This window comes from Bombina bombina, chromosome 2 (assembly GCF_027579735.1).
Source record: "Bombina bombina isolate aBomBom1 chromosome 2, aBomBom1.pri, whole genome shotgun sequence".
Taxonomy (NCBI): domain Eukaryota; kingdom Metazoa; phylum Chordata; class Amphibia; order Anura; family Bombinatoridae; genus Bombina; species Bombina bombina.
Window position 1 is genome coordinate 307,449,816 of NC_069500.1, and position 72,089 is coordinate 307,521,904.

Genomic DNA, 72,089 nt, shown 5'->3' on the forward strand with positions numbered 1-72,089 from the left:
GAGAGAGTAGATCTCACATAATAATTGAGGTCTGAAAGTCTAGGCAATACAGCACCTATAAGTCTACATTACAATAAAGCAAAATCAGATACAAAAGATCTATGCAAAAAATGTATAATATATTTATTAGAAAAAACAAAAATTAATTAAACATGTGAACATTTAAAATCATGCGAGTAAGGGGTCCCCCATAGATATATTATAGTACAAGGACATGGCCAAAAAGATAACTAAAGTGGTGCACCACCTATGCTCAATGTAGCAATTAATGCCAGAGAGGATATCCAAAGATTGCTTGAGAGAAATAGTAGACAGGCATAAACATAAGTGTTAGCAAGCTCAGCAAAGCAGTCAAATGCCAGCAAAGTTCTCCAGTTTAGGCTGAATGATAGTAGCGTAATAAAGCAAGCAGCAGCGTTTCAGCAAAAAGCAAGGCAAATCCACAAGCAGTTGTGAAATTTTCAGACAACCTGATACATCCTTGCACAATCACAGCCAGTTACCCTCACTTAAGGCGAATAGAGGGATACATGATACATTCACTCACAGAACCAAAGGTACTGCACTTCCAGATAGCATGAGAATAGAACGCAAACAGCGTTATCTCTGGTACATCGGTCAACTGTATACTTATCCACATGCGGTAATACAACAATAGGGAGTGCTCCAACGAGCTGAAGATGGTAAGTGCGGTGAAGAGGGGATCCCCAAACAAGTAGAAGTAGCGACAAACCAACTTGTCCCTGTGCGCGTTTCACTCCGCTCTCATGGTCGCTCGGAGCTTCTTCCGGGTTATGACGTCACCCCGTAGTGGTTGCTATTTATTGGATACAGGTGTCACATGGGGTCCAACAACTGCTGAAATTCTTAAAGGATCATTACACAGTCACGCTAAAGCCAACACTTATGCGGTCTGCCTATAGAGCCTTGTCTTCTTTATGTTTCAATGATCCAACACAGCGTGTGTCTTCCAACCTTATTTAAACAGGGTGTCATGGATAAAAAAATACACATTTTTCACTATATCACCATAATTTGATTTTGTGTATTACTAACTTCAACGGCATTACAAGAATATGTGTTTATAATTCCTAAATGTATTTATTGATATGAGCAGTTCTTAATATTAACCCCTACCACCATAGTATTTAAAACCCCATCTATATCCCTTTGCGAGGGTAAAATAAGTCTTATAAAGTAGTTTAACATGGGACTCTCTCCAAGTTGAGGATAGTGTAGTTCGTGAAACTAATGAAATAGATCTTTGAATCTTTTCCTGGTCAACATTAATTTGGGGATTTAGAAAATTCCATTGTTGGGATAATTCTAGGAGATTTAGGCCACCTCTTTTTGAGAGCAGCAATTTATACCATATTATAATAGAGTAAATACCATTCCTAACGGGAACCATTTTTCTAAAAGTTCCCAGGACCAGTTCCATCCATGTTCTGTAGCTAAATTAAAGATATAGGGGCATATTTATCAATGTGCGAGCAGACATGATACCAAGTAGCGTATCAAGTCGGCCGCACATTTATAAATGCCGACAGCATATGCTGTCGACATGTATCATTGCACCAGCAGTTGTTGTGAACTGCTGGTGCAATGCCGCCCCCTGCAGATTCGCTAGCAGGGGGTGTCAATCAACCCGATCATATTCGATCATGTTGATTTCCGTCCACGGCCTCAGAGCAGGTGGACAAGTTATGGAGCAGTGGTCTTTAGTTTGGATATGCGGATTAATTCCTAACATAGCAAGTAACATCCAAAATGTTTGTATTGGTATGTATAGGGTTTTGGGTTGTTTTATATCTTTGGGTACAGATTTGGATACAGCTATTTATTTCTTAATGCACCATTTACTTTAGCCCAGAGCAGGCTTTTGTAGTTCAGCCCATAGAAGTCTATGGGAAAAGGAGTTAGCGAGGCTGAATAACAGAAAACCTGATGTTAGCTCACCTGAGACTTTCGCTCAAGTGAAAAATATTCACTTTCAACTTATAAAATGAGCGCAAGAATAGGAGTGCTATTTTTTATTATTTTTGAGCTCCACTTACACTTGCAAATCGTTTTTGACACCAATATGAATTAACAGCATGCTTGCTGTCTTCCTATGTAATATTCATATTTATATAACTGTTCCCTAGCGTGTAGGAACAATTCCATCAACTGTATTGGTTGACATTTCTAAAAGACTGACAAACAGATTTTAGCAGAGGAACATATTTTAAGCTTAAAGGTTGTAACGTACTTTAAAATGTCCTCTCTGAAATGCAAAATATGAGAACAGTGTCTTTTTAATATCTTTCCTTTGCAGACAGATTAAAACATGCACACAAACACAATGCAAACACCACACTACACACACATTAAAGTGATGGTAAAGTTTACAGATTTTCTGGCTACCATATAAAATTACTATAAAAAACAGGGGAACTTTGATTTTTTTTTTTTAAGCCGCTGCATTTCTAAAATATTTACCATTTAGAGATGCAAACATTGTGCTGTTCCTCCGCCCGCATCTAATACTTTCTTTCACTGAGCGATGACAAATCTGGCTTCATCCAATCTTTGCGTGCCCCACACCAAAATTGCTAACTTACCCACTTCAGTCTATAGCTCTATATGGGGATGCAAGGAGTGGAGATATTTGTTCCGGTCATGCATCCTGGCGGTACATATGATCTGACTGTGCTTACCGGAGCCTGGACACTCAGATGGTCACTCACCTAACATGAGTCTCAATGCCCCTACTAGAGCCTCTCATGACGAGCCAATAGGAGTAGGTTGAAATAAAGATGCCCATGATAACTCACTACCTATCTGGGAACTAAATGTAGCCACCAATAAGCAAGCACTATCCAGGGTGCTGGACCTAAAATGGTCCGGCTCTTAAGCTTTACATCCCTGCTTCTTAAAAAATGATTGCAAGAGAACAAAGAAAAATTCATAATTAGAAAGTTGCTTAAAATTACATGCTCTATCTGAATCATGAAAGACAAATTTGGATTTAGTATCCCTTTAAGGCTGGATAAAAGAAGACAATTTCCAGCAACATAAAAATTTTGTTCACTGTAAGGGCAATTAAATTGTGGAACCCATTACCTAAGGAGGTAGTATATGCCAATACCTTAGATACATTTAAAAATGGTTCAGATACATTTCTGGCTAGAAACAGAATTCAGGGATATGATTGATGGTGTTAAATGGGTCACCTTTTTTAATGGGATTAATTTAAGATCATCTGGAGCGTTTATTTTAAGTATATTAAGATTTGTATAGATTGAACTCGATGGACTGTCTTTTTTCAACTTCAGAGCTTTACCAAAATGCTTCTGTAATGGGTTAAAATAGAGAATGGCTTTCAAGAGAGCTTCATGTGTAAGACAAACAACACAAGCATGGTGAGTAAGAAGCATGTTACTGAAGCTGTAACCAGGAGTTTAATGTCCCTTTAAAATATTGCATTACCAAGATTATTTTATTATTGAGCCCTAAGAGAGGTTATTGCACCAGAATGAAATGGCTACTGTCTCTCAGGACATGCTGAAAGCTGGATGAAATAGGACATTTTCTGTCCATTGGAACTTTAAAGGAGGCAGTGACAGAACAACCAGGATTGCAAAGTACACAAGTGCGACCGGACCCTGGAGGTCAGCCACTTGATGGGACAGCAAGTGTGACTGGGCCCTGGATTTCTCCCATTGTGCAGGCAGCATACGAGGCTGAGGCATGTAAAAAAAAATCCCTTAGAGAGCGCCCCATAGAAGGTAAGGAGGAGGAGACAGTGTTTATTTTTACAGTCTAAGTGAGCTTTTATAGCAGTTAGTAATACCTCTAATAAGACCTGGACTGGCCAGGGAGATTTCCCAGTGGGCTACTGGGGCTGGCAGGCTGCATTGTAAAGGGCATGCTGTGCAAGTTGCTGGTATCTAAAGCAGATAGAGCACTTGGCAAATTTAGAGCTGTTCTTAGTGTTTCAAGCACTTCATCTGTGATCAGAGAAGCAGTTCACACATGTTAGTCAGAAATCTCTCTAAGGGTGAAAATTGTATACACCGGCAGCCAGCTCACAGGGATGAGTGCTCTGTGAAATATAAGTTGTAACTTTTAGAGTAATATGGTGCTAGTTCCCTTTACTAAATGTGTTTGTGCAATTGTGTGTGTGTGCCTGTGTGTAAATATGTGTGTGTGCATATGAGTGTATATGTAGTATATGAGTATGTATTTTGTTTTTTTTTAGGCTGTTGCTAAGATAATATTATATAATTCTGCACTATTTGCAGAATTATGTAACATTATTTTTTTAAGTTTACTGTCCCTTTAATTTATCTTATGATGAAAACAGGAATGTTTGTCGTTTAATACTAAAACAATTTGCAAATGTTTCTAAAAACAGCAGACTTTTTTAGCTCTGTCAATAAGGGGAAAAATATGGATTCTATATTCTACTGTGCTTGTAAAATGTATAACCTGTTAGTAATAGTAAATGTCGGCATGATAAATAAAGATGTTTATTGTCGCCACCAGGTAGTAACTTTAGATAGTTCAGAACCCTGGTCATTGAAAGCATTAATTGAAGCTGAATACTATTTAAACTATGTCACAGTGCAAACCAGAAGTACCCACACAAAAAACATTGTAGTTTGGGTGTGGTTTTTTTAATTGATTTAAAGCTATTCCAACCAATATCAAAATCTGGCAACCGAATTAGAAAACAGGTTTGACTTAAAGAAGAGCAAAAAGAAAAAATAAATGAAATCTCTAATAAACAGGTGTATAAGAGACTATTGAAGTAGATTTTTTGAGAATTTTCACAGACCTCCAAGCAGCAAAATATTTGGGGCCAAAGGGAAAATAAAACATGACACATAATTAATGCAACTGTTTTCACTTAACCAATAATATAATTTTGTGATGTGAGAATTTATAAATATAACATCATTTATTAGTATTTTTATAAATACTATGGTTAAAAATCTCCACTTCCACTTAATTGCATTCATAAATCAACATTGAGGTGATCTGAGGACATTTGTATTAAAATTTAAAAGTATAAATATGAAACTTGAACTTTATAAAACTTTTTATCAAACAAGCTAAAAAAAATATATGAGCATGTACAAGAATTTGCACAGCCATGCAAACAACCATCAAATGTTGTTTGATACAGATAATTATGGGTTGTTAAAAAAGGTTCAAGGTATAGAATTGTAAAACTCAAAAAACTTGGAAATCCAGACTGAAAAATATTTTCTCACTAAGCCCAATATCAGCATCAAATTGTCACCATGCAAGTTTTAAGAGGTATTTTTATGGTGCAAATGCTTTTGAAATGTGTTATGTAAAAGAGTTATTGTAGGGTTTCCTAACATTTTGTGAGAATGAATTAAACTCTTGCAATGTATTTTGCAATGGAATTCTAACTACTTGGAATGGACCCCAGAGTCCGGTATTACTTGGCAAAGACATTATCTGATTTGTTAGGAATCTGGCAGCAACATTCTGTATCATCTACATACAGAATAACTCTGTATAAAGAAGTTTCAGGTACAGAAAACGAATGCATTCAACAGCAGATTTGATGCTATAAAATTAAAAAATGAGTAATTTATGATAGGAATGTTATCTTTATTATTTTTTCAATTACATGTGTCAGTATGTTCCTCAAACTTACACATAGATTCAATAAAAGACATGTAGTACAGATACCTGTATCTTTATTGTGTGAAATGAGTATTTAGGGCTAGATTACAGTGGAGTGCAAAATGATCACGCACCTGCAAAAAATGTGCCCTTTTCCGGGCGCGCAATAATTAATCAACCATTACAAGTGGCTGTTTATTGCTATTGCGAGCTCGCGGTAGCAATTAGCGCTTATAAAAATAACCAGAGATACGATCTCTGGTTACTTTTATAAATGTGCCCCAAAATATGAGTCTAACATATTTTATTAAAAAGATTAAGATAGCAGCATCTTTATTTTTTAATAAAATTACTGCACTAAGCAGTATTTTGGTGCTAAAGTTGGTGGGAGTGGGGTGTTAGAAAAAAACGACACTGAAAAGTGCCTTTACATTGCGGTCTATAGGAACTGTGTGTTCCCTGTAAATATATATGTATATGCTTATATATATATTTATGTGTTAATATGTGTATATACGCATATTAACACATAACTATATGTGTATATAATCATATACATATATACAGGTGGCCCTCGGTTTACAACGGTTCAATTTGCACTGTTTCAGAATAACAACCTTTTTTTCAGTCATGTGACTACTATTGAAAAGCATTGAGAAGCAGTGCATTGATTAAAATAGCCAGTAGATGGAGCTGTCCGCTTGTATTGCAGCAAAGATATGCAAGCCAAGCAAGCTGAAATTAATCAGTTTAACCAGACCTGAGCTATCGAGCAGCTTACAAAGGAACAAGATCTTCCTGTCTATAAATCAGTCCAGATTGGAATGCATAGAAAGAACTGTTTGCAGAAAAATGCAAGTAAAGTCTGTGTTGTGTGATTATTTTATTAGGTTTATAATGCTGTTTAGCATTTAAAGTCTTCATTTCAAAGCTTTAAAAATAATGTATTAGGTGTTACTTATGCCAATTTTGAGACGGGTCTGGAACCTAACTCCCTCACTTCCCATTGACTTACATTATAAACTGGGTTTCAATTTACAACGGTTTCGATTTACAACCATTCCTTCTGGAACCTAACCCCGGCGTAAACTGAGGGATACCTGTATTTAAAATTGCTGCCATCGCTAAACGATTAACCCCCTTCGATGCGCTAAAGTTCTGATGCTGTCAATGACGGCGTCAGAAAGTGTCTCCCTTTGGAGCCTATGGAGTGCACTCTTGTGAGCGCAAAGCTTTCCAGCAATGCAAATGTGACATTGCGCTCGCATTGCTGTGAACTTGTAATACCAGGGCACATTAGCATGCGCTGGTATTACACAGTGGAATGAAAATAACGCTTTCATGACAGCGGTATTTAGCGCTCCACTTGTAATATGGCCCTTAATGTCATGTGATCTGCGTCAGGCCCCAGTTATTCTCAAGTAGAGCACTGGAACATCATATTCTGTAAACAGTGTTTCTCTATTTCAGTCCTCAGTTAAAGTTCAGATATCCTGCAAATCAAACCTGTTAGTGTGCCCTGAGGACAAGAATTTTGAAACAATAATCTAGAGGACCAGATTTTGTACCAAATAAGTTGCAGCACCTGCAGTCTAATTTGAAAAATAACATGGCTAAAGTGGGGGCCGGCTAAAGTCTACAGTTTGCTTAGTATAAAATATGCAAATAAAAATAATATATATATATATATATATATATATATATATATATATATATATATATATATATATATATATATATATATATGTATATATATATATATATACACACACACATTGGCCCTCGGTTTACGCCGTTTCAATTTGCACCGTTTCAGAATAACAACCTTTTTTTTTTTCAGTCATGGGACTGCTATTGAAATGCATTGAAAAGCAGTGCACTAATTAAAATAGCCAGTAGGTGGAGCTGTCCACTTGTGTTTCAGCAAAGTTAAGCAAGTTTAACAGCCTGAAATTGATCTGTGTACACAGATCAGACCAGAGCTATCGAGCAAGATCTAGCAGCCACTTCCCTATTATCTTCCTGTCCAGCTGCTTGAGGTGAGGGTGCCTAACTGCCTATTAATCACTGCAGATTGAAATGCATAGAATAGGTGCAGACCCAATATTATCTAACATGCTAACAATGCAGAGAACTGTTTGCAGAAAAATGCAAGTAAAAAAACGTTTTTGTTCATTAAACTTAGTTTGATGATAATGCAATCTGTTGTGTAATTATTTGATTAGGTGATGTTTAGCAAATGTTTTTGTTCATTAAACTTAGTTTGATGATGATACAATCTATATTATTAGGTTTATAATGCTGTTTAGCATTTAAAGTCTTCATTTCAAACCTTTAAAAATAATGTATTAGGTGTTACTTATGACAATTTTGAGAGGGCCTGGAACCTAACTCCCTCACTTCCCATTGACTTACATTATACACTGGGTTTCAATTTACAAAGGTTTCGATTTATAACCATTCCTCCTGGAACCTAACCCCGGTGTAAACTGAGAGCTACCTGCGCGTGTGTATATATATATATATATATATATATCAAATATCTTAGTCCCACTATGTCCCAGAAGATGACAGAGGCACCACTAGAGGCTATAAATGATAATCCAAAGTTTTCCTCAAATAATATGCCACCTATTTTGCGAAATACGTTCAGTATCACTTGATTTTAAAGTTTTTATAATTTTAATAAAGAACCCCCCTCATTTGGAGGGGTTTCAAACAGTGCTTAGAGTCCTGGATGGTGTATGTATCACTATTTAACACTGAGGGACCCGTTAAGGAAGAGAGTAATAACCATCTAGATTGTGGAGTACCTGTGACTGGAGATGAGCTAGCTGGGGAGCTCAGAATTCTCCCAGACTGTTTGATCTGCACTTTGCGATAAGTGCTTTTTATTTGTGAGTATTCCACCTTTGGGGATATATGAAAGAGGGGAGCCTCACATACATGTATAATGTGGTATTGAATCTAGCTCTCTCTTGCAAACACACTGATAGATTAAAAGGAAGAGTGCTAATACAGACAGAAGCCAGGGACGAAACTACAGGGGGTGCAGATGTCGCAACTGCGACTGGGCCCCTGAGGGTGGGGGCCCAGCTTCAAAAAAGGAAAAAATCCCCCCCCCCCATAAAAAACGTTGACCTGCCACTACCTGCACTGATATGATGTGAGTGTGACTTGATGCTTTACTAGTGTCTCTGATTACAGGGGTTAGTGTTTCTGTTTTACCCATTGGTGTTTATGTGTGTGTGTGTGTGTGTGTGTGTGTGTGTTTGTGGAACCAGCAAATGACAGACCTTGTTACTACAGCATGGGGGGGCCCAGGGAGTAAACAGTGTCACTATACAGTACCACTATATACAGTTACGGTTGCCACCTCAGCCATGATTTCCAGGACACTTATGAGTTACACATGCTGCAGGGTGTGCAGGGAGGAACATGTATTGTGTTTCTGGACAGCACTATTCATATTCCTCCCTGCAGCATGTGTAACTTATAAGTGTTCTGTATTTTAAAGGGACGGGTGGCACGGGGGGGGGGGGGGCTGGACCATGTCACTGACTACTGTGGTCACTTTATAAAGTACTGGGGCAGGTAGGGTCATGTCAGCCATCCCACCGGCAGATTACAGACTGTGTCACTAACTCACTATATACAGTACTGGTGGGTTAAAAAGTGTCACTATATACAGTAATAGGGGGTCAGACCATCTCACAGACTGTGGGCACAGGGTACCTCCTTTTGCAGGCATGTAATCTGATTCACATTTTTGTTTTTCTTTGTTAAATGTTAAAAAAAAAAAAAAAAAAAAAATGTATCAAATTCCCCCTTTTTTGGGGGGGCGTCTTAGATTCTTGCACCTGGGCCCTGTGGTTTCTAGTTACGCCTCTGACAGAAGCTCCAAAATTTCGGCTGCAGAAATGTTTCGGCTAAAAATGGCATTTTCGGTTATTTCTGGGTTTTTGGCCTGTTATTTTCGGTAAAATTATTGTTTAGCATATTTCAAATTTGATGCTAGCCTAGAGCTGCTATTTGAGTTAATTACTTGAATGTTTTGCATATAATAATAGTTTTCTATGACTATATTTTATTTGGATAATTGGTAAAAAAAAAACAAAAAAACTGTTCAATCTGATTCTGTTACACAGAACTAAACAAATAATAATACAGTATATTGATATTTAATATTGTGTAGGAATGCACTTAAATTTTGGTCGCAGAAACATTTTGGCAGAAAATTTTATTTATTTTTTTGGTAAAATTATTGTGTAGCATTTTATTCTTTAAAGGGACACTGAACCCAAATTCTTTTGTGATTCAGATAGAAAGTTGATTAAAATTGCATGCTCTAACTTACTCATATTATCAATTTTTCTTCATTCTCTTGCTATCTTTATTTGAAAAGCAAGAATGTAAGTTTAGAAGCCGGCCCATTTTTGGTTCACAGCCTGGGGTGTGCTTGCTAATTGGTGGCTAAATACGCCCACCAATAAACAAGTGCTATCCAGGGTACTGAACCAAAAATTGGCCGGCTCATTAGCTTAAATGCCTTTTTCAAATAAAGATAACAAGAGAACAAAGAAAAATTGACAATAGGAGTAAATTAGAAAGTTGCATGCTCTATCTGACTCACAAAAGGAAGAAATGTGGGTTTAGTGTCCCTTTAACCCCTTAAGGACCTTGGACATACAGGGAACGTCCTACAAAAACTGTCACTTAATGACCAAGGATGCACCCTGTATCTCCACAGGGTTTTCAAGCGCTGGAAACTATTGTGATTGCTTCCAGCCACTTTCATGTTATTGCAGTGATGCCTCGATATTGAGGCATCCTGCAAAAACATTTTTTAGGCATCTGATGGATGCAGAGAGCCACTGTGTGGCCCTCTCTGCATCGGCCAGCGATGGTGCCGATCGTTGGTGGGTTGGAGCCATAGCAGGGAGGTGGGTGGGCGGCCCATCATTTGCCTATATCTGGATCCTGTCCCCTGAAGCGCACAAGGATGCGGGGGGGGGGGGGCATGCGCACACTACATTAGTTAACATAACAGTACAATCAAAGAAGGGAGCGGGGGGGGGGGGGGGAGGCAACATTTTTAGGAAAACTGGGTACTGGCAGACAGCTGCCGCCAGTATCCAATATGGAGGCAAACAGGTAGAGGGGGAGGGTTAGAGAGTTGTTTGGGGGGGGGATAGAACACTGATGAATATATATATATATATATATATATATATATATATATATATATATATATATATATATATATATAATAAACAATTTCCAGTTCAGCCCACCGATAGACAGCTCGCCTGGGTGCAATGATACAGCATCAAATAAGAAACAAGAGAATGCACTCTCAGGACTTCTTCAAAAAACCAATTTAATGGAACGTTTTCGGGGTTCACAACCCCTTCATCAGCATACAAAATAGACAAAATACAACTCATTTATAGTGTTTCATACAAATTAAATCACACCAACCTTAGTGCCTCTCCAAAAAAGTGCGCCAATATTTCGAGCTTGGAACGCATCTTGCGTTCCACAGTGCTGTCCGAAACCGGAAGTTTCATTACATCACTTCCGGTTTTCAGTCCCAATATATAATCATAAACTTATTCATAAACTTATTCAATCTACATGTTTGAACATTCTTATGTGACATACTAGTGTAGAGAACATCAAATAAACAAACATGTGGAACATTGCCACAAATACCTAAAAATGTGTCAAATAAATATTTGATAGTGTTTGTGCGTCGAGTTGGCATGGTGACAGTAACCAAGGTAATTGTATACAATGTAGATTACCCATAGGTGTCATTACCTGTGTTAAGTTTAAAACAAAATACCAACTTGATAGAATGAAGATTTTCTTAATGTGCTAAACAACATATATTCATGCTGAATATGCTCATTACTATTAAAATAACAATTGGACTATGTATCAATACATGTGGTTGGAATGACATTTTCTAAATACGAAACAAATGGAATGCTGCAAATATGGATGGAAAAAAAATCAGAGTGTGACATCAATATGGTATGAGGGTAACTTGGACCAACTGACAGTTGGCATGAATATTACTTCAATCAATATGCGAACAGATAGATGCATATAATGAGAGGAATATATGGGATATTGTAGGGCTGTATGAATTATAAACTGTACAGCTGGGGCATCACATCGTGTTCATATATAGTAAATGTAGCCATCGGCCGGTTATAACATACATCAGCCCAAATATAGATACAGATGAATATATATAATGGCTGGGAAGATATACAAGGTTAGTAACCTTATTTTGTATTTATAGCCTCAAACATGGCAGCAAAGCCACCAATATGGCAAGATAGAAAGGATAATGGTAATAAGGACATGTAGCTCATATATAAAGTCCCAACATTAGAAATTTCTCCAAGTGGGTATAGTAGTGATCATATCTGCTATAAGACTGGTGGTGCGTGTTTGAACAGTGGGTAATTGCACAGGGCAGACCAGGCTTCCACGGAGAAGATGGAGACAGATGTCACCCCTGCACCGTGCCGTTAGGTACACATCAATTCCCCCTAAAAATAGGGGCAAATGAAATGTGTAACAAAAACGGAGCCACAGTGTCCACCTGACATACCCCAAGTATGTGGCACCCCAATTATTGATCACAAAACACGCACCACCAATTGGTTTTTTGAAGAAGTCCTGAGAGTGCATTCTCTTGTTTTTATATATATATATATATATATATATATATAATATTTTTTTTTTTTTTTTAAAAAGGCTTTAATTTTAGTATTGGCAGACTTTCTGCCAGTACTTAAGATGGCGGTGCCAATTTTGAGGTGGGGGAGGGAAGAAAGCTGTTTGAGGGGGGTCAGGGAGGGATCAGTCAAGTGGGAGGCTGAACTCTACACTAAAGCTAAAATTAATCCTACAACTACCTAATTAAGCCCTTAAATGGACAGTTTACTCAAAATTGTTCTCCCCTTTAATCTGTTCCCAATGATCCACTTTACCTGCTGGAGTGTATGAAATTGTTTACAAGTAGCTCCTTTCCCCTTATATTGGCATTTGAAATAGTTGATTAAGCATGTGGTATCCCCACCTATTCTGAAAGTTTGTGGCCGCAGGTCCAAGCTATAGATAAACTTTGTAAACACAACCAGCAGAAGAGATTACAATCCCAGTGGGATATAGCAGAGATAAGGTAATAAAATGTTGATTTTCCATTGTTCTCTCCAAGTACTGGTGATTGTTTTATGGACAGATATAATATAAAGAAGAATGTATATGTACACAATGTGATACAGTAATAAGATCAGATTATACCTACAAGATCAACCCATTTTATTAGGTTGTGGCTTCAAAACACAAAACCAGAGCATTAATATACACAAATAAACCTTAAAAAGCTATTTTTCATACATTTTTACTCTGCAGTTGGTAAAAAAAAAGCAATTGTAAACACATTAAGGGAAAATCTATTTTACAGTATACTGTCCTTTTAACTGCTGGGCATTATACAAGTGTGGTGCGCAGCGGCATTTAGCGGCCTACTAATTACCAAAAAGATCACAGAGAAGCATTTACAACCATTTGTGCCATAATTGCACAAGCTGTTTGTAAATAATTTCAGTGAGAAACCTAAAGTTTGTGAAAAAGTGAACTTTTTTTTTTTTTATTTGATCGCATTTGCGGGTACATGGTGGCATGAAATATACCAAAATGGGCCTAGATCAATACTTTTAGTTGTCTATTAAAAAATTTTTATATATACATGTGAAGGGTCATTCAGGGATTCCTGACAGATATCAGTGTTACAATGTAACTATCGCTAATTTTGAGAGAAAAAAAATGGTTTGGAAATATCAAAGTGCTACTTGTACTTATTGCCCTATAACTTGCAAATGTAACATTGGGTATTTCTAAACTCAGGACAAAATTTAGAAACTATTTAGAATGGGTGTTTTTTGGTGGTTGTAGGTCAAAGTTAGAAAAAGTTAGTTTTTTTCATCATATTTTATATATTTTTTTTATAGTAAATGATATGATGAAAATTTTATTTTTAATTGCGAGAAATACAGTATATAATATGTGTGGGTACAGTAAATGAGTAAGAGGAAAATTACAGCTAAACACAAACACAGCAGAAATGTAAAAATAGCCCTGGTCCTTAAAGGGACACTCAATCAAAATTAAACGTTCATTATTCAGATAGAGCATGCCAATTTAAACAACTTTCCAATTTACTTCCATTAACAAAATGTGAGCAGTCTTTTTATATTTAAACTTTTTGAGTCAGCATCTCCTACTGAGCATGTGCAAGAATAAGTGTGTATGCGTTTGTGAATGGCTAATGGCTGTCACATAGTACGTGTATGCATTTGTGAATGGCTGATGGCTGTCACATGGTACAGGGGGAGTGGAAAAAGACATAACTTTTAAAATTGTCAGAAAAAAAAATCTACTACTCATTTGAAGTTCAGACTAAGTGCTATTGCATTGTCTTGTAATCTTGCATTTGTTGATTATGCAAATCTACTGTGTTGACTGGTCCTTTAAGGGTAAGAAAATTGAAAAATGGTCTGGTCACTAAGGGGTTAAAGATATTTTTTGTACAATTTTTGGTGTGCTACTTTCAATAAAAGTGTGGTTATTTTATTGGCTTGCAGTTTTTCAATTCAGATTAATTAATTCATTAAATACTCCAATTATGAATATATATATATATATATATATATATATATATATATATATATATATATATATATATATATATATATAATTTAAATAGTTTCCTAAGAAAACATGTTTACAGTAGACTTTATATAGGTGTTTAAAATAATTTGTTTTAATCCTCACAGACTAAAACCCTACTAACAAAATTCTTAGACACAGCCATCATTATTAGAAATAGACAGAGATAATTTAAATCAAGCGATCACTGTCAATGAGCTCCAACAAGCCATCAAAGATTTAAAACCAGGTAAGGCCCCAGGACCTGATGGCCTTCCTGGAGATTATTATAAACTATTCAAAAACTCCTTAATATCTCTTCTAGTTAAATTCTCAAACTATATTATGCAAGGCTATGAGATACCCTCTGATCTCCTTAGAGCCAGAATTGTAGCGATACCTAAACCGGGAAAGAATTTGAAGTGGTGTTTCAGCTATAGACCTATATCCCTTATAAATCAGGACTTAAATTTCTTTACTAAAATATTAGCAAACAGGTTAAAAAACATCCTACTGGGCATTGTACACCCAGATCAGGTTGGGTTTGTAACAGGTAGAGAAGCACCTGATAATATCAGGCGTATGATAACAACAATTGCCCACCTATCCAGGATGAAAACGCCTTCTCTGGTCCTCTCAATGGATGCGGAAAAGGCGTTTGATAGAATTGATTGGATGTATTTGCAGTCTTAGAAAAAAATGGGATTTAAGGGCCCCTTTATAGATGCTTTGCAAAGTATTCTAAACTCACCGCAACAGTTAGAGCTATGGGACATCACTCCAAACTCATAAATATAAAAACATGGCACGAGGCAAGGATGTCCACTATCCCCACTGCAGTTTGCTCTATGTATGGAACCCCTAGCAGCTTGTATTAGACGATCACCTGACATAACCGGACTAAAGATAAAAGACAGGGACTATAAGATAACCCTCTTTGTTGACGATGACCTATTGACACTAACCAACCCCTTAACATCCCTTACAAACCTTTACAATATCCTCCAACAATTTTCTGCCATAGCAGGTTATAAAATAAACATGGATAAAAGTGAAGCCATGGCAATAGCATTACCAGCCTAAAACAAAAAATTAATAGAATTATTTTTTTCATTTTCCTGGGTTAAGTCGTATATTAGGTGTTTGGGAATTAACCTACCAAGTCAACATGCAAATTTGCATAAAGTAAATTGTCTCCCCTTATATAAAGAACTAAGCAAAGACATCGCTAAATGGAAATTCTTCAACTTTTCCCAGTATGGCAGAATATCTGCAATAAAGATGAACATTCTCCCAAGAATCATATATCTGTTTCAAACCTAACCTATCCCAATTTCAAGACAAGACCTTAAATCGTTACAATCAGAAATCACCCACCTCATAAATAATAAGATGCATTCAAGAATTCCCTTCCAAATACTAACTAAACATAGACAGCTAGGGGGTATTGAGGTCCCTAACCTATTAGATTACTATGACGCTTCTAGATTAGCCCAAACTGCGTTACTAGGATCCCTAAGAAAAGACAGTGTGGACTGGATTGGAATCAGATTTGGGAGACTATAATTCACCAGAAAATTTAATATGGGATAAATTCCTACATCAACATAAAATTCAAGAATACCCTCATACCACTAGTTTCTCAATTAACCACTGAAAGATTTCAACAAAAATAAAAAACTACTACCAGAATGGGATACTTACTAGCACACAACAAACTTCTAAATTTTTACCAGGTACAAGATGTATTAGCACCACTTCCTCTTAAGTGGTATTTATATTTACAGCTCAAATTAGCCCTAGGCAAATTTCTACCTAAAATGCGCACTCAACTCTGCACACCAATAGAGAAATTATGTAGTACTAACAATATCACAACTATACATAGCATTGCAGACCACAACATATGATACTAAATCACCTATCATGCACAAGTGGGAAACAGAAATCTCATTAGACACACAGGAATGGTGCGGATGATTCTATTCTTTGTGTAAGGGTCTAATCAATGCTAATTGAAGGGAAAATAGCTTTAAAACTATCTTTCGGTGGTAATTAACCCCACTAAAAACCATCTCATTTTATGGTGGGAAGAAACAGAAACTGCTACAGGGGATGCGAGGCGGTGGGTACTTATGTACACATGTGGTGGGAATGCTCTGAGATTGCCCAGATTTGGAATAATCTATCTGCATATCTTAGTACGTTGTAAGACGATCAAATATTATTAACTATCTCTCAATGATTATTAAATGCACCACTACCAAATGTTCATAACCACATTAACACCTTTATTAGAATACTTTGCACGGTTACGAGAATAAGCATCGCCAGGAATTGGAAGGGACACTGATATGGAGGGAGATAATGGACAAAATCAAAATGACATACTCACTACATGAAACGGCAGCAATAATCTGAGGTACGACAGACTCATTTCACAAAATCTGGTTTTACTGGTTGATGCAAACAACCTAATTTACCTTTTTCAATATAATAAAGGAGGTAAAAACAAACTGAGTCAATCAAGAGAATGTAAAAAATATATAAGACGATAAATGTGTAGTTAGAGTAAGAAGATAAAGAATATCATTACACTCGATAACCTAAAAATTGTCTCTCCCCCCTCATCAGTGAAATAAGAATAAGCAGCATTAATTGATTGTAAATGACACACAAAAGTTAATTATCAGTGACCGAAGGTTAATTTTGTTCAGTTACTTTTGTTATAAAGTTATGTAAAATGGTATACAACAGATGTTTTTTTCTGTAAAACCTATCAGGTATTATATATCAGTTATGGGAACACGGTCATACCAAGGTGAGGAATACAATATCGACTTCAATGGACATTTGAGACCTTGAAAACCAGTTAGCAAAAATACATTAGGAAGACATAGAAGAATGAAGAGTTGGTATCAGCAATTAAAGGGATACTAACCCCACATTTTTGCTGTCATGATTCAGATAGATCAAGCAATTTAAGCAACTTTCTAATTTACTCCTATTATCAATTTTTCTTTGCTCTCATGCTATCTTGATTTGAAAATCAGTAATAAAAGGTTAGTAGCCAGCCCATTTTTAGTTCAGCACCTTGGTAGAGCTTGCTGATTGGTTTGCTACATTTAGCCACAAATCAGCAAGTGCTACCCAGGTGCTGAACAAAAAATGATCCGGCTCTAAAGCTTACATTACTGCTTTTTCAAATCAAGATAGCATGAGAACAAAGAAAAAATGATAATAGGAGTAAATTAGAAAGGTGCTTAAAATCGCATGCTCTATCTGAATCATGAAAGAAAAAAAAAATTGGGTTTAGTATCCCTTTAAATAGGCGCTCTTACCTGATAAGCTCATAAGGTAACTCAATGTATACAAAGTGTACTATGTTTAATGACAATATACCAATAAAAATATTTTAACATAAAATATTTTGTTTAAAAAAAATAAATAAATAATAATTTTCGGTTTTCAGCCAAGATCATCATACATTTTCGGTTTCGGTCCAGAATTTTCATTTTGGTGCATCCCTACATTTACAATAGGAACCTGGTAAATGTGGAAATAATTCTTATAAGAACTCAATGAGGTTTACATACAAACTACAGAAATACTATTGTGGGTATATAGAAATGAAAGAATATTTATAGATTTTGAAAAATATTATTTTAGTATAGAAATGTAAATATGCTCCCTTCACGTTTCGGGTGATGCTAGTTTTTAAATAATTTACAAACAATTTTTAATAAACAAAAAATAAATGGATTTTACCATTTTCAGAATAACAACTTTAAATGCATTTACCTATTAGAATTATTATTATTAATAATAAATAATACCCCACCTAAGTAACTATATCGTTATTTAATTTTACAAAAATATACGTTACGATGTGTAAACCAAAACGACTGGCTCATTCACAACATATTTATTGCTATATAAGATCGCATTAGACTATAGATTCCTATTGAAAGCAAAGTTCAATAAAAGAGCATAAATAAAGATAGGATTAGACGCCCCATCATATGTATGACACACTGAGCGCTTTTTCAGCGTTCTTAGTAACCATTTTGTATCGCTTTTGCAGCGTTTGCCAGACTCGCTACATAATGACATGCATGTTACACATCCAGACACGATGATTCAACCCCAGCACATTCTTTTGTTTAGCTCAGTTAAACCTTCAGCTCAGCTCTCTTGTACAGACAGCAGAAGCAGGATAATTTCTCCCATTGTGTTGTACGACCAGTTCCCCCCGTACACACCTCCCCCTGTTATCTGCTCTGCTATTTGAATTTAGTCTCATACACAGCCAGTGGAACGTTACTCCGGCGGCCTCGCATCCCATTGGCTTTGACGCGCCACGTGATTGTTCTCGCGCCATATTGAGGCCAAGCCTCTCACTCATTTGCAGCTTTGGTTGGGGGTGTAGGGGTTAGGTGCTATTGTGGTGTTTTATTTACGGGTTTCGTTTTATTTTCAGGGGATTTGGACTCCTTTTTGGAGCACAATTTCGGAACCAATGCGGTCTTAAGATTGTATCAGTAATCACTGGATCTCAAAATATTTTTAATTGCTATTTTAAGTTAATTTTTTTTGCGCTATATTTACCGACTGTTTTAAATCAACATTTTATTTGTTGAATTTTAAGGATTTTTTTTATAGAGCGATAGTGTTACTTTTATCTATTCAGTTGTGCACGCTGTAGTAATGGCGACCTCAACCCCCACCAGCCAAAGACAATCCAGCAGGCGAAGCAGCATGAGCACCCCGCTCAGCCCTACGCGCATCACCCGCTTGCAGGAGAAAGAGGAGCTTCGGCATCTTAACGACCGCCTGGCGGTCTACATCGACAAGGTACGGAGCCTTGAAAGTGAGAACAGCGTGCTCCAGCTGCAGGTCACCGAGCGGGAGGAGGTGCGAAGTCGGGAGGTCACAGGGCTTAAAGAGCTCTATGAAACTGAGCTGGCCGATGCCCGCAGGTCGCTGGATGACATCGCTCGTGATAGGGCTAAGCTGCAGATCGAGATAGGCAAGATAAAGACCGACCACGACCAGCTTCTGCACAGGTGAGTTACTATTAGATGCGTTACCAGATCTTACAAACGATCACGGTTGTTTATAAAGTGCCACATTAAGGGTGGACGATTTTACGTTGATGAAACACAAGGATATACTTTGCACCGTTCTCTAAGAACCTGGAGTAAAGACTTCCCTGTTATATATTTTTTTTGTTTAAAACTTGTTCGGTTACCAAAGGGTTAAGGCTGCAGGTCAGCCGTTCTGTCAGAGCTGAGCAGGGCGTTGTTAGCGACCGCACCTCCCCCATCTCATTCATTTCTGATCGGGTCTGCACTGTACCCACTTCAATGACTCACACGCAGCTTCCTCAATGTAAATCCCGCGCTCACTCGCTTGGTTTTGGGCGCGTAACAAATCGGCAACAAGCATGAAAAGGACTTTTATGTTTAAAATGTGCATAGGAGGCCTTAAAGGATCATGAAGCCCATTTTGTTTTCATGATTCAGATTGCATACAATTTTACATTTAACTTCTATTTAATTTGCCTGTTTCTCTTAGTATCCTTTCAATAACTAGAAATTCACTATGGGGAACTAGATGACTTCATTGAGTGAGCCAGTAACATGAGGCATGTATGTGCAGCCACCAATCAGCAGCTCCTGAGTCTACATAGGTATTTAAAGCAAAGGATATCAAGAGCCCAAAGCATTAGATAATAGAATCAAATTGGAAAGTTGTTTAAAGGGACACTAAACCTTAAAAATGTTATATAATTCTGCACATAGTGCAGAATTCTATAACATTATTTAGGTGCTATTGCTATAAATGCGTTTTTTACCTTTGACAGGAGCGAGCTGCACTTAGTCTTATGGCGCAGTCGGGCCGGGCTGTGACTATACAGCTGGCCCGATGCGCTGACTAAATATAACAGACCCGCTCAGCAGAGAGCGGGTCTGTAAAAGCGCTGTATTTTTAACAAATTAAAAGGTAAAAACGCATTTATAGCTATAGCACCTAAACTATGTGCAGAATTATATAACATTATTTTTAAGGTTTACTGTCCCTTTAATATTATGAAAAATATTGGGTTTCATGTCCCTTTAAACTGTGTGAGCAGTGATCAATTCAAGATTGTCCTCCCTGAGTTCGCCTTATGACACTTGCGTTACGGTTGGACAGGTGTACCGTCCCAGTCAAACTCCCCACCTGCGAGTCTGCGACTAGCACTAAGGGAGTCGAATTGATTATGAAAGTCTTGAATGTTCAGTGTGACTGACTTGTGTTTACAAAAGCTTTGATTCAACAGGTGACTGCAAATGATAACTTATGTAGACTTTGCACTTTCCGTTAATAAATTTGATTTTATAGCGCTACTAAGTAGTGATAAATGACTGCGTTAGACATACAAAGCATGACCATTGTTGGGTACCTTGTGAAAATAATCTGCAGGGAAAGGTATTTGGAAGTCCCCTGTACTTGCTCAGTTGTTTCATCTTAAAGGCTTAAACACTGCCACATAATAATCTTGCCACAAAGCAGAAGTAGTTTTGAGATACAAACACGCATATCATTAGAAACCAGTTTCAGCAGTAATTGTATTTCATATATGAAGTAGTGCTGCAGTCACTTTCTTGAGGCCAGACCGTATCTAATGTGAGAACACCTGTTTTAGTTTAGTATCCTCAAGCGTCAGGAACAGATGGACAAGCACAAGTGTCCCCAGCCAACCTTCTGAATCCCAGTCAGCCTGTAAAACCGCCTAATTGCGCAGACAAGGGATTTCCTGGTCTGTGCCTGAATGGTGTGTGTGTTTTTTTTTTTTTCTCCTTTAAAAATAAACATGTTGTGTAATATTAGCCTCAGCTAGTGACAAGTGATCCTAAAGGCTGTGACACACTGCAAGCAGAGCGACGCGCAGCGTGTACATGCAGCTGTGCGCGCTCAGTGTGTCTTGCCTTTTCATCTCTGAGCACTCTGCTGCGTCAGGTTGCGTAGCTAAGCGCTCAGAGATGAAATATTTGAACTTCAGAAGCGATGCGACGCGGAGCAAAGCAGCTGCTTTGCCTCGCGCCGCATCGCTTGCAGTGTGTCACAGCCTTTATGACCAGGCAGTTGTGTGCAATGTACACAGATCTGCCTTCCATGTAATGAAGGTTGCTACTGCTGCAACCTTTAGTTATATCGGATCCCAAAGTAGAATAGCTTTGCCCAACAACTCATTTGTAAACTTGTTTCACAATCCACACTGTGTGCTGGGGTTAGTTTATTGCAGTGTGGTCAGACAGGTTACACTGTAGTGTCAGCTGCTGCTGGAATGTAGCCCAGTGTGTAATTTAATCTCTTGACTGATGAAGCACATGCTTATAGTACTGTCTAAAACAGATTTAAGGACATTATGCCTTATATAACCTCTTCTTAAAGGGACATTCCAGTCAAAATATAAATGCACATAGATTTATTGCATCTTTGAATAGAAAGATATTTGCAATATACATGTATTAGCAAAAATGCTTCTTTTAAGAGTTATCACTGTTTTAGTGTTAACATTTTTCTCTGCATGTGCACGTGAAGCATAGCTAGCTATTGTCACTGCACCCACATTTTAAATAATGCAGCTGCTTAGATCATCACTGGGGCTTGTATCATGTCAGCAATTAACAAATGGAGTCATTACCAGATGGTACAAGCACCTTAGGCTCTCAGAACAAGTGTTGTGTTTAAAATGCTGGTGCACAGTGCATACTTAAATACACTTTTGAAACAGCTATAGCTTTTATTATAAGCATTTTTGCTAATGCATGTATATTACAAAATTGTTTCTGTTCAATACCAAAATGCACCCATGTGGTTTCCAATTTGGGCTGGAATATCCCTTTAACTGTTCAGATTGAAACATTCCCTTTTTTTTTTTTTCTCTCCCCCTGACTATTGGTCACAAATAGCATAATTTCTATTAACCAAGTACTTGTTGCCCAGTTTTGGTGTTGTATTTTTATTTATTTTTTTCCCCTCAACCTTACAAGGATTAATTCCTTTGGAATTGCTGCTACTTTTTGTTTTTAATATTTATACCACACCCTCAAGAAGCCTGGAGTGGGCAATGGTTCTAAAACTTTGGCAGAGAATTAAGGGTTTAGAGGTTATAACAAAACAGTTTAGACCTTAGTGCATAAACAGATCTTGTATATTTTTTTTGTGTGCTTTGCTTGCAGTTTGTTCACTCTAAAACAATGTTATTCTTTGTATTTAACCCTTTGAGTGCTAAGCTATTTGGGTTCAGTGTCTGAGTGGTTTCTAATCACTTTACGATGCGTTGTGCGCTACCTTTTCTTACAATTTGTTCATCTGAAGTCCTAATTTATGTTGTAAACTTTGAAAATCTTTGTACTGGTATATGAAAATGAAATGTACTAAAATATTTTAGGTTTATGTGTGTCGTGTGTTTTTTTTTTTTTAAGTTTATAAAAAAAAAAAAACTTTGCATCTTCAAAAATGCAATCCATTTAGTTTTGAGATAAATTGAGCTTTCTTTTTTCACCTACCCTTGCTTGAATTATGATGCATATAGTAGATGGTCTGCAAATTTGTGTATTCATTCCAAGGCAGGAAATGGGAGTGCTGTGATTAGCTCACCTAGCCCTCCTGTGTGATTTTGTAAATTGAAGGATATGCAAATAGAGGGTATGTTTTTATTTTTTTTGCTGATGGATTCGATAGTGGTGACGTCTCACTCTTCTTTATGTCCAAAGCATTTATAAAAGCTTTAAAAGTATTTATCTGCAAAATCTTTAAGCTGAATTTTGTAGGTTACGTTTTTAAATATTGTTGGAGGTGATAAAACCTGAAATTTGTGTTTAATTAAAAAAATTTTTTTTTTAAGGTGTCAGGAATTTGAAAGCAAGAGACTTTTTTGAAAGCACTTACAAACTTGTGCAAAAGTACTGCTATAGTTAGGGGTGGACCATATTGCCGCTTTAAAAATGGACACATATGAAAAATACATATGTCGGGGTTCTTATACATAACATTTCTTTAAACAGCCCTGACATTTGTATTTCATGCATCCCTTTTTAAAGCGGCAATATGGTCACACTAGGTAATAGGACATGTATGGTAGGAGAGGTTTTAGAGCCATGACTGTATTTTTAAAAATGGGAGCGATCCATAAGTTGGATTTCAAGTTTTGCTTTGGGGAAAAGGAAACTGATTTATCAGTGTGAAAACTCGCACTTTAAAGCAGCAGTATGTTTTGAGCCATTTAAAACATTTTACAGACTGTCACTTAAAGGGACAGTCAACACTAGAATTTGTTGTTTTAAAAGATAGATAATCCCTTTATTACCCATTCCCCAGTTTTGCATAACCAACACTGTTATAGTAATACTTTTTACCTTTGTTATTAACTTGTATCTAAGCATCTTCTGACAGCCCCCTGATCACATGACTATTAACTTTCATTTTAGACAATTAGTGCAGTTTTTGTCACAATCCACATGCGTGATAACAATGTTATCTATTAGGTTTACATGAACTAGCTCTCCCCTGTTGTGAAAAATTCAAAAAGCATGTGATGAGGCGGCCTTCAAGGGCTTAGAAATTATCATATGAGCCTTCCTAGGTTTAGCTTTCAACTAAGAATACCAAGAGAACAAAGCAAAATTAGTGATAAAAGTAAATTGGAAAGTTGTTTAAAATTACATGCCCTATTTAAATCATTAAAGTTTCGTTTGTTTGTTTGACTGTCCCTTTTTTTTAAAGGGACAGTATACTATAAAATAGTTTTTCCGTTCATGTGTTTCCAATGACATTTTTTTTACTCTGCAGCTGGTAAAAACAGTGAGATTTGATTATATGAATTTTATGACTTTGTGTTTTGAAGCCACAACTTAATAAAATGGGTTGAGCTTGTAGGTATAATCAGATCTCATTACATTATCACCTTGTGTACATATACATGCTAATTTATCTTATATCTGTCCATAAACCAATCACCAATACTTGGAGAAAACAATGGAACATTTACATTATTACCTTATCTCTCCATAACCCACTGGGAGTGTAATTTCTTCTACTTGCTGTAAATAACATTGCTCTGATTTTCAGACTCCTAACCAAGCCCCAAAGTTTTATGTGAATACTGTCGGCTACCTTCTCCAGCTTGCTCCTGTTTGTGTAAAGGGTCTTTTCATATGCAAAAGGAGGGGGGAGTGTTTTATTTCCCACTTGCATTGGGCTTTCCAGCTACCTTTTTCAACAGAGCTTAAAGGGCCATAATACCCAAATGTTTAAACACTTGAAAGTGATGCAGCATAGCTGTAAAAAGCTGATTAGAAAATATCACCTGAACATCTCTATGAAAAAAAGAAAGATATTTTACCTCAAAAGTTCCTCAGTAGCCACCTCCCATTGTAAAGGATTTCTAAGCAGCATTTTAGTGTTTGTCCTGGGACATCTGAAGGGACTAGCATCGTGCACTCTCATATTATTTCACCAATCAGGTAAAGGAAGCTTACTATGAAATCTCATGAGAGTTAAGTGAAATCTCATGAGATCACAGTAAGAGTTCATGACATCAGCACTGCTGATGCTGATTGGCTGCTGTTCATTTCTTCATTTTTTTTAATTTTTTTTTTTTTACCTGCAGCCGAGTATAACTTTTTACACAGAACTTGCTGAGCTGAGGAGATTGTGAGGTAAAATATCTTCCTTTTTTACATAGATGCTCAGGTGATATTTTCCTGTCAGCTTTTTAGTTATACTGCATCAGTTTCGAGTGATTTAGCATGAGTATAATGTCCCTTTAACTGAGCTTCTAAGTAATTTTTTTTTTTTTTTTTAAACCGTTTTATACTGGATTTTTATATTGGTATTTCCTTCTTATTCTATATAGTAGTGTCTATTACATGCAGTTATATGAAAATGAGTGTATACTGTCCCTTTAATGGGACATAATACTCATATGCTAAATCGCTTGAAACTGATGCAGTATAACTGTAAAAAGCTGACAGGATAATATCACCTGAGCATCTCTATGTAAAAAGGAAGATATTTTACCTCACAATTTCCTCAGCTCAGCAGAGTAAGTTCTGTGTAAAAAGTTATACTCTATTGCTGCTCAGCTGCAGGTAAAAAAATGAAGAAAGGAACAGCAGCCAATCAGCATCAGCAGTGCTGAGGTCATGAACTTTTACTGTGATCTGATGAGATTTGACTTAACTCTCATGAGATTTCATTGTAAACTTCCTTAAGCTGAATAGGGAAATAATATGAGTGCTCGTAAGCTCGCTCCTTCCGCTGTCCCGGGACAGACATACTGATTTGTTGCTTAGGAGTCCTTTACAATGGGATGTGGCTACTTAGAAACTTTTGGGGTAAAATATCTTTCTTTTTTACATACAGATGTTCAGGTGATATTTTCTAGTCAGCTTTTTACAGCTATACTGCATCACTTTCAAGTGTTTAAACATTTGGGTATTATGGCCCTTTAAGGCCAAAAACTTTCAGGATGGGTGAGGATACCACAGGCTAAATCTATTTCAAATGCCAATATAAGGGTAAGGGATATACTTGTAAACAATTTAATACACTCCAGCAGGTAAAGTGGATCATTGGGAACAAATTAAAGGGGAGAACATTTTTGAGTAAACTGTCCCTTTAATGCAATTGTGGATCTCAGTGGGTCCTACTACATTGATTTACAAAGTTTGCAGAATTTTTTTTCTCCATATAAATCATTTTCTGCTAAAGTATAGTTGTAGCCAAGCTTCTGCATTTGACAAGCAGTGTTATGAATGTGTCCTTGTTTTAATATGACCTAGTTGACCCTGGGGGTTAAAGGGATAGTAACTAGACATTTGCATTATACATCTGTTAATGAGGATCAGTTTGTTAGCCTTTTGGCGACTTGAAACCCAACTTCTGGACCTCACACCTGTTCTTAATGATCAATGCACTTTGTGTCTAATTTTTCTCCTTGTATAAAAGTGCCTCCCCCCCCCTTTTTTTTATTTATTTTTTTCCTTTTTTTTTTTTTTTTCCCTTACCTCGCTAGTAAGCAAGGACTTGACTGATGTATGACATGTTGGCATACATGTGTAATTTCAATTATTTGGGTTTATTCCATCTGTCATGTTGCTATTTTATTCAAAAGTTCCTAAAGTACATGTCTGAAATGGAAGCTCGTTGACTGAGCAGGACACACCCCTCTTATTCTATCCTATTGTCCAATTTAATATAAATTGTTAGCTTTTTCTAAAATTAGTAGAATGTCATCCATCAAACACACCTGTTGTATTTGTCTATATGGTAATTTGTAGGGTTGCACCGATACTAGTATCGGTACCGATACCAAGTATTTGCATGAGTACTTGTACTCGTGCAAATGCACAGATACTTAAACAGATACCTCCACTTCCTACCCATATACTATCTCTTGGCGTTTTTTCAAACTGCACGTTCCCATTTCATTTTAAACTGGAGTGGAGACTAAACTAAAAATTGTTTACTACTGTTCTGCCAATACACATTGCAGTTATTTGTAATATTGTAGGAGAGATCACTGTCTGTACCTCGTTCAGACAAACCCCTGAAGTACTGGGCAGTTAATAAACAGATTGCCAGCTCTGGCTAAAATAACCCAAAAATATCTTTCTGTCCCATGCAGTAGTGTGGAAAGATAAAGGCTGTTCAACTTAGAATCGAACCTCCATACAAATGTCAGATTGATGTTATATAACAGCCCTACAAGCCAATTGTATCACCCCTTTAAATTTAATATTTTATTGTAATATTTTTTATTTATAAACATGTTCAGTGAACTTTGACAAATAAAACTTATTATTTCATAATGTCTTTTGAATTATAGTCCTTTATTATAATAATAAATCTTAAATAATAAGTCTGTATTGTGCTTTGTAAACTGTCACAAAAAAAAAAAAAAAAAAAAAGTATTGGTAATTGGTATCGGCGAGTATTTGAAAACATGTATCGGTACTTGTACTCTGTCATAAAAAAATGGTATCTCTGCAACCCTAGTAATTTGCAATGACTGGTTAAAGAAGGCTTTATACTTTTATGGATATTATGCCCCTTTCCTGCAGAGTAGAACACATGCAAAGAATTGCTACTTTCCCAGGACTGGCTACATGATTGCAAAAGATTCAACTATTTTAAAAATTGCCAAGTGCTTAGGGATGGTGTGCCACTTTGTCTCGTCCTCAAAACTGACTTTTGTCTAGTTGACATACAGAATACCATTGCTAGTCCGTCCCTGTGCTTGTAAACCTGTTAGGTGAAAAATACAAATGCATGTGACTATAGATATATAATATATAGCATACCACTGATCACTACATATCCAATGTTATAATTTATAACAAATTATGCGAAGAACTCTCTGGATTGATACAATACTATAACAGTGTAGTGCATCTGTGTTGGTGATCAGACATCGTCTGTGGTAATAAGTCAGTCCTAAAAAACACATTAACGTTTGTCACAAGTGCAATAACATATATTAGCTGTGCTACCTCACACTAAGAACAATCATTTTAGAACTGAAGTCCCTTTAAACACTTTCCTGGTTGTCTGATTACTATTTCTTGTCACCACAGCTACCTGGGTATAAATATTTATATTCTAGAAATGTACAAATACTTTCCCAGGTAACCGTTAAAAATTTGATGTTGTGGATCCTGTGCTTTCAACTGTCGGTTGTCTTACTGACTTTACAATGATACCTCAATTTCTTATTTATTTATTTTTTTTAAAGATCTGTAGGTAAAAAATAAGGCATATTTATGAAAGTGGGTGTGTGATTACCGGGACACTGAACGAACTATACCATACATATTATAAATGCGCAATTCAGTTTTGCCCCTTTTCATGCAAAAATGTTTTTTTTTTTTTTTTTTTTTTAAACTGATTGCTCGCTGAGGATAACTTCTATGGCTGTCATGGTGGGCATCTGTTTGACGTACAGTGGGGCAGTAAGTCATGTTCCCAGTTGGCTTTGACTTGAGAACTGTAGGACACATGCAAAAAAGAATCATTGCCGCTGGGTTTGCCTTTTACCACCTAGACAAATGAGTACTTGTGACATTACGCACTGCACAGGTCCTATTACTGAAGACTGACAATGAAAAAGTTTGAATAAACTCCTCGCCATATACATAGAAGAGCCCTAATTTTAAATGTGGGGGTCCTTCCATTCAGCGCAGGGGTTGATAAATCTCTTTAAAAATTCAGTGGCCAGGCAGTGGTATTTCTATCTAGATATATGGAAAATAACGCAAAATGTTAGGAACTGGGGTAAAAATCTAGGAGCCAGTAACTTTCTGGGTTAGTCAAGACCTTGTTTAAATGGATGGTAAATTAAACCCGTTTAGAACTTAACATTATATACTAATGGTAACAAAAATACTTTCTTTTAAATATTTCTGCTTTTACAATTTTTATTTCTGTGTTTTTGTAACTGCTCCCTCTTGAATTAGTGCAGGGATTGACAAACCCTGGAATGTTTTGGGTTATTCACCATATATCTATATACAAATACCTGTGTCTGACTATGTTGGAGCATGTCATTAAGACTTGCCCCCTGCAAAGGGGTTAAGCACATGGTAGAAATACTGTTCAGAACTTTCAGACCACTGCAGGTCCAAAACGGACCACATCTGAGTTATGCAACTAGCACTGCTGAACCTAGTTTTCCATAGTGCTCTGCAAGTCCCAAACAGTATCTCTACTGGGTTCTTAAAGTGATGGTAAATCCTAGTGTTTGTGAAACTCTTTAGGATTTACCATCGGAACAAATATAGGGGTCTTTCATTCTTGAAGTATAAAATACTTCATTCGGAAAGCTCCTTTATTTTAGTTTGCAGCAGCCACTGCACTCAGCTGCTAAGGTAGGCCACTGTAGAACCGCTATTTGACGTTTCCACCTCTAAGCTAATAGCCGTGCGGGAAATCCGGCTTGGTGACGTTTATTGCTATAGAGAATTAATATTTATATATTTTTTTTCTCAGATAGGGCATGCAATATAACATTACCAATTTTTTTTTTTTTTTTTATCAAATTTGCTTTCTTTCCTTGGTATTCTTAGTTGAAAGCTAAACCTAGGTAGGCTCAGTGCATTTGACCATTTTCACAGCCAGACAGAGCTAGTTCAGGTCTTCCACAGACTTAGCTACAATGTAATCGGAGGTAAAAAGTATATTAACCCCTCTGCGACCGAGGACGTGTCTGGCACGTCCTGCATTGGGTGTCCATTAATGACCAAGGACGTGCCTGGCATGTCCTCTGGGGATTCAAGCACTGGAATCGATCGTGATAGCTTCCAGATGCTCTCAGGGTATTGCAGCTATGCCTCGATGTTGAGGCATCGTGCAATCACCCTTTTTTTTTTTTTTTTTTTTGGTAATCGATGTAGAGGGCATAGCGGCATGGGAGGGATCAGAGGGAGTGGGGACTTCCACTCTACAGAAAGTCTGCACTTTAGTGCAACATAGAGGAGGCAGAGGGCGGTATTTTACATTTAGTTTCATGGGAAATTACCCACGAGAAATGAGGGGGCAGCTACACTACAGAAAAAAATGGCAAAATGGGTGCTGCCGGTACCTAACATGCTGGATAATGGGTAGAAGGGGGGAGGGTTAGAGAGCTGTTTGGGGAGGTTGGGAAGTAAGGGTGGATACCATTTTATTTTATACTGGCAGACTTAAGATGGGGGGTGACCTGTGTGGGGGGGGGGATCAGGGGGTGGAATGTGTCGGGTGGGAGGCTGATCTCTACACTAAAGCTAAAATTAACCCTTCAAGCTCCCTAATTAACCTTCACTGCTGGGCATAACACACATGTTGGTGCGCAGTGGCATTTAGCGTCCTAATACCAAAAAATCAATGCCAAAGCCATATGTCTATTTCTGAACACAAGGGATCCCAGAGAAGCATTTACAACCATTTGTGCCATAATTGCATAAGCTGTCTTTAAATTTCAGTGAGAAATCTAAAGTTTGTGAAAAAGTGAACAATTTTTTTATTTGATCACATTTGGCGGTGAAATGGTGGCATAAAATATACCAAAATGGGCCTAAATCAATTTGGGTTATCTACTAAAAATATATACATGTAAAGGGTTATTCAGGGATTCCTGGCAGATATCAGTGTTCCAATGTAACTCTAATTTTGAGGGAAAAAAATGGTTTGGGAATAGCAGTGCTACTTGTACTTATTGCCCTATAACTTGCAAAGAACATGTAAACATTGGGTATTTCTAAACTCAGGACAAAATTTAGAAACCATTTAGCATGGGTGTTTTTTGGTGGTTGTAGATGTGTAACAGATTTTGGGGGTCAAAGTTAGAATTTTTTTGATATGAAAATAATGGTATCTTTAGAAAATCGAGAAAATTGGTATGCTTGGGTACAGTAAATGAGTAAGATGGGAAATTTACAGCTAAACACAAACCACAGAAATGTAAAAATGGCCTGAGTCCCAAACGGTAAGAAAATTGAAAAGTGCTGTGCTCACTAAGGGGTTAATATAACAGTTTTGGTTATACAAAACTTGGGGGATGAGTTAAGTGATTATCTACCTCTTTAAACAATTCTGGAGGAGACTGGCGCTTTAAAAGTAAGCAGGCAATGAAGAGGTACAGGGTGTAGATCCGGGGGACAAGATATTAATGAAAGCATATTGGCTGACATTCCAGCGACTTGTGTGTACAATTAGTCACAGCAGTGACAAATGACAGGCAGGCTACTGCTATATTGTGCTTTATACAGACAAACTAGCCTGCTAAATATAACTAGCATCTCACAAGTGTGACCCTATTTGTGACAGCCCCACAACTGCACATCTCCTGGCCATGCAGCATGCTGGGAAGCGTTTCCTGGTACATCCTGGAGGAGATGCTCTAGGCAGTTATGTTTCAATAAACATGTGGAGTGCACACAACTGTTGGCATGGCAGGGGCTCAAATCCAGACACTAGATCCACTTTTAATGGGATCATATTATAGATGGTAAACTGCACTGTACACTAACATAGTTGTGGCAGACATTATTTATACTCCTATGTGCACAACACATTTCTTATGGGTTGTCTTGTGTGTTCTTCAGAAGACCTTAGTAAAAGAACAATTTGGAGTTATCGCATTTTCTGAATCTTTCTTTTGAAAGCATGTGATTAAAAAACTTTTTTGTTTTAGTACATCTGGAGTTCACGTTAAAGAATGTGAAGAATTTATGGGTGTATCTCGTATACATTCCTTTACACTATGCTTTTGAGTGCATTTTTTCCCCCCTTGACCAGTTACTATAACATCATGTTTTATCAGCCAAGTTTAAACCTTTTTAAACCACAGTAATAAACTTTACTGCAGTTCTTTCAATTGCTGCAAATATCACCCGCCATCAGCAAAATTAATAGTATAAAATATACTATCTGAGATGACAGAATGTCAAAGATTTATCATCTTTTCTGATTTGCACATTTTCAGTGTTTATTGTATTTTCATTTCTGTATAACTTAAGTGTCGTAGCTAGAAAATATACTTAAATGTGGGGTACATGTTACTCCAATATTTTTTTTTTTTTTACAGTAGTCAAAATTAAACTTTCATGATTTAGATAAACCATGCAGTTTTAAACGGACAGTGTAGACCAGAAATTTTTATCATTTAAAAAGATAGATAATCCCTTTTATTACCCAGTCCCTAGTTTTGCATAACCAACACTTTTATATAAATACACTTTTTACCTCTCTGATCATCTTGTATCTAAGCCTCTGCAAACTGCCCCCTTATTATAGTTCTTTAGACATCCATTTTTGCCAATCGGAGCTGTTTTACTGGAACTCCACGTGGGTGAGCAGTGTTATCTGACACACATGAACTAACACCCTCTAGTGGTGAAAAACTGTTGAGATGCCCTGAGAGAAGAGGCGGCCTTCAAGGGCTTACAAATTAGCATATTAACCTCCTAGGTTTAGCTTTCAACTAAGAATACCAAGAGACTAAAGTAAAATTGGTGATAAAAGTAAATGGGAAAACTGTTTAAAATTACATTCTCTATCTGAATCATGAAAGTTTTATTTTGGACTAGACTGTCTCTTTAAGACTTTCTAACTTCAATTATCAATTTTTTTTTCACTCTATTTGAGGCACCAGCTCCTACTGAGCACACACAAGAGTTGATTGTGTACATATGAGTCTGATTGGCTAATGACTGTCACATGATACAGGTGCAAGCAAATGTGTGTGTGGGGGGGGTTACCAGAAAATTTTTTACTGCTTGTGTGAAATTGTTTTGTTCCCATGCATTAAAGGATCACTAAATTTCTTAAAGGACAACTCAATGCAGTAGAATTAAATAACAAAGTACACAATAAGACAATGCAATAGCACTAACTCTGAATTTCAAATAAGCAGTAGATTTTTTATTTTTTCTTCTGACAAATGTATTTTCTCATTTCCCAGCCCCTTTATCACGTGACAGACATCAGCTGATCAGACTAGTATAGGTGTACCATGTGAGCTTTTGCACATGCTCAGTAGGATTGTGCAAAATGTTATAGTGGAAGTAAATTGGAAAGTGTCTTAAAACTGCTGTTTTATCTGAATCATAAATGTTTATTTTTACTTTAGTATTCCTTTAAGTGCATAATAAACAGTCTTAACGGGCCTCAAACAGCGCTCCACAAAAATACTGGGTTACGGATGCTGTCCCTGTTTATTTGGCTGCAGCTCGTATAAAAAACAACTAACCTGGTGCTTGTTTCCTAAACCATGAATAAGTCCAAATTAAAAATAACTGTTGAACTTTCTATACTCGATTTGGAGGCCTTGTTTTGACTTTGCAAACTAAATATACTTTTATTTAGGGGGTGGATCATAAATTATTGCTGTTTACCCCATCATTTTGGCTTCAAAGTATTAGATCCATTGTAATCAGTTGTATAAAAGCGGTCACTCATTGTTCTAGACAATTATGCTGATAGTCTCCAAGGTCTAATTTACAACCCTTTTGTTGCTGGAGATTGCAATACCTAAACATTAAAAAAGGAACCCCAATATAGATGGTATGTAGTGATCCAGGGAAAACTGCTTCCTAATTGGTAGAACAAGATAATCTTGCTTGATGCTGTTTATGTGGGATTGTTAACTTCATTTTCAGTGTTTTAAATATTGCTATTAACAAAATTGCTAATGTTAACTTTGCCAGCTAAAGGGGGGGGGGGGGTGCTTGCCATAATCATGAGATGTGTGTATATGTATGTTTGTGGGTGTGGGGATATATATATATATATATATATATATATTTTCATTTCTGGGTAAACTGAGGCTGGGAAGGATGTGGCCGTGCCTGCCTTTGCTAGTCCTGGCACAAACATTCATATTGAATGCTTCAAGTCCCTATACAATGGAAAGATATGTAATTTTAAATGCAATTGTATACATTTTTCATGGATGTTTGGTAATTTCTAGTCTGCTTTTAACGTACATGGCGACGTGCATCTTATATACAACACCCTTTAATAAAGTTACTGTAATTCAGATTGGGACATATTGGCATGGAGTTCCCAGTTTGATTTGTCACTGTCTGCCAGATGATTCAGAAATTTGCATTTTTAACAAGCACGTAAGCCATTTGAAATGTGTTCATGTAGTTATCAGCATTTATTGTGGCAATTAACTCAGATATGCTGCAACTTTTGGCTCCATACCTAGCTGCTTCCTAAATTATTTTCTATCTCTTAAAGGGACAGATAATTTAGAGAATTTTGTATGAGCGTTCCAATTTTACTTCTAAGTTTGCACTCTTGGTATCCTTTGTTGAAAAGCGTACATAGGTATGATCATTGGCAGCAATGTACTACAGAGAATTAAGCAAATTAAATTGGAGAAATAAATTTAGATATTTTTTTTTTTTTTTTTTTATTTATTTGAATGCTTTAGTTGAATCACACAATTTAATGTCCCTTCTAATTAAACTTTATTTACATACATGTATGCTTATCTAGATACAAACAATGCTGGTTCCTAAAGGTACATTAGTAATAGTATACACAGCATATTCTATTACTAAAGCATTCAATACTAATTTTGATGGGAAAACTTGTCCAGGCACTTATTTTTGAAAAGTTTGTCTAAAAGAGCTAATAAATGCCATAACATTTGTACTCCATGTTAACAAGCTCACCTGAACTAGTAATGGGCAAGTGTGTGCTAGTGTTAACCATTCAAATACATTTTTATCATAATTATTCTACAAACAAATGGTTAAATCAGTAGAATGTTAGTGGAGTTAACAGCCTGAATCAAGTGATGTCAGCCCAGTGGACCGCTTAGGGAGGCAAGGTCAGTCAATGAGTGTAAGTTGAGACTTCAAGTGACATGCTATATTAATAGCAGTCCCTTCAGGAGTAATCTGGTACTCGGAAAGCAACAACGGGTGTATAGCTAATCTCTTGCCAGTACAATAGATAACAAAATCGAGGCATCCAGCGTATAAGCCGCCCCAGTTAGTGCGCTTACAGAAGGAAACAAGCAGTCAATGCTTCACTTACCATACAGGAGACTGCACGTAGCCAGCTCTGTCGTTTTCCTTAGTTAGCTGCTGTAATTCGCGATCTCAATCGGTGGAGGTTTAATCCTCTACAGATGCCACTCATAGCGGTAGCAGCCCGAAAAGTATACGTGGTATCCCTGCAACCAATCGCACCCAACATTTATCCGTATCACCTGACAGCCAACGTCAAAGGCTTGAAGGTATGCAGCAAAAATTAAAAGGCACAGCTGACCAGAGGCAGTAGTGTGGAGTGGAATCCCTGTAATCCATAAATATATGCAAGGAAAAAGTTCCCAAAGTCTCTCTCTGAAATAAAAAAAATATAGCTTTATTTCATAGAAGCTAAAAACAGGAGGTAACATGTAGATTCATGGCCACAACAGTCTGACCGGTTTCAGTCCTCAGACCGTAATCGTAGACTAAAGGGTAGATTTATCATTTGTCTGCCCGACATCGCTAAATTCCGACAGCATACGCTGTTGGCATTTAACATTGCACAAGCATTTCACAAGAAATGCTTGTGCAATGCTGCCCCTGCACATTTGCGGCCAATCGGGGGCAAATGGTCTTACGACTGCTGCTTAAGTTTCAGGCAGACCTGAAACCTCGGGGATATTGCAGCATCTGCTGCTTGATAAATCTACCCTAAGTGTGTACATGTGTTGCTTACAACTTATACAGTACTTGCTGCCCTTTCAGGTAACCATTTGTTGTTTTTTAAACATCCCCTAATCTGAACTTTCCCAATGTATTAAATGCTTGTTTTTTTCCTCCTGTACAGCTACTCCAAGAAAGAGTCTGACTTTAATTCTGCACAAGCCAGACTTAGGGATCTTGAAGCTGCTCTTAACTCCAAAGATGCTGCCTTGGCTACTGCACAGAATGACCAGAAAGCATTGGAGGAAGAAGTGACCGACCTTAAAGCAGAGATTGCACAGGTAGGTGTAACAAATATAAAGGCCTTGTCCCACATTTTTAACATTTTATGATTTTTTTTTATATTTTGTATTTTTTATTCTTTTGATATTGTTGCTTTAATTATACATTTGTGGTCTCCTTCCCTCTAGTTGCAATATACTAACATACTTATAATTTCTTCACAAATCTGATTTGATGCTCCAGTACACTGCTCTGAAATAATTCTGGTGTATTATTTAGCTTACAGCCTCACTAGCACTGGCACGGAAGCAGCTTGGCGAGGAAACGTTGTTTAAGGTGGATCTTGAAAATCGCTGCCAGTCTCTTACAGAAGAGCTTGAGTTCCGCAAGAACATATTTGAAGAGGTAACTTTTTTTCAGAGGGGGGGTTCTTCTTCTTCATTGGAGCTGATAATTAATAGTTTTATCAATTTGGGTACAAGTTCTGTCAAATAACTTTAATTATTATTGGATTTGCACAAATTTCAATTGTTTGTCAAATAGTAGTGTGTAGGGTTTTTTTTTTTTTTGTTTTTTTTTCCACTCTAACTTGTCCAGGAGTCTGGATTGCCATATACTTTAAATACCTTTTTTTTTTTAAAACAGAATTGCATTCTCAACAAGTGCTGCTTAATAAACACAATGCAATAACTGAAATGTTAAATAAGCAGCAGATTTTTGACAAATGACTAAATATATTTCAATTTGCTAGCCCCTGTGTCATTTCACAGGCATTAACCAATCTGACAATACATATTCAATGAACTCTTGCACATGCTCAGTAATTGTGTGCATATAATAAGACTATCCAATTTAATTCCATTATCAAATTGTGCAGTCTCTTTAAGCTTTTATTAGTCAGAGAATGCAGTTTTAAGTTTATAAAAACAGATTTGGAATGTTAGTGATATTTTAGATGGGAGTTTCATTCATCCGGTGTAATGAAGATGCGCCTATACTTACTATTTAATATAGTTATGATTAAATACCCCACGCTCTGCCGCCCTCTTCAAATGTCAATTTTTCTGTGTTCTATTTATTCATAAATACATATTCTATGTGCAGAACATTGGAATGTGAAATGTTGCAGAAATATGCGCTTTTTTTTAAAAAAAAAAATCTACTTAAAGGAATAGTCTACACTAAAATTGTTTTAAAAGATAATCCATCCCCCAGCTTTGCACAACCAACATTGATATATTCATATACTTTATAACATTTAAACCTCTAAATTTTTCTTTTTTTTCTTTTTTCTCTAAGCCACTATAGTCAGCTTCTTATTGCATGCTTTTTTCTTTGCTTTTCACAACAGGAGACTGCTAGTTCATGTGGGCCATATAGATAATATTGTGTTCACGCCTGAGGAGTTATTTAAGATTTAGCACAACACAGTACTATATGCAAGTCAATAGTCATGTGATCAGGGGTTGTTAGAAGATGCTTAGATAGAAGGTAATCACAGGTAAAAAGTATATTATAACTGTTGGTTATGCAAAACTGGGGAATTGGGTAATAAAGGGATCTATCTTTTAAAACGATAAAAAATCTATTGTAGACTGTCCCTTTTAACTGCCAAGGGCTCCAATGCACTTCCATGTCTATGTATACGTGTTTGTATGTATATGTTTGTAAATACATATGTACACATATAAACGTGTATGTATCTGTTTAAGGCCTGACACCCGAGGCCTCATCTTTGTGCCCTTTAATTTTTTTTGCATTTTTTAAATATATATTTCAGTGCTATGAGTAACACTACTTTGTAACTTATTTTTTTGTTTTGTGTGCTCCACTCATAACCTGGCCCTTATTCAGCCAAAGTAAATATTGCTGCCACTTATGAGCAAGTGTAACATCCCAAAATTCCATTTATAGAGCTATTTGGCTAAAAAAAAAAAAAACTTTATGTAGACCTCTGCAGTTCGCAAAAAGTGTTTCGGCACAACTTGTCTTCTGTTTCTAATTGTGGGCTGTAATAAACACAAAAGTAAATTTGACTTTTCCATGTAGATTGTGCTAGCTTGGGCCTGTTTGTGTTTTTTTATATAGGAAAGCAAGGAAACTAGAAGACGACATGAGACTCGCTTGGTGGAGGTGGATTCTGGTCGACAGATCGATTATGAACATAAGCTGGCTCAGGCTCTGGTTGATTTGAGGGCACAACATGATGAACAAGTCAGTTTGTACAAGGAAGAGCTTGAACGTACATACGAAGCGAAGGTGAGCTTCACTATTTTTTGTAACCCTATCCCTCTTACTCAAGAGGGTTTAAGCCTCCAAAGGTCCAGCCCATTGCTGTGGGTGTGTATTTTCATTTAAATTTTATGAAACAGAGGATTTTTATCTCACACTTCTGTTTCATAAAATTGTATATTCAATTAACACATCTAAGCAAGTAATCCCCACTCGCTCTTTTCTGCAGTATTCTGTATACAATGCACAAGAGAACTCTAGGTAAAATGAGAATCTCATAATTTCTGCTCCCAGTACTGTTTAGCTACAAAAATCCCCTTATGGGGTACATGCAGCTAAAATAAAAAAATGGCACATATATTTATACTTTGGCTTTCTCTCTTTTTTTTTTTTTTTTTTTTTTTTTTATGTTGTCATTTGAGGTTGTGATTGCATTTCCTTATGACGTATTAAATTCCTGTGAGTTTTGATATCTTTGTATGCTTATGAAATATCAGTGTTCCTCATTTACTGAGGTTGGTAGTACAATGTACTGTGCTTTTTGTCAGTTGGAGAATGCTAAGCTGGCCTCTGAGATGAACAGCTCTACAGCAAACAGCACTCGTGAGGAGCTTGCTGAAAGTCGCCTGCGCATTGACAGCCTCACCTACCAACTTTCTGAGCTGCAAAAGGAGGTAAATACTATTTGTGTATATACTTGCAGGTGCGCACGTGCTGTTCAGGTGGAATGTGAACTTCATAGATTTTTCCTCAGAGGGAAAGTTCAAGGAGTCACAGCATGTGTGTATATGTATGTGTGTATATATATTTTTATTTCTATGTTTGTTTTTCTTTTCTGGCGTCACTGAAATTCTCCTTTAGTAGTGTGAGTAATATATTTTCAACTTGCAATGTAACTTTATTCTTCATTCCTGCAGTCGAGAGCATGGCATGATCGCATGCAAGAGCTGGAGGACCTCCTTGCTAAGGAAAGGGATAACTGCCGCAGGATGCTGGCAGAAAGAGAGAGAGAAATGGCTGAGATGAGAAACCAGATGCAGCAGCAGCTTACTGATTATGAAGATCTTCTGGATGTCAAACTAGCCCTTGATATGGAAATTAGTGCCTATAGAAAACTGCTGGAAGGTGAAGAAGAGAGGTAAGATTAAAGCTCATTTTTTGCTATATAGTATGTGTAATAGGTTTTATTCACTGATATTACAGTACATTATTTAAAAATGTTTTCACAAATATTGGCACTGTAGACCAGGCCTCAAATCTGTACAAACTCTTTAAGCCAGCGCACATGTAAGAGCTAGACTTGCACATGGTATGAAAGGAGCACAAGTCAAAATGTAAACTTTAATAATTTAAGATAGAACATGCAAGAGTTCTGATTGTCACAACGGTTACAGCAAAATAAAGGGACAGTCTACTCCAGAAGTTGTGTATAAAAAGATAAACCCTTTATGTGCCCATTCCTCAGTTTTGCTTAATGAACCCTGTTATATTGATATACTTTTTACCTCTGATTACCTCTCCACCTTATTTCAATTCTTTTGGCAGACTTTTATTTTAGCCAGTCGGTGCTGACTCATAAATAACTCGATAGGAATGAGCACATTTTTTTATCTATATGGCATACGTGAACTAGTTCGGTCTAGCTGTGAAACTGTCAAAATGCACTGAAATAAGACTTCAATTACTTAGAAATTAGCATAGGATTCAGAGTAAGAGCTATTGCATTGTCTATTATGCCTAACATTCTACTGTATATATTTAGCTTACGAACTAAACAGTGCCTCACATTATTTCTTTTAACATCTATATTTAAATAGACTTGGTTTTGATGGTACAAAGGTCTGTAAGATCGCTTTGTGTGTATTGTGATTGAGATGTTGGTTGCCCAATACACTGTCTCTAACAGATTTGTCAGAGGATCAAAATAAAAAAGGAAAGTGTTACTATTTCACAGCGCCTTCTTGTTTTTTCCCCCTCCATCCAGACTAAGGTTATCACCTAGCCCATCGTCTCGTGTTACGGTGTCTCGGGCATCATCAAGCCGCAGTGTTCGCACAACCAGGGGTAAACGGAAGAGGGTTGATGTGGAGGAGTCTGAAGCCAGCAGCAGTGTGAGCATTGCTCACTCTGCCTCTGCCACTGGAAATGTGTCAATTGATGAATTGGATGTGGATGGAAAGTTTATCAGACTGAAGAACAATTCTGAGCAGGTAGGCTGAAGTGAATTTGCGTTACATTAAAGGGATAGTCTTTTTATATATGCATAGTATGTCAGTAATTTATTGCACCCAAAAAACAAGGTTGTGCTAAGGCTTATTTAAAAGTTGTTTTTTTTTTTTTTTTTTTTTATGGTATGCAAATTAGTTTCTTCGATAAGGTACGACGAGTCCACGGATTCATCCTTGTGGGATATTCTCCTGCTAACAGGAAGTGGCAAAGAGCACCACAGCAGAGCTGTCTATATAGCTCCACCCCCAGTCATTCTCTTTGCCTACTAAGTACTAGGAAGGGTAAAGTGAAAGAGGTGATAAAATGTTAGTTTTTAATTTCTTCAAGCAAGCGTTTGTTGTTTTAAATGGTACCGGTGTGTACTATTTACACTCAGGCAGCACATGGATGAAGACTTCTGCCTGGAGGATGATGATCTTAGCATTTGTAACTAAGATCCAGTGCTGTTCCCGCTGAGGCGTACAGGAAACTTAAGTGTGAGGAACGTTTTCATGCTATATAGCAGTGAGGTATGTTCAGTCATTTTTTTTTTCTGGAGAGACTGTATTTCAGAAAGGCTGACAGTATCCCCATGAGGGTAAGAGTAAGCACTAATCCTAAGAGCTATAGAAAGGCATTACTAAGCTTGCATAAGGTGATAATTAAAAAAATGGTTGACACTGAGTTTTGAATGTTTGTGGGCAAAAGTTTTATGAAGTGGGAGTGCTGTTAACGTCTTTTGGGCAACTTTATTGAAGGTACACTTGGCTTATCTTTTTGTCTCAGAACCCACATGGCTAGTTTAAAACCACTCTGGTGCGGTTCTTTGAGGCTGTAGAGACATAGAGTGAGATGGGCGGGGCCTATTTCCGCGTCTCAGATGCGCAGTTTTCACTCTGCAAGCTGCAAGCTCCAACTCCTGAGGGCCCTTGTGGATGTTTTGGGCCAAATGGAAGCTTTAACCCCATATTTACAATTCCTGAGGGCAGGTAGGCGCCACAGCAGGGCTGTAGCAAGGTGCTGGGGGTGTTTTTTTCCAGATTTAGGCCTTATTTCAATCCGGTTTGCACAATAAAGGGTTAAATGTTAAATTTCCTTGTGGGGCAAACGTAACTAAACATTGAGTTTGCTATCAAAAATTTGGTGCATTTTAAAGCAGTTTTTGCAGAACATGTGTTTTTTTTTTTTTTTTTTTTTTTTTTTTCCTCTTAAAGACGCAGTACCGTTTTTCAAGATTGTTGTTTTTGTTTTTTTCACTAAAGTGTTTTCATGCTTGTTTGTAGTCATTACTAGCCTATTCAACATGTCTGACATTGAGGAAAGTCATTGTTCAATATGTTTACAAGCCATTGTGGAACCCCCACTTAGAATGTGTCCCTCATGCACTGAAAGGTCAATAAATTGACCCTATTGTAGTTCCAGAGAAATTGTGTAAAATGGACAGATTTCTAGAGGTTCCTGCCTGCCCTGATGATTTTCCGGTCCCTAAGAGGATTTCGGACATTGTTACTAAGGAGTGGGATAGACCAGGTATTCCGTTGTCTCCCCCTCCTACTTTTAAGAAAATGTTTCCCATATCGGACACCATGGGGGACTCGTGGCAGATGGTCCCTAAGGTGGAGGGAGCTATTTCTACCCTGGCAAAGCGTACAACTATACCTATTGAGGACAGTTGTGCTTTCAAAGATCCTATGGATAAAAAAAAAATTAGAGGGTCTCCTAAAGAAAATATTTATTCATCAGGGTTTTCTTCTGCAACCTATAGCGTGCATTGTTCCTGTAACTACTGCAGCTGCTTTTTGGTTGGAGGCTCTGGAGGAGGCCCTTCAGGTTGAGACCCCATTAGATGATCTAGATCGAATTAGGGCTCTCAAGCTAGCTAATTCTTTCATTACAGATGCCGTTTATCAACTGGCTAAATTAGCAGCAAAGAATTCAGGTTTTGCCATTTTAGCGCATAGAGCGTTATGGCTTAAGTCCTGGTCTGCTGACGTGTCATCAAAATCTAAGCTTTTAGCCATCCCTTTCAAGAGTAAGACCCTATTCGGGCCTGAATTAAAAGAGATCATTTCAGACATCACTGAAGGGAAAGGCCATGCCCTTCCTCAGGATAACACAGGACCAAACAAAATTTTCGTTCCTTTCGAAACTTCAAAGGTGGTCCCTCTACCTCTTCCCCCTGCTGCAAAGCAAGAGGGGAGTTTTGCTCAATCCAAGTCAGTCTGGAGACCTAACCAGACTTGTAACAAAGGTAAACAGGCCAAGAAGCCCGCTGCTGCCACCAAGACAGCATGAAGGGGTAGCCCCTGATCCGGGACCGGATCTAGTAGGGGGCAGACTTTCTCTCTTTGCTCAGGCAAGAGACGTTCAGGACTCCTGGGCTTTAGAAATCGTAACCCAGGGGTATCTTCTAGATTTAAAAGATTCTCCTCCAAGGGGGAGATTCCATCTTTCTCAATTGTCTGTAAACCAGACAAAAAGAGGCGTTCTTATGCTGTGTAGAAGACCTATATACCATGGGAGTGATCTGCCCAGTTCCGAAAACAGAACAGGGGCAGGGGTTCTACTCCAATCTGTTTGTGGTTCCCAAAAAAGAGGGAACCAGACCAATTTTAGATCTCAAGATCCTAAACAAATTCCTCAGAGTCCCATCCTTCAAGATTGAGACCATTCGGACTATATTACCAATGATCCAGGAGGGTCAATATATGACCACTGTGGACTTAAAGGATGCGTATCTACACATTCCTATCCACAAAGATCATCACCAGTTCCTCAGGTTCACCTTTCTGGACAAGCATTACCAGTTTGTGGCTCTTCCCTTCGGGTTGGCCACAGCTCCCAGAATTTGCACAAAGGTTCTAGGGTCCCTTCTGGCGGTTCTAAGGCCGCGGGGCATAGCAGTGGCACCTTATCTGGACGATATCTTAATTCAGGCGTCGACTTACCACCTAGCCAAATCTCACACGGACATCGTGTTGGTTTTTATAAGATCTCACGTGTGGAAGGTGAACGTAAAAAAAAGAGTTCACTTATCCCTCTCACAAGAGTTCCATTCCTGGGAACTCTGATAGATTCGGTGGACATGAGAAATTTTTCTGACGGAGGTGAGGAAATTGGATTTTAACCACCTGCCGTGCTCTTCATTCCATTCCTCGGCCGTCGGTGGCTCAGTGTATGGAGGTAATCTGTCTAATGGTAGCGGCAATGGACATAGTTCCGTTTGCTCGCTTGCATCTCAGACCACTGCAACTATGCATGCTCAATCAGTGAAATGGGGATTATGCAGATTTATCTCCTCTGATAAATCTGGATCAAGAGACCAGAGACTCTATTCTTTGGTGGTTGTCACAGGATCATCTGTCCCAGGGAATGTGTTTCCGCAGGCCAGCTTGGGTCATAGTGACGACGGACGCCAGCCTATTGGGCTGGGGTGCAGTCTGGAATTCCCTGAAAGCACAGGTTTTGTGGACTCAAAAGGTGGCTCTCCTCCCGATAAATATTCTAGAACTGAGCGATATTCAACACGCTTCAGGCGTAGCCTCAGCTGGCTTCGGCCAGATTCATAAGATTCCAGTCGGACAATATCACGACTGTAGCATATATCAATCATCAGGGGGGGAACAAAGAGTTCTCTAGCGATTATAGATGTTACCAAAATAATTTGATGGGCAGAGACTCACTCTTGCCATCTATCAGCAATCTGTATCCCAGGAGTGGAGAACTGGGAAGCAGTGGTGCCTTCTGTTTAACCATCTGTCTTGTCCCTCTCGTTCATCCATGTCCTGTAGCTTTGGTATTGTATCCCACAAGTAAAGGATGAATCCGTGGACTCGTCGTACCTTATAGAAGAAAAGTGAATTTATGCTTACCTGATTAATTTCTTCTATGGTACGAGTCCACGGCCCGCCCTGTCATTTTAAGACAGATTATATTTTTTTATTTTAAACTTCAGTCACCTTTGCACCTTTTTTAGTTTCTCCTTTTTTCTTCCTGTAACTTCGGTCGAATGACTGGGGGGTGGAGCTAAGGGAGGAGCTATATAGACAGCTCTGCTGTGGTGCTCTTTACCACTTCCTGTTAGCAGGATAATATCCCACAAGTAAAGGATGAATCCGTGGACTCGTCGTACCATAGAAGGAATTAATTTATAAGGTAAGCATAAATTCACTTTTTATAAAACCTAGTTACATTATAATGAAATAATTACATGTTATAATTCTTAACATGCAATTTTAGCACTAATGACACAGCAATGCTATGTGGGTTAAATACAGTTAACGTATCACCTGAGAGCCACTGATCCTGAGTGGCTACAGACATCAGTCAAAGTGTGGCATTGCACCTCTGGGTCATGTGACTGTTGCTGCTGTTTGGCTTACTGGCTGTATCTGAAAACATTGGTGCTATTTGGCTCCCAAGCAGTACTTTAAAGGGACATTAAACCCAAAAATTTTCTTTCATGATTCAGAAAGATAATACAATTTTAAACAACATTTACTTCTATTATCTAATTTGCTTCATTCTTAAGATATCGTTTGTTGAATAAATAGAAATAGACATTGGTGAGCCAATCACACAAGGCATCTATGTGCAGCGACTACTGAGCCTATCTAGATATGCTTTTCAGCAAAGAATATCAAGAGAATGAAGCAAATTAGATAATAGAAGTCAATTAGGAAGTTGTTTAAAATTGCATGCTCTATCTGAATCATGAAAGAAAGTTTGGGTTTAATGTCCCTTTAACTATGTTAAACCACTTTAGTGGGGATTAAACACAGAATCCATGGTTTCATTAATAAAATGTACGTATTCTAAAATTACAGCTTATGTCCTTTTCTAAACTGTCAAATTTGAAGCTTTCATTGTTCAAATTATATTGTGTTTAGTATGCTGGACCCTGTATCTTCAAGTGCTGGAGACAGACCAGCTATCTATCACTTGTGCTCACCAGGGATATCTAGTAAATGGAGTGCTTATCCCTGTCGGTGTATCCTAAAAATTTGCTCAGGGTCCAGCCCTTGTGTATAGATTCTGAGCTACCCTGCTCTACAAATTCTTTCCTCTTTTTTTTCATCACTAATCTGTAATTTTAATACTGTTATCAGGATCAGCCCTTAGGAGGCTGGGAAATGATCAGGACAATTGGAGATGCATCTGTGAATTTCAAGTTTCATTCAAGAAGTATTCTGAAAGCCGGTCAGACTGTCACAGTGAGTGCATTTTGTTTTATGTAACAGGAAATTAAACTTTTGCCAATAGTCAAATTTAGTTTACCTCTGGCACATGTTCTACAAGAAGGAGATATATCAGTGTATTCATCTTATATTTGTATTTTTTTTTTTTCCCAGGTCTGGGCTGCTAACGCAGGAGTACATCCAAGCCCCCCTACTGACCTTCTTTGGAAGAACCAGAACTCCTGGGGCACTGGTCAAGATGTGAAAGTAGTCCTGAAAAATTCTCAGGGAGAGGTAAGTTTTCACTAAATACCAGATAATGCACAAGCCAGCTTTGACGAAACTATTTGGGGGAGGGGTCAGGGCCTACCAGGAGATTTCCCAGTGGGCTGCAGCAGCTGGGGCTGGAAAGCTACAATTTTAATGGGGCGATTAATGGATGCAATTGGGTTGTAGTTTTACTATATATAACATCAATCTGACATTTTGTTTTTAATATAAAGTTATATAATTTGATTCTGAATAATGTATTGGAATGAGTGTCCCAGTTTTTTTCTTTGTGAAAAATGGAGCATGTGCATTCTATAGAATAAACGGAAAATAGGGCTGGTCTTCATATTTTTCCAGGGCTGCTTTTTATTCTCAGTCTGGCTCTGGGAGGGGTGTCGGTTAACCATACATAACATGTGGTTTTCCAAAAGTAAATGGAAAGTTGTACTTACTAATGCCTAATTATGAATGTACAGTCACTAGCCATTCCCATAGCTTTGTACTGGGAAGCTTTCATCAGCATCCTCACCCTCTGTTAAGCATAGTAGCTCTATACGATAACAGGAACTGAAGAGCACTAGTGTTCTGGCACCAGAAAAAATAAAGTACCATATTTTTATATAAAATGGAAGAGGCTAGAATAGATGGAATTGTTACATTTGATGGTATGTATAAATGACAATGGTTAATTAAAAAAAAAACCTTATTTACACGCATGTGTACACCTACCCAAAAGCCTGCAAGTCAAGAGATATGGAGAAAAAGCTACTCTAATCTCATTCTTTAAAGCCATTAGATTAATGGATTCAGTCTAATTGTATGTGTAAGGTTGATGCTGCCTATTGAGCGCGGTTTCTTCTGTATTCATGTATAATATTTGCAGTGTGTAAGCCACCATGCAATTTAAATGCTGGTTTCTGTTCTGTAGGAAGTAGCTGAGCGAAAAACTGTGTACACAACCACTCTACCTGAAGAGGAGGTGGAAGATGCTGAGGAAGTAGAAGTAGAAGAAGCAGAAGAATTTCCTCATCATCCTCAACAGGTAATTTGTTGTCTCAATAGAATGTTGGTCAGGAAGGATGTCTTAACCCTGTACTAAACAGACAACTTAAAACATACTAATTCCATTTAAATATCTGAGTATTTAAAGGGACAGTCAAGTCCAAAAAAACCTATCATTTTTCAAATAGGGCATGTAATTTTAAACAACTTTCCAATTTTACTTTTATCAACAATTTTGCTTTGTTCTCTTGGTGTTCTAGTTGAAAGCAAACCTAGGAAGGTACATATGATGATTTCTAAGCCCTTGAAGGCAGCCTATTTTTTATTTGCTTTTCACAGCAGGGCAGAGCAAGCTCATGTAGGCCATATAGATAGCATTGTGATCACGCCCGTGGCTAGTGGCAGACACTGCACTAATTGGCTAAAATGCAAGTCAATAGATAATAATAACTAAAAGTCATGTGATTAGGGGCGGTCAGAAGATGCTTAGATACAAGTTAGTCACAAAAGTAAAAAGTGTGTTAATATAACTGTTGGTTATGCAAAACTGGGAAATGGGTAATAAATGGATTATCTATCTTTTTAAACAACAAAAATTTTGGTGTTGACTGTCCCTTTAAGTTCTGTTGTCTGAGAAACCGTAGATCAGTTTGTGACAAGGCAACTTTTTTTTTTTTTTTAGTTTTGAATCAAGAACTAACTTTACTATTAGTGCAAACACATTTTTATGCATTTATTTTGTTGGATTTTCACAATGGTTGATCTTAAAACTTATGAATTCAATATAAGAATATTGGATATTTGATGGTTAACTTCTAGGTTATTTTAATTCTCAGGTGTTTTTCAAAAATGTTTATCTACCACTTCAGCTTTTGTCAGTTTTAAAATTCTCCAGCAGATACCTAAATGCATGATTAAATGGGCAGATTCGTCCTCAAAAGATGGCTATATGATTGTATGAAGTTGCAGTAAAGGAGGAGTTGCATGAGCATCATGAGTGCAGACAACTAACTTTTTTTTTTTTCTTTTTTGTTACAGAAGGAGAAAAGCTGTGCTATCATGTGAAACCAGTCGCCATGCTGACCCCAACCTACAGATCTGAGCCTTTTGGAAGCACAGCATATTTTTGTACCAATCTATATATTCTTTTTTTACATTGGCAGCCTTAATTTCTTTTATACATGTGAAAGATAAAACTGCAGGGGCATTTTAAAATATCTCTTAACATGCAAAATGTGAATTGAGTTGTGCAGGCAGGGGCTCTGGATAGACTGTTCCTAGGAGTGAAATAGTTCTCCATATGTGACTGTAAAATCTGCACGCAGCGTTTGTTTTTGCCACCTGTTCTCTCCGTTTCTATAAGAAGGTGGTGTTCACTTGGATTATGCAGTGTCTGATACTTCCAACTTTTTTGTTTTTATTGACTTTATTTCCTACCACACAATCAAGATTTTGAATTTTTCATAAAGCTTTTGTTCAAAGGAGTTTGTAACCTGTGGGGAAGATGCAGCTGTTTTTATTAAAACCTTTTTTAGAATGGTGGGAGGGTGGTGATTGTAGCAGTTTTAAAAATGGTGGAGACCATTGTTTACTTGCGTAAAATGAAAAAAATAAATGTTTTTTTTTAATTGATTATGCCATGTTTTCTTACATTGAAACTTAAATAACCACAGCTAGGCAGAGGGTGCAGTTCAGCCACAGCTGCGTTTTACAGCCTTTTCTGTACATGACTTTCACTTCCTGGTTAGTCAAAATTCTTTTTTTTTCTTAAATGATTCAGAGCATGCAATTTTAAGCGACTTTCTAATTGACTCTTATTCATTCTCTTGATATCTTTATTTAAAAAGCAGGAGTTCAAATCAAGAGTCGGCCCATTTTTGGTTGAGAACCTGGGTTATGCTTGCTTATTGGTTTGCTAAATGTAGCCACCAATAAGCAAGCGCTTCAGAGAACAAAAAAAAATTTATAGTAGGAGTAACTTAGAAAGTTGCTTAAAATTGCTCTGTTAAATTGCTGTTAAATGTTTTTTTTCTTTGTTCTCCATTAAATGTATCGGAACTTGCTCCTTTTAGCTTTGCAATTTAAATAACCATTCATTGAGTGAGACACAACCAGGTGTTATACTCTTTTTGAAGATTATTTCAATCAACATGTTCATGTGAACAATAAGTTGGCTTTTAATGAGTAACCGCTATTTCAAATAAAAAATTAACCTAAAAGAGCAATTTGCAATACATTTAAGACTGTAGTTTAACAAATTGGGAACACCTAAAAGGGACAGTAAAGTCATAATTACTCATGCTTTAGACGGAGCATACAAGTTTCCATTTTAATTCTATTTCATTTGCTTCCTACTCTTGTTCATTACTGAAAGGTTTATCTAGGAAAGCTTAGAAACCGCAAATGATGCTGATTGGCTGCATATATATACCCCGATTGTCATCAGCTCACCCATGTGTTCATTTAGAAGCCAGTAGAGCATTGGTGCTCCTTCAACAAATGATACCAAGAGAATGAAGGCATTTTTTAAAAACTGGAAAGTTGTTTAAAATTGTATGTACTAACTAAATCACGAAAGAAATGTTGGGTGTCAGGTCCCTTTAAGGAGGAAAATATTACAGGGCACCGCTTTTAAACAATCTTAAAGGGACAGTCAACACCAGAATTTTTGTTCTTTAAAAAAAAAAAGATAATCCCTTTTATTACCCATCCCCCAGTTTTGCATAAACGGTTATAATACACATTTTTACCTCTGTAATTACCTTGTATCTAAGCATCTGCTGACTGCCCCCTTATTTCAGTTCTTTAGACAGACTTGCATTTTAGCCAATCGGTGCTCACTTTTAGGTCACTTCACGTGCGTGAGCTCATTGTTATCTCTATAAAACACATGAACTAATGCCCTCTAGTGGTCAAAATGCATTCAGATTAGTGGCAGTCTTCAAGGTCTAAGAAATGAGCATATTTACCTCCTAGGTTTAGCTTTTAACGAAGAATACCAAGAGAACAAAGCAAAATTGGTGATAAAAGTAAATTGGGAAGTTGTTTAAAATTACATGCCCTATTTAAATCATTATTTTTTTTTTTTTAAAAAAAGCTTGACTGTCCCTTTAACACTTTGAGTGCTAATGACGGCTCTGAGCCGTCAGTTTCTCACTCTGGTGCTAATGATGGCTCAGAGCCGTCATGAGCACTCTCTCCCACCTTGAGGGAGATCTGGGGGCTCCTTACTGCTCATACCCCTGTAGAGTGATAGGCATCGCCGGGGCTTCACGTGATGCACGGTGATGTCACGCGCAATTACGGGACGATGTCACCGCTCAACATTATTTAGACTTAACAATGATAAGTATAGGAGATGGGGGCATGCTGCTTAGAAGCCTGTATCTCGGGCACCAAAGCAGCTACAGACCCCCAAGACCCACTGTTGGAAAGGTAACAGTGTAAGTATAAAAAACGTTTTCCTATGCATCATTTTATCATCCTTTACCTTCCACATATTTGATAAGAATGTTGATATTTTATGTAAAGAGCCAAACAGGACAGATGTTTAAAAAGAGGGAAAGGCCTTCATTGCTATTTGTACATGTACCTCAGGCTGCAAAACCAGGCATTACTTACAATGACCATTGCAAAGAATCTATTCTGAAATACTTGTGCAATAACTTCATGTACCTCAGGCTGCATTTGTTTGACTTCTGTACCTCCTGCTGAGACAATACACTTTCTGTACCTTTCTTAACCAAACTGCAAGTAAAGGTGTAATGACTTTACCCAAAACTCTACCTTGGGTACACTATTGCACAATAAAATAACTTTGATACTGCGTGAATGGCTCTAGTATTCCCTGATGAAGCGACACCTCATAATGATAGAATCCCTTTACTGCACTAAAACATTAAGGATAAAATTATTCTTTTTAATGACACAATGCGTCCACGGATCATCTTAATTACTAATGGGATATTCACCTCCTGATCAGCAGGAGGCGGCAAAGAGCACCACAGCAAAGCTGTTAAATATCACCTCCCTCCCAACCCAGTCATTCTCTTTGCCTATGTTAGTGCTAGGAAGTGGTAAAGTTAGGTGTTTTAGATTCTTCAATTAAGAGTTTATTATTTTAAAGTGGTGCAAGATTGTGCTGCTTTGTCCTAGGGTGTAGCCGTAGTCCACACCAGTCTCTTCAGTAGGGCAGTGGTGGCTTTAGAGCAATGAGAACTGGTGGGACATAATTCTCACTGCGCCTCTGATAATTTTTATGCTGCCCTAATTGTAAAGACCTGATGGGAAATACTCGGTCTCTTTTTATTCCACAGGCCTATGTGAGGGAGAGGACCTCTCAAGCTGGGTGAGATGCCTTGCTGACGGGCATTAGTCAGGTAAGTGCTTATTTGATTTATTTATGGACTCATAAATCAGATAAAGTGGGCACTATTTTCACTTAGAAAGAAAAAGGCTCTTAAGCTTTTTATTGCTATTGGCACATTATCCTTACTAAAGATAACTACTAGACAGCATAGCAGGCACTGAGGCTGAGACTGCTGCATACTTTAAACTGTTATGGCGGTTCCACTGCTCCCGGCGGTGTAACAATACCGACCGGGAGATTGTTAATAGAGGCCCATGAGGGGCGGGGTTTAGTGTGACGTGTTTTTCAGCATTGCACACCATTTCTCTTGCATCTTCGGAGGTGGCAGTTCGGGCAGACTAGAAACGCTTCGTTTCATGATAGACCAGCGTTTCTAGGAGCGGTTTTCTCATATATTTTCCTGCTACTCTACGGATCATCTCCTTGCTAAGGGGGATGTAATTCCTAGTGTTGTGGGGCAGGTAGGCACCTCAGCAGACAGCTGAGGTGTAGAAGTGTTTGAAATTTTTTGTTTAAAGGGACAGTCTACACCAGAATTTTTATTGTTTTAAAAGATGGATAATCCCTTTATTACCCATTTCCCAGTTTTGCATAACCAACAGTTATAATATACTTTTAATCTCTGTGATTATCTTGTATCTAAGCCTCTGCAAACTGCCCCTTTTTTCAGTTCTTTTGACAGACTTGCAGTCTTGCCAATCGGTGCCTGCTCCCAGATAACTTCACGTGCATGAGCACTGTTATCTATATGAAATACGTGAGCTAACACCCTCTAGTGGTGAAAAACTGTTAAAATGCAATCTGAAAAGAGGTGGGCTTCAAGGTCTAAGAAATTAGCATATGAACCTCCTAGGTTAAGCTTTCAACTAAGAATACCAAGAGAACAAAGCAAAATTGGTGATAAAAGTACATTGAAAAATTGTTTGAAATTACATGCTCTATCTGAATCATGAAAGTTTATTTTGGCCTAGACTGTCCCTTTAACTATCGTTTTCACTGCATTCTGCAGTGTATAGTAAAAGTTACACGTGTAAGTTTTTTAAAGTGACTAACGTTTTTTTGTCGCGTTTAATTTTAATTAAAAAATCATTTTGATTACTAGTTCTATCCATTAAGTATAAGAATGGACCATGAGCCTTGCAAAATGTCACCTGCGCTTTGTTTTGATGCCAATGTGGAACCACCAATCCCTTTTTGTTGCTCTTGTATTGAGAGGACTAAGTTACAAGGATAAAATTTCTTCTACATGATATGACGAGTCCACTGATTTCATCCTTGTGGGATATTAACCTCCTGCTAACAGGAAGTGGCAAAGAGCACCACAGCAGAGCTGTGTGTATATATATATAGAGAGAGAGACCCTCCACCCCCAGTCATACTCTTTACCTGTGTTAGTAATAGGAAGAGGTAAAGTGAGGTGTTTAGATTCTTCAATCAAGAAGTTTTGTATTTTTAAATAGTGCCAGAGTGCTATTTTTCTCAGGGGGAAATCAGTCTATTGCTTCACAAGGAGACATATTTTCTGCCCTGATGTTTATGATCTTAGCAAACAATATCTAAGATCCATAATGATTCCCACAACGTAGCTGAAGGTATGTGTGAGAAAATCTTCATTGTGGAGACCGGTGTCTTGCTACATGCAACTTTGAGGTATGTGCAGTCTTTTATTTTCTGGGGAGACTTGATATACCAGAACAGGCTGACATTGTCCCTTATATGGGGAAGGGTAAGCAGTATACACTAAGAAAAATATTTGTGTACCTGAAATCCCTTTATTAATTTTTTTTATACACATTGGGGCTTATGTTTGGGGCTTGACGCTGGGAGACTAAAGCTGTTTATGGTATGAATGCAGGGGTTTGATCTGCATTAGGACGCATGTTTTTTTTATTTTAATGTCAGGCATGTTTGTTTGGACCCATGCGGGTCCTAGTCAAAATTCAGTACGCCCAAGGTGGACGGGGCCTATTTTTGCGCGCTCCGTTGCGCAGTCTTAATTGACATCGCATAGCTGGTAGAGACTGGAGGCTTAAGTTGTCTGTACTCTAAGTCTTTTCTATATATCCGGACATCTGGTTCATTCCGGGGGCAGGTAGGCGCCACAGCAGAGCTTTGGCGTGGTGCAGGGGCCAATAAATTGTGTCTATATATAATAAAATATATATTCTGAGTGTTATTGTTTGGGCTTATCTTGCAAGTGGATGTAATATTAAGCAACGTTTTGACACATTAAAACAGTTTTTTCAGGCTAAAAAGCGTTTTTGCAGGTTTCGGTAAAATAGTTGCGCGCTTAAAATTTAAAGGCGCAGTACAATTTTTTTTTTTATTTTTTTTTTGTATAATCAAGACTCAATATTTAGCATGGTACGACTCAGTACTGCTAGTCGGACAGTGAGAAGGAAACTCCTTGTTCTATGTGTTTAGATGCCATTGTGGTACCCCCTCTGACTTTGTCCCTCGTGTACTGAGCGGGCCTTACAATGCAAAACACAAATTTTATGTAAAGAAAATGTCTAAAGATGATTATCAGGGTGTACCACCAGTTTCTCCCCAAGCGTCACAACCTCTAACGCCCACCCAATCGACGCCTGGTTCTTCAACCCCATCCAATTCATTTACTTTGCAGGATATGTCTGCAGTTATGTCAACTACCCTTACAGAGGTGTTATTTAAGTTGCCAGTGTTACAGGGTAAACGCAGTAGAACAGAGGACAATGTGATTGCGGATCACTCTGATGCGCTGTTAGATATTTCCGATGTACCCTCTCAGGGATCTGAATTGGGGGTTAGGGAACTTCTATCTGAGGGGGGAACTTTCCAAATCGGGAAGTGCGTTACCTCAGACTCGGACGTCATGTCCTTTAAATTTAAGCTTGAACACCTCCGTCTTTTACTTAGGGAGGTTTTAGCGACTCCGTATGACTGTGACCCTATTGTGGTGCCAAGATGGACAAATACTTAGAGGTACCTGCTTACACTGACGTTTTTCCGGTTCCTAAGAGAATTGCGGAAATTAAGAGGGAATGGGACAGACCGGGTATCCCGTTCGCTCCCTCTCCTAATTTAAAAAAAAAATGTATCCTATTTCTGACACTGTTCGGGACTCCTGGCAAACAGCCACTAAGGTGGAAGGAGCTATATCTACCCTGGCTAAGCCTACCACTATTCCTATTGAAGGGCAGCTGTGCTTTCAAAGACCCTATGGATAAGAAATTGGAGGGTCTCCTAAAGAAAATGTTTATTCATCAGGGTTTCCTCTTGCAACCTACGGCATGTATTGTACCAGACATTCTCTCTTTGCCCAGGCTTGGGAAAGATGTTCAGGACCCCTGGGCACTTGAAATCGCGACCCACGAGTATAAACTGGAATTCAAAAGTGGTCTCCCAAGAGGGAGGTTTCTTCTTTCATGATTGTCTGTCTGTAAACCAGATAGAGGCGATCTTACGTTGTGTAAAAGACCTCTCTACTATGGGAGTAAATCGTCCTGTTCCAAGACTAGAGCAGGGACGTGGGTTTTACTCACATCTTCTCGTGGTTCCCAAGAAAGAGGGAACGTTCAGACCTATTTTAGATCTCAAGAGTCTAAACAAGTTTCTCAGTGTTCCATCCTTTAAGATGGAGATCATTCGCTCAATTTTACCAATGATTCAGGAGGCTCAATATGACTACCGTGGACTTGTGGATAGGAATATGCAGGTATGCATCCTTCAAGGATCATCAGTACTTAAGGTTTGCTTTCCTGGACAATCATTTTCAGTTCATGGCTCTTCCCTTCGAGTTGGCCATAGCGCCCAGAATCTTAAAGGTTCTAGGGTCCCTTCTGGCGGTTCTCAGGCGGCGGGGAATAGCATTGGTGCCTTATCTGGACAATATTCTGATTCAGGCGTTAACTTATTTAACAAAGTCTCATACGGACACAGTGTTGGCATTTCTGAGATCTCACGGATGGAAGGTGAATATAGAAAAAAGTTCACTAATTCCACAGACAACAGTTCCCTTCTTGGGAACTCTAATAGATTCTATAGACATGAAGATTTTTCAGAAAGGCAAAGATTCTAAATACATGCCGAGCTCTTCAGTCCAATCCTCTGCCCTCAGTGCATGGAGGCAATTGGATTTTTTTTTATTCTTTTTATTGAGGGTGAAGCTGAACAAAAATACATTACATTCCAAAAAGAAAATCCACATACATCTGTCTCTTATACAATCAATATGAGATCACATCTTAAATACTATACAAAAAGACATTTCCGGTTTACATGCACTTTACACATCTTTCCAAATGTTACCAATTAAATTTGCTGGAATATCTTAGCTTCTCCCTCCATTATCATTTTCTTTTTTTCTACTCATACCTTCTTTAAATGAACATCTATTTACACACACATACACCTCAAATGAATTAAGCTATTCCTTAACCAGATTCTTGAGTTTTCCTGTTCTGTATTTGTCTTATTTATCTTACTTTCCCCCAGGGATGCTATGCATAGCCCTCCCGTTATATATTAAATCGAACACCGGAATCAACCAAAAGAAATCATAAAATATTAAAGATACTGCCCGGGGAGGGGGCAAGGGGAGGGAGTGAAAAGGGAAGAAGAGAAAAAAAAAATAAAACTTTTTTTTTTTCCTTTTTCCGTACCTTACTAACAACGTATCCAGTTTGAGGGTAATGAGCCATCTAAAACTAATTCTAGAAAGGGTATAGAATCTTGAAATCTGGATAAAATGTGATATTGAATTGCTGTAGGTAATCCAGAGATATACTTTTTCCACTTCTTAAAAAATATTATAACCTGATTTTCTGCCCCTTTATCCAGTCCTATGGTCTCTATCATAATCTGACCTCTCATGTGATTTGCAAATTCATTTAAAGACGGAGAATTTCTGTGCTTCCACCTTTTACATATTTCATTTCTTGCAATCAAAATCGCTATATTTATAAATAATCTGGCTCCTATGTTATGTACTGGGTACAAAAAAAAAACATGCTTTGCATCCAATTCTATCGTGCCGCTTACATTTCTATTTATCCAGTATTGGATTTTGCTCCAGAATTGCATGATCTTTGGGCAGCTCCAAAAATAATGCACCAGATCCGCGTTTGCCCTGTAACATTTAGGGCAGACCGTATAAAGTTGAGACCATTTAGCAATTCTGGCTGGGGTTAGGTAGAAATTGTTTATGACCTTATATTGAGACTCTCTTAGATTGATTCTATCCGTTGCTTCTAGTGTTCTCCTTACACTATCTGTTATGTCTTTATCTTGCAGTTGTGGAAAGTACTTTACCAATTTTTGTTTGATCTGGTTAATATGCGATTCTCCTTCCTGCACCATAATATACTGATACCAGACTGATATTGAGCGGATGCCCGCTTTGTATAGTATAATGCCTGGCTCAATGTTTGTCTGTGCCCAATTCTCACCAAACCTTTTTTCATAGTCATTTATAAGATGGCGAACCTGCAAATATGCATAAAAGTGTTTAGATGGCAAATTGTACTCACTTGCCAAGTTTGCAAACGATCTAATTGGGCCTATTTGTGATTCTTTCAGTTGTGATAAATGTATCAGCCCTTTACTTTTCCATACATAAAATAACTCATTGCTATACCCTGGTGAAAATGCTGGGTTACCACAGATCGGGAGCTGGCTGGAGATCTGAAATTCTATACCCAATAATTTACAGTATTTCTGCCACGCAGACACTATGTTTACGATGGTTGTTAGTCTGCTAACATTACTTGGTAATTGTTTATGGGGATGGTGTAAAATAGCCTGCAGGTTAAATGGTTTAATTCCATTTCCTGATTGTAATAGGTAACGTAATCTGCTTTACTGAGCCAATCTACTGCAAATTTGACCAAAGAGACTATATTATAATACTTTATATTAGGACACGCAAAGCCCCCAAACTGCTTCTCCTGGGCCAGCTTACTAAATGCAATGCGTAACGTCCTTTTTCCCCCAGATAAAGAAAGCACATGCCTTATTATATCTGTCAATATCCTTTTTCTGCAGTAACAAGGGTAAATTCTGTAACAAAAACAAGAATTTTGGGAATATAATAGATTTTATAACATTTATGCGAGCTGAAATAGATAGATAATAGAAGTTCCATTTTGCTAGATCATGGTTTAGATTTTGAAATATCTCTTTAAAATTGAGCTGATACCATTGTGCAGGATTCTTACTGATCTTAATACCTAAATAGTTAATACTTTGTACTTCTTTAAACTTATCTGGATAACTGTTTTTATCTTTTCTAATCCATACAATTTCTGATTTATTAATATTAATTTTGTACCCAGAAAATGAACTGAATATTCTTATTATTTCCATGAAACGGGGTATACTCTGTCTCGTATCTTGGAGGAATATTAGTAGATCGTCAGCATATAATGATATAGATACTTTCTGTTTCCCTATTAAGACTGGTGAAAGGTGCTTTCTGAGGTAAATAGCTAATGGTTCCAGTGCAATATCGAAGAGTAGTGGTGATAGGGGGCAACCCTGGCGTGTTCCTTTACCTAAAATGATGTTCTGTGATAGCTCACCATTGATGAGCAATTGGGATCTAGGTTTGTTGTAGACTAACCCGATCAGATCGACCAGGGCGCCAGAAAAACCAAACTTTCTCAACGCATTTATTAGATGGTCCCAAATAATTGAGTCAAAAGCCTTTTCAGCATCAACAGTGACTAATGCTATATCTGCCCCCTGATATTTATTCCCGGCCGATCCGATAGAGGTAATCCACAGTGGTGAGGACTCTGCGCATGTTTCGCACTGAATTCCTTCCTGGGATAAAACCTGCCTGGTCAGGGTGTATGATATCTGTAATTGAGTTTTTCAATCTATCTGCAATGAGGGACATTAAGATTTTATAATCCTGGTTTAGGAGTGAGATCAGGCGGTATGATGCGACATTGGTTGGATCCTTCGCTTTTTTTATGGATTAGAGTTACTACTGAATCGGAAAAATAGATTGACTTCATGTCTTTCTGAACATAATATTGATTATATAATCTAGATAGAGTGGGAGATATCTCTGCTGCCATTATTTTGTAAAATTCTGCCGATAGACCGTCTGGTCCTGGAGCTTTACCAGATTTAGACCTTTTTATAACATCTAGTATTTCCGACTCAGTAATAGGAGCATTAATCTTCTGTAACGCTTCCTGTGAAATTTGAGGAATGTCCAATCCCAGCCAGAATTGCTCTTTCTGCGTTTTGTCCACCTCCTCCTTAGCGTAAAGTCTGCTATAATAATCAAAGAATATTTTTCTGATTTCATCTGTATTAGTGGCTAGTTTCTCTCCTGTTCTAATAGCAAGGATTTGATTTCTTCCTAAATTTGACCAACCTGGCCAGATGCTTTGCAGATATACCCTGAAAACCCTGAAAATTAGCCCTGTTTTTTTAAGTCTTCCTGTATTCCAATCTTTTTTAGAAAACATTCCCTTTCCACTCTTGCTTCTTTATATTTGTCCCAAGTGTCCTTATTGGGTGATCTAAGATACTTAGCGTAATTATTTCTGAGTTGGTTTGACAACTGGGTTTCTCTCGCCTTATTTTTCCTATTTCTTTTAATCATATATGCTTTCACCTCGCCACGGATGACCGCTTTACCCGCTTCCCATAGCACCTCAATTTTATTTGCATACTCCTGATTTTGTGTGTAGTATTCCCTCCATTTTTGTTTTAACCAATTTTCAAATTGTATATTGTTAGTCATATAGTGAGGAAAACGAAAGGTGCTTGCTGTTTTTTTGGAGGGAACACTCAACACAATCCTTAAACCAATAATCGCATGGTCCGATAGGACTATTTCCGAGATCTGTGATTCAATTTTATGTTTCATGGTCTGCTCATCTACTAGAAACATATCTATTCGGGAGAAATTTTTGTACGCGCCTGATTCGCAGGTAAATTCACGGGCGTCAGGATGTTGAATTCGCCACACATCCCGTAGTTTTAGTATACCAGTGAAGCTCTGCAACTGCTTAGCTTCCCTATAATTAGCCGCTCTCCGGCGAATTTTATATCTGTCCAGGTCCGGGCACAAAGTATTATTAAAGTCCCCGGCTACGATCAGGTTCTGCCCGATATATGGAGATAGAACCTTTTTCAATTTCTCCCAAAACTTAGAATCCCAATTATTTGGTGCATATATATTACATAAAGTCCATATCTTATCATCTAATTTCAGCTGCAACAGTATATATCTCCCTCCTGGGTCTAATTCCTGTTTAATTATCGAATATGACAGTTCCCTTCCAAGCATTAACGCTACACCTCTCTTTCGTTTCTCACATGGTGTTGCAATTATTTCAGCTATCCAATTTGTTTTCAATTTTTCTAATTCTGCTTTTTTAAGATGTAATTCTTGAAGGAATATAATATCTGGCTTATGCTTCCTGATTTCCTTAAGAACATTTTTACGCTTGATAGGGGACGTTATTCCGCCCACGTTCCAAGAAATTAATTTTAATGAGCTATTCATTTATTTTCTTTTTAATTTGCTGTCTGAAATAAACACACAAAAAAAAAAAAAAACCAGAGAAAAAGAAGAAAAAAAAAAAGAGGAAAAATCCCCACTCCCCCTGCCCCCTCTCGCTAAAATCTCCACCAATATCTCCATTGCCATCTCTCCTTACTTAGGCAGCTAATTACTTCTGAAAAATTACTCTACACTTCAATATTTTCTCTGCAGAACTCTTTTGCGTCCTCAATTGTATTCAGTGCAATGGCACCATCCATGCCCAGCACTGTAATTTTCGCCGGGTATTTCATGGTCGCTTTCAACCCTGCCCTGATTAGGCCCGAGCAGAATGGTGCCATCGCACGCCTCTTTGTTGACGTTTCAATTGAAAAGTCTTGAAATAAGAGAATCTGTTTAGTGTTTATAGTGAGTGTCTGGGCTTTTCTGTAGTTCTGCATGATTTTTACTTTGTCTTGAAAATTTAAGTATTTTATCAGAACCATTCTGGGTCGAACTCTACCATCTTTTAGCTGTCTCACTATGCCAACTCTATGTGCCCTCTCGACCTGAAAGCTTCCCTCTACTACTTGTAGGCCTAGTAATTTTGGTAGTGTATGAGCACTAAATGATAAAAGATCCTCAAATTCTCTTGACTCTGGGAGACCAATTACCCGCACATTACTACGCCTAGACCTGTCCTCCAGATCTTCAATTTTAGCTTTTAAAATTTTGATCTCATCTGAATGTGTATCTAGAACAGCCTCCTGTTTAAAGTGCCTATCTTCTACATTCGAAATTCTGGATTCTACTTCCATGAGTCTATTAGAGAATTGCTTTATATCATTTGACAGAACTGAAATCTCTGTTTTTATCATTTCAAACTGCGGCAATATCAGATCTGCCAACTGATTTGTAGTTAGTTGTTTTTCCATATTTAATTCGGGGCTTCTGATAGATACCTCTTGTATGTTCTCTTGTGAGGACTTTTGTTTTCTATCTCTCTTTATAGGCATAGCTGGAGATTTATTTTTAGAATTTGTAATATATTTCTCCATTTATTCTGCTGTTCTGGGCTAAATCCTATTTCCCTCTTTCAATTAAGATACTCCGTGAAAATAAAACAGCTCCGGGGCGACCTATCACTTTTAGACAATATTTAAGAATGTAGCCGTTCAGATACAATTAAACCCAGTATGCAGAGCCTGGCCTGTGCAGCCACCTCCTTACAGGTTAGCCTGGTATGTTGAAGTTTAGCTATGCATTTTAAATTCGGCTCTGCTTACTTCTACTGCCAACTAAAAGACAAATCAGCAGATGTATACTGCGCCCTAGGGCGCCACAGACCCTAACAAGTGGTATCCTTCCAAGAGATACCAAATATCCCGTTCTCTTAATAATTCAGAGAGATTTTTTCGAATAAGCACAAAATGTGAAGATTTGGAATATCATACACCCTTAATTTAGTACCTTATATGGAGACTTAGCAGTTCGGATATGATCTGCAGTATTAAGACAAAAATTTGAGGACAAGACAAACCAGATAGATTCTAACAGATTGACACCATCTAGAGAGAGCTAACTATGCAGATTTAATCTTTCAAATTAACCTATTACGCAATGGTTTGTCTGAGAACTCTGAACTTGCCTCTCCTTGCCCTTACCCTTGTCTTTATTTTAACCAGTTAATACCTTACACCTTAGTACTGTGCAAAAAAACTGATATATATATATGTTATTCTCTTAACCAATCAGAGACAATTTTACAGCTTGGCACCATGTATGAGGGCTTGATGCATCTTACACCCTTTTTTAGTTTAACACAAACTGTGAAGACTTCAATCTTTCAGATATAATTCACAAAATTAACACAGCATGTTAAGACCTGAGCAATTCAGATTGATTCTACAGAATAAACACAAACTGAAGATTTTTCTAATCAGATAGATTCTACTTTGCGGGTTAATACAGAATACTTGTACAGGCCACAATAGGTAGCCCCTACACACCCTTGAAAAAGATACACACTTAGATATATAGATTGAGACTTCAACGTAGATAGAGCCTTGCATACAAAAGAGGCTGCCAGGTATAGTATGCAGTTTACTCAACATAATACTAGTGTGTCCTGGAAATTCCAAATACCAAAATCTGCTAGTTTTTAACCATGCTTTTCAGTCTTTTTTTTTTATATAACCTCAGTATAAACTTTCACAGATAAAAAAAAAAAAAATATCCATCCACACGTTCGACCCAGGATTCTGTATTCCCTCAGGACTTCATTACTCTTGTAGGCAGATTTTGCAGTTTTATTTAAAGATCTCAGCACACTTATTTGGAGCTTTACTTAGTCCAGCGCACCGTAGGGCGTTGTAACAGGTGGTACATACTTAATAGGGTGCAAAAACAATAATACCCCTGCTGAGGCTTTTCAGAGACCCATTTGTTAGATTAGAATTACTCTGCCAGGGGGTGGCTGCAACTGTCCAGCTATAAAGTTAAACGGGGCTTCTGTTTCGTTAGGACAAGAGATGTTTATATATGTTTTGTGTGTCCTGCTCCAATATCGATACATTTCTTTCCCTCCAGGGCTTTAAAATTTGTGGGGGTGGATATCGCTACAGACTTAGTATCACCTGAGCGCTCTGGCCCCAGCTTTATATAAACACTTGCAGCGACTAAACTTTGTCTTTATGTTATACCCAATACCTTTCCAAGGCCAAGTTTCTACCAGTCAACCGTCCCTTAAACAGTTCCTTTGACAGGCACACATTTAAATGCACTGAGACCCCCTATGTAGAAGGGCAATACTTGCGGTTTCCGTGGGGACAGGCTGGCGTTTTGGGCTTCTGCACTCGACCTCCTCATCTGTTTCTCAGCTTGCTCGGATCCAGGCAAGACACCTCCCGTCTGATTCCGGGCAGAGAGCGATGCTAGTGATGGTCACGGACAGCCAATGTGCAGCAGCATAATCCACTCACAGCTTTGGGCAGCAAGGGCTTTGGCGATGGTCTTTGTGTTTGCGCGGGTAGTAATTGTCACACCCGTCCTGTGTACCACAGCGTGTTCCGCTCACAACTTGGGTACTCTGGCGGCAGCCTCTGTGGTGACTTGTAGTCAGACTGCGGTCCTCCTCTGGCGTGCCTCTGAACAGTTGGTGCAGTGCGTGTGCCTGTGGCCGGTACCAGGCGGCCTAATGTCGGTTGTGCTGGACTTCCGTTGCCAGATAGCCTTTTTCCTCCCCAGACAGGGCTCTCACCCCCCGGCAATAGGAGTTGTAGTGGCGGGGTATGTTGGTTAAACAGCTCTCTCTCGCAGAGCTTGAGCGTGCACGTCTGATTCACGCTCCTCCCACAGGAAGTCGAGGCAATTGGATTGATGGTGGCGGCAATGGACATCATTCCGTTTGCTTGATTTCATCTCAGACCACTGCAACTGTGCATTCTCGGACAGTGGAATGGGGATTAAGCAAATTTATCTCCTCGGATAAATCTGGACCAGGAAACCAGAGACTCTCTTCTTTGGTGGTTGTCGCCGGATCATATAGGGACGTGTTTCCGCAGATCCTCGTGGGTAATAGTGACGACGGACGCCAGTCTACTAGGCTGGGGTGCAGTCTGGAATTCCCTGAAGGCTCAGGGTGTATGGACTCAGGTGGAGTCTCTACTTCCAATCAATATTCTTATTCCACTCGGGCTGTGGCTTTCTCATGGGTAACGATGCTTCTGTTGAGCAGATTTGCAAGGCTGCAACTTGGTTGTCTCCACACTTTTTCCAAATTTGATACTTTTTGCTTCTTCGGAGGCTGTTTTTGGGGGAGAGGTTCTTCAAGCAGTGGTGCCTTCCGTTTAGGTTCCTGTCTTGTCCCTCCCTTTCATCCGTGTCCTGTAGCTTTGGTATTGTATCCCACAAGTAAGGATGAAATCTGTGGACTCGTCATATCTTGAAGTAAAGTACATTTATGCTTACCTGATAAATTAATTTCTTCTACGTTATGACGAGTCCACGGGCCACCCTGTCATTTTAAGACAGATTTAGATTATATTTTATTCTTATTAACGTCCGTCACCTCTGCACCTTTGGCCTTTCCTTTCTCTTCCTAACTTTGGTCGAATAACTGGAGGTGGAGGGAAGAGGGGCTGTATATACAGCTCTGCTGTGGTGCTCTTTGCCACTTCCTGTTAGCAGGAGGTTAATATCCCACAAGTAAGGATGAAATCCGTTGACTCGTCATATCGTAGAAGAAATTAATTTATCAGGTAAGCATAAATTTACTTATTTTCTGAGCCAACATTTTTTGAAGAGGATGCTGGTCAGGATTTTAATGACTATGCTCAATATATGCCGCAGCTTTCTCCTCAAGTGTCCCAAGTCTTACAGCTCTCACATGCAGTGCCCTGCGTTTCCTCGGTGGCTCCAGTTGGGGTTACTTTAAAAGACATCGCCTCTCATGTCTTCTGCAGTTTCAGATGCGCTGTCTGCCTTTCCTATGTTGCAAGGAAAGTGTAAGAGGAAAACCAAACATTCAGTACGCAAGGTTTCTGACGCAGTTATTCCTATTGCGGATGCACTCTCCCAGAAGCCTGAGGGGGATACCGTAGTAGTATCTGAGGGTGAAATTTCAGATTCTGACAGTGTAATTCCTCTTACTGATACTGAAGTGGTTTCAGGTTCAAGCTAGAGCACCTCCGTCTACTACTTAAGGACGTTTAAGCTACGTTAGACAGCGATTCCACGGTCACTGTTATCCCAAAAAATCCAGTAAGCTAAACAAATATTTTGATGTTCCTTCCTCAATAGAAGTTTCTGGTTCCAGACTGAGCTTCTGAGATCATTGCTAAGGAGTGGGAGAGACCGGATATCCCTTTTTCTCCATCTTTTATATTTAAGAAAATGTTCCCCATAGCCGACTGTCAGGGAGGCTTGGCAAACAGTCCCCAAGGTGGAAGGAGCGGTTTCCACTTTGGCTAAGAGAACTACTATATCCATAGAGGATAGTTGTGGCTTTAAAGATCATATGGACAAGAAATTGGAGGGGTTACTCAAGAAGATGTATGTACACCAGGGCTTATATTGGCAGCCAGCGGTGTGCATTGCTACCGTCACTAGGGCGGCGGCATATTGGTTTTATGCGTTATCTGATTTTATTAGGACAGAGACTCCTCTGGATGGAGGATTAAGGCCCTTAAATTGGCTAATTCCTTTATTACAGATGCTTCCCTTCAAGTTATCAAACTGGGAGAAAAGATTTCAGGTTTCTCGGTTCTAGCTCGCAGAGCCTTATGGTTAAAACCTTGGTCTGCGGATGTCTATTCCAAGTCTAAGCTTTTGGCGATTCCTTACAAGGGGAAGACCTTGTATGGAGCTGGCTTGGCAGAAATAATTTGACATTACGGGAGGGTAAGGGTCACCTTCTCCCTCAGGATAGGAGAAACAAGCAAAAGGGAAGGCAGAGCATTTTTCGCTCCTTTTGAAATTTCAAGGGAAATTCTTCCTCTTCCGCATCCAAGCAGGAACAGTCTAAACCTTCCTGGAGACCCAATCAATCTTGGAATAAGGGAAAACAATCCAAGAAGCCCGCCATTGAACCAAAGTCAGCATGAAGGGTCTGCCCCCGATCCTGGACTGTATCTTGTAGGTAGCAGACTTTCCTTCTCTCAGGCTTGGGTTCGAGATGTTCAGGATCCCTAGGCAATGGACATAGTGACCCAGGGATACAAACTAGAGTTCAAAAGTTTTCCTCCCAGAGGCAGGCTTCTGCTTTCAAGATTATCTGCAAACCAGACAAAAAGAGGCGTTCTTACAATTGTGTAGGAGACCTCTCCGATCTGGGAGTGCTTGTCCCTGTTGCGATACAGGAACAGGGTCTGGGATTTTATGCCGATCTGTTCGTGGTTCCCAAAAAGGAGGGAACCTTCAGACCAATTTTAGATCTCAAGAGTCTAAACAAATTTCTCAGAGTACCGCCCATAAAGATGGAAATTATTAATTCCATTCTCCCTTTTGATCCAAGAGGGTCAATTTATGACAACGGTGGATTTAAAGGACACGTACCTGCATGTTCCTATTCACGGATCATCACAAGTTCACAAGATCATCACTTCCAGGTCATGGCTCTTCCTTTCGGTCTGGCCACAGCTCCCAGAATTTTCACAAAGGTTCTGGGATTGCTGTTGGCAGTGCTTCGGTTAAGAGGCATTGCAGTGGCACCCTATCTGGACGACATCCTAGTCCAGGCACCATCCTTACAACAAACAAGATCACACACGAACAGTGTTATCCTTCCTGCGATCTCACGGATGGAAGGTAAATTTGTAAAAAAAAAAAAAGACCCTTGTCTTTGTGACTAAGGAAATCTTTCTTGGGAACCTTAATAGATTCCCTATTGATGATTTTTATGACAGATGTCAGGAAATCAAAGATTTTCGATACTTGTCTAGCCCTTCAGTCCACTCCTCGGTCATCAGTGGCTCAGTGCATAGAGGTAATCGTGCTGATGGTGGCGGCAATGGACATCCCGTTTGCTCAGTTCCACCTCCGAGCTCTGCAGTTAACCATGCTCAGGCTATGGAACAGAGATTATAAGGACTTGTCTCCTCTAAATACTTCTGGAACAGGAGACAAGGGATTCTCTGCAATGGTGGTTGTCTCTGGATCATCTTTCCCTGGGAACATGCTTTCGCAGACGATCTTGGGTAATAGTGCCAGCCTTGTAGGATGGGGAGCAGTCTGAGGCTCTCTAAAGGCTCAGGGGGTGTGGACTCGGGCAGAGTCTGTTCTTCCTATAAACATTCTGGAACTGAGAGCGATCTTCAATGCTCACCTTGCTCCAGTCGGACAACTTAACCTCAGTGGCTTACATCAATCATCAGGGAGGAGTTCCTTAGCGATGACAGGTATCCAAGCTAATTCAGCGGGCGGAGGCCCATTCTTGCAATCTGTCGGCGATCCACATCACAGGGGTTGACAACAGGGAGGCGGACTTCCTGAGCAGGCAGACCTTTCATCCGGGGGAGTGGGAACTCCATCCGGAAGTGTTCTCCGACCTGATTCTCAAGTGGTGTCAACCGGAATTGACTCATGGCATCTCGACAGAATGCCATGCTTCCGAGATACGGGTCAAGGTACAGAGACCCCCAGGTGGAACTGATAGATGCTCTGGCGGTCCCTTGGACCTTCAGCCTAGCATACCTATTTCCTCTGTTTGCTCTGCTTCCTCGGGCAATTGCTCTAATTAAGCAGTAGAGGGCATCAGTTATTCTCATTGCACCAGCTTGGCCTCGCAGGATTTGGTATGTAGATCTGGTGGACATGTCATCTCTGCCACCTTGGAGACTTCCGTTGAGGAAGGACCTTCTAATTCAAGGACCCTTCCTTCACCCAAATCTAGTTTCTCTGAAGCGGACTGCTTGGAGATTGAATGCTTAATTTTATCCAAGTGGGGCTTTTCTGACTCTGTCATAGAGACCACGATTCAGGCTTGTAAGCCTGTAACTAGGAAGATTTACCATAAAATATGGCGTAAATACCGCTATTGGTGTGAGTCCAAGGGCTACTCATGGAGTAGTTAAGATTCCTAGAATTTTGTCCATTTTCCAAGATGGTTTGGAGAAGGGATTATCGATAAATTTCCTAAAGGGTCAAATCCCTGCCTTATCTATTTTGTTACACAAGCGTCTGGCAGATGTTCCAGATGTACAATCATTCAGGCCTGTGTTCAAACCAGCTACTCCTCCATGGAGCCTGAATTTAGTTCTTCAAGGGGCTCCGTTTGAGCCTATGCATTCCCCAAGATATTAAATTGTATTCTTGGAAAGTTTTATTTCTTGTTGCTATTTCTTCTGCTCGCAGAGTGTCAGAGCTCTCAGCATTGCAGTATGAGTCTCCTTACCTTATTTTTCATTCAGATAAGGTAGTTTTACGTACTAAATTAGGATTTCTTCCTTAAGTAGTTTATGATCGGAACATTAATCAGGAGATTGTTGGTCCTTCCTTGTGTCATCCTTCCCCTCAGAAGGAACAGCTTCTGCACAATTTGGACGTGGTTCGTGCCTTAGTTTTATCTGCAGGTGACTAAGGATTTTCGTCAGTCTTCTGCTTTGTTTGTGGTTTTCTCAGTGAAAACGTAATGGACAGAAAGCTACGGCTACTTTCTTTTTGGCTGAAGAGGATCATACGTTTAGCATATGAGACTGCTGGACAGACGAGGGCTGTTGCTTCCTCATGGGCTTTCAAGAATGAAGCGTCTGTGGAACAGATTTGCAAGGCTGCAACTTTGTCCTCTCCACACTTTTTTTTTTTCCTCTAAATTCTACAAATTTGACACTTTTGCCTCGGCTGAGGCTGCTTTTGGGAGGATGTTTCTTCAAGCAGTGGTGCCTTCCCTTATCTGTGTACTCTAGCTTGGGTATTGATTCCCATTAGTAATTAAGATGATCCGTGGACTCATCGTGTCATTAAAAAGAAAAGAAAATGTATACTTACCTGATAAATTTATTTTTTGACACGAGTCCACGGCCTGCCCTGTTTTTGTGTAGACAGGTTGTTGGTTATTATAAACTTCAGACACCTCTGCACCTTGTTACTGCCTTTCTCTCCTTTACTTCAGTTGGATGACTGGGTTTGGAGGGAAGGGAAGTGATATTTAACAGCTTTGCTGTGGTGCTCTTTGCTGCCTCCTGCTGACCAGGAGGTGAATATCCCATTAGTAATTAAGATGATCCGTGGACTCATCACGTCAAAAAAGAAATAAGTATAAATTTTAGTTTTTTTTTTTAAATAATATTTTTATTGAATTTTACAATATTGCGCATAACATAGAAGGTACATTGTAATATACAAAAGCGGAGTTGTGATTGTACATATATCAGTGCAGTGTCGATAAGTCCACGTGTTTCCCTGCCAAAAATGAATGACCTACTCATCCCCTCAAACATTTGTTATTAACAGTGTACTGATACCATATATATATATATATATATAGTTTACAATCTCCATACACTTATAGCTTATTAATACATATTGACTTGTTTACTTGTTCTTCCAGTAACAAAAATGAATAAAAAAAAAAAAAACAAAGTCAAAAATTCAAAAATAAGAACATTTACATAAACTTATACGTAAATTTAAGGAAAAAATTTAAAACTCAAATGTGAAATCTGAAGCAAGACCCTACAGTTAGAAAGAGAAGAGAAAAACAAAGTGGGACAGGATAGAAGGAAAAGGAAAAAGAAGAAATGCAGAAGCAAGAGGGGTTAAATAGGGGTTTAATAAGTAAGGGTGAGTTTCTCTGGTTAGGAGAGAAAGCTGTGATTCAGGTTTAGGTGTCCGGTTGGGTACCCAAATAAGTTTCCCAATAAAACTTAATATCATAAAATCTAGTAAGCATTTTCTTTCGAAAGTACACATACTCCTCCTGTGATAGGAGCATGGTGGTATTCTGGATCCACTCTGTTCTAGAGGGAGGTGTAGTGGATTTCCACCTCTTAGCTATCAAATTCCTTGCACTATTTAGTCCTATTTGCAAGAGTTTCCATCTAACTTTGCACATTCCCTCTGGTCTGTGGTTCAGCAAGGCCATTACAGGGGTCAACACAAAAGATATGTCGATGATGGACTGGAAAACCGTCTCAACTATTAACCAGAAGGGTTGTATTTTCTCACATTGCCACCAAATATGCAACATAGTGCCTCTCCCCCCGCACCCCCTCCAGCATCTGTCATCTACGTTCGGGTAAATATATCGTAAGCGTTCAGGGGTTAAGTACCAGCGAGTCAGAATCTTATGATTAAGTTCTAGAATTTTTGGTGCTGCAGAAGACTTGCGAGTGTTAAAAAAATATGTTCTCCCAGTCCTGAGTTGTAAGGGGTGTCCCCAATTCTACCTGCCAACGTGTGGTGTATGAAGGGAGAGAGTTAATTAGTGTAATACATTTTAGTTTTATATCATTTCTATGCCATTAAACACAATGCAACAGTTCTAAATGTTAAGCATGGACATTTTCTCAGATTAAACAAGTTCTGTTGCATGAGGAGAATTTAATTCCTGAATGTCCATGCTTAAAGGGACAGTCAAGTCCAAAAAAATTTCATGATTTAAATAGGGCATGTAATTTTAAACAATCTTCCAATTGACTTTTATTACCAATTTTGAAAGCTAAACCTAGGAGGTTTATATGCTAATTTCTTAGCCCTTGAAGGACGCCTCTGAATGAAAGCATTTTGACAGTTTTTCTCTACTAGAGGGAGTTAGTTCATGTGTTTCATACAGGTAACAATGAGCTCACGCACGTGAAGTTACCTAGGAGTGAGCACTGATTGGCTAAAATGCAAGTCTGTCAAAAGAACTGAAATAAGGGGGCAGTTTGCAGAAGCATAGATGCAAGGTAATTACAGAGGTAAAAAGTGTATTATAACTGTTGGTTATGCAAAACTGGGGAATGGGTAATAAAGGGATTATCTTTTTTTAAACAATAAAATACTGTTGATTGTTCCTTTAAGTTGTTTTGTAACTTAAATCTCTGCCATCAATGTACTACTTTGACATTGAATTTCTTAAGTGTTGGTGGGGTTTTTCCCCCTCTCCCCTTAATTAAACAAATGTGTACGCATTTGAGGTGTACGTGTGTAGATATTCTGCCGTCTACTTATGCTAAAGGAAACAATTGCAGGTACTTGCTGTCAAAGATAAAGCACTATACAGACCTATTCCCAGAAACCTCTGGTGCAGGAGCATATTTTGGCCTAGGCAAACAAGGCACTTGCATATGGTGGCAGTTTGGGAGAGGGGGCAGCAATTTCTTCTAATGGCAGAGACCTAAAATTCATTATCTATAGAATACCACAATGCTTTACATATCCCTCCCACTTCCCCTACCCTACCAGTAGTTCTTTTACCAACCTCCATAAAACGAGGCAGAGCAAGAGGTGCTCTGCTAAAGATTCAAGTTTTGTCTTCAATGGATTGTTTCCTACAAGAGGGGAGCTGAGTCTTGTCTGTTGACTACTGGTCGTAGGGAAGTAACAATACCACCCCCAGATTCTGATCTATGCTCCCTTCTTATGGACAAAATGTGTTAGTTACATTGAGTTTATTCTGTATTACTGGGCCCAGACCGGAGGAAGACTTTGAATTGGTAAGTCCTTGACTCTTCTGTGCCCCCCCACCCATATGGCTTGTTTTCTAGAATGTGGTTGGATATAGGAGGGTGAAACTTTATTTGTAAAATTTGACACATTACGATGGAATATACGTCCTTTCTCATGATTTAAATCCCCAGTGGGTTTGAGCATATATATCTATCTATGTCACTGTATAAGTGGCACCGGACACATCAAATATCAGGGATCCAGTTCACACCTAGATACTGGCCCCTGTTAAAAGTCTGCGGTTGTTGCCCGAGGGGATATGGTTACTGCAAGCGCAGTTTAGAGCATATTGCAGAGGCCTTATCCGGTGTAGATTTCTAGATAGGAACTGTAGGCCACCTAAGTCAGGATGATATTGTCCCTGCCCCTTTGATTCAAATAAATGTATGCTTTGCAAACTGAGCACAGTGTGCCCTCCAGCTCAATTGTGTAATTCTTGTCTTACTGTCCTGTAGTCTCATTCTGGGAAGCATAGTACCTGGATGCCTGTGACACTGTCTCCAGTCACATCTAATCAAGTGGATTATGCAGCCTCACAGATAACCTGTAAGGCAAGCCCTGATATGCCTGTACTGCAAAAGATTATTACATTAGCAGTAGCCGGTGACTCAATTCATCAGACTTCTAGTAGTGTTTCTACTTTTTCCTCCAGGTTTTTTAACCTAATTGCAATCGACATTTACTGCTGCCCTGAGCGCTATGCCTCTTGTAGGTAAGTTTTTAGGTCTAAGTTAAAGAGCCCTGAATTGGTTCCATTCCTTTTTTGTTTTTTTTTTTGTTTTTTTTTGTTTTGTGGCAGACATCTCCAAGGAATGGGAAAAACCTGGGGTCCCCTTTTTCCCCATTCTACAAATTTCAAGAATGTTTTCTGTTGCAGATAACCATTTAGAAGTGTGGAATATGGTTCCTAAGATGGATGGTGCTATTCCCACTCTGGCAAAAACACACTACTATTCCACTAGCGCAGTGGTTCCCAACCTGTGGTACGTGAATCTATTGGTAATGGCAGAATTTGCCTGCCATAACAAAGAGAGAGAGAGAGAGAGAGAGAGAGAGATAACAAAATTTGTACCAGCTAACAATTGAAGTAAGGGCTATGGTCCAGATGCACAGAGGTTTAGGAGATAATGTATATATTAACCCCTTAGTGACCAGACCACTTTTCAATTTGTTGACCATCTGGGACCAAGGCTATTTTTGCATTTCTGCGATGTTTGTGTTTAACTGTAATTTTCCTCTTACTCATTTACTGTACCCACACATATTATATGCTGTTTTTCTCGCTATTAAATGGACTTTCTAAAGATATGATTATTTTCATCATATCTTATAATTTACTATAAAAAAAAAATATAAAA

General features: G+C 38.4%; 1 protein-coding gene across 1 annotated transcript; it reads left to right on the forward strand.

Moving 5' to 3' along the window:
• The first annotated feature begins 18,762 nt into the window (after nucleotides 1-18,762).
• Nucleotides 18,763-48,362, forward strand: LMNB1 (lamin B1). The gene is made up of 11 exons (XM_053701627.1): nucleotides 18,763-19,442; nucleotides 35,743-35,899; nucleotides 36,120-36,245; nucleotides 37,929-38,099; nucleotides 38,621-38,746; nucleotides 38,990-39,210; nucleotides 40,057-40,282; nucleotides 45,389-45,493; nucleotides 45,632-45,751; nucleotides 46,656-46,769; nucleotides 47,768-48,362. The coding sequence occupies exons 1-11, from the start codon at nucleotides 19,084-19,086 to the stop codon at nucleotides 47,792-47,794; spliced, it is 1,752 nt and encodes a 583-aa protein (XP_053557602.1). The 5' UTR covers nucleotides 18,763-19,083; the 3' UTR covers nucleotides 47,795-48,362.
• The last annotated feature ends 23,727 nt before the right edge of the window (nucleotides 48,363-72,089 follow it).

What these genes read in the sequence shown, in the direction of transcription:
- LMNB1 (XM_053701627.1), top strand. Translation starts at nt 19,084, where the DNA reads ATGGCGACCTCAACCCCCACCAGCCAAAGACAATCCAGCAGGCGAAGC. An exon ending in AAGCCGGTCAGACTGTCACA is followed by an intron (nt 45,494 to 45,631) that starts GTGAGTGCATTT and finishes TTTTTTTCCCAG; the next exon opens with GTCTGGGCTGCTAACGCAGG. An exon ending in TTCCTCATCATCCTCAACAG is followed by an intron (nt 46,770 to 47,767) that starts GTAATTTGTTGT and finishes TTTTTGTTACAG; the next exon opens with AAGGAGAAAAGCTGTGCTAT.